Source organism: Mauremys reevesii, linkage group 13 (assembly GCF_016161935.1).
Source record: "Mauremys reevesii isolate NIE-2019 linkage group 13, ASM1616193v1, whole genome shotgun sequence".
Classification (NCBI taxonomy): domain Eukaryota; kingdom Metazoa; phylum Chordata; order Testudines; family Geoemydidae; genus Mauremys; species Mauremys reevesii.
Genome location: NC_052635.1, coordinates 11,220,711 through 11,292,799, shown reverse-complemented (window position 1 = coordinate 11,292,799; position 72,089 = coordinate 11,220,711). Strand labels below are relative to the sequence as shown.

At 44.6% G+C, this 72,089-nt stretch overlaps 2 protein-coding genes across 2 annotated transcripts; both read right to left on the bottom strand.

The window, feature by feature from the left end:
- Nucleotides 1–8,179: 8,179 nt before the first annotated feature.
- Nucleotides 8,180–11,333, bottom strand: LOC120379996 (olfactory receptor 11A1-like). The gene is made up of 2 exons (XM_039497504.1): nt 11,294–11,333; nt 8,180–9,147 (listed from the first exon to the last, which is right to left on the bottom strand). The coding sequence occupies exons 1-2, from the start codon at nt 11,331–11,333 to the stop codon at nt 8,180–8,182; spliced, it is 1,008 nt and encodes a 335-aa protein (XP_039353438.1).
- Nucleotides 11,334–16,488: 5,155 nt separating this feature from the next.
- On the bottom strand, nt 16,489–56,236 carry LOC120379995 (vomeronasal type-2 receptor 26-like; the record flags this gene model as incomplete). The annotated part of the gene is made up of 6 exons (XM_039497503.1): nt 16,489–17,476; nt 19,040–19,166; nt 20,808–21,035; nt 23,800–24,684; nt 29,881–30,172; nt 56,199–56,236. Coding segments are annotated over 6 exons (2,490 nt in total), but the record flags the coding sequence as incomplete, so codon positions are not given.
- Between the last annotated feature and the right edge of the window lie 15,853 nt (nt 56,237–72,089).

Below are 72,089 nucleotides of genomic sequence, written 5' to 3'. Positions count from 1 at the left end.
CCCTAGCAATAAATCATGGTATGATTCTAAAGCCCTTACTCAGGCAAAGCTCCCACTAAGTGAGGACACTATCTAACAAGCATGTCTTTCCAAGTAAGGTCTGAGTCTGAGTCAGAGTTTGAAGATTTGGCCCCAAACTAGTCACACTCACCTTTAATCCTCAGCATGAAGCAGTGACCTCTCCATCAATGGTGACTGGGTCTGGTCTCGCAGTCAGTCTTGTCCCCTCAGTTTCCTGGGGAGACACCTACATGTTGCTGTTGGTATGGGCCTCTCTCCTGCCGCCAAGCTTGATTGTTTGCACGACACACACCCTTATTTGACTCCTGCTCTGGATTCTCACAATATTTATTGGAGAAAGCAGCCTCCCCTGCTTAACTCTGCTGCTGAGATCTCCCTTGGGCCTGCTACTGGTGATCATTAGAATTACCTTCATAGGGGAATTAACAATAAGTTGTTTGTCAAAATAGTGCAATACCAAAGCCAATGGCATTGACATTGGGTGGAGACATCCCCCAGGGGTGAATTTATCAAAAGGGGGACACTATATCCTAGCAAAGAAGATAGGTAAAGTAAAGGTAGGAGCTAGTGAGGAACAGTGAAATTTAATAGAGTCCCATTTAAATATAACACATGAAGGCAAGCAACTGCATATTGACAAAATGTGGAAGTGCCTCTTCATACAGGCTAGAAGTCTACTAAAAGGTTGAAATAGAATACCTGGCATTAAATGAGGATATTGATATAATAGGCATCATGTTGTTGGTGGTAAGTTAGTGGAATGAGGATAATCAATGGGACACAGTAATAACAAGGTGTAAAATATACCTCTACCCTGATATAACACTGTCCTCGGGAGCCAACAAATCTTACCGTGTTATAGGTGAAACTGCGTTATATCGAACTTCCTTTGATCTGCCGGAGTGCGCAGCCCTGCCCCCTGGAGCCCTGCTTTACCACATTATTTCCGAATTCATGTCATATCAGATTGAATTATATCATGGTAGAGGTGTATGTAGGAATGGCAGAGTAGGTTGCACTGGGATGGGGAGTGGCATTATATCTTTAAAAAACATAGAGTCAAATAAGGTGAAAATTTTGAATGAATCAAACTGTACCATAGAATCTCTATGGATAGAAATTCTGTGCTTCAAAAATAAGTAAAGCAGTGGGAATACACTACTGACCATCAGACCAGGATGGTGACTGTGATTGTGAAATGTAAAGAGAGGGTAGAGAGGCTACAAAATAAGAAAAGTACAAACGCCTGCATAGGGATTATTTAAAAACACCACAATAGAGGCCCAGTCTAAATATATATACCAAATCAGAAAAGACAATGATAGGACCAAAAAAATCCCACCATGGCTAAAAGGCAGAGTAATGGAGGCTGTTAGAGATAAAAAGGCATCCTATAAAATTTGGAAATCTAATCCTAGTAAGACTAGTAGGAAGCTGTACAAATTCTAGCAAGCTGAATCTAAAAGTATTGTAAGTCGAGCCATAACAGAATTTGAGAAGTAACTTGTTTAAGTAGACCAGAAGCAGGAAGCTTGCCAAATAGGCAGTGGGACCACTACATGACCAAGGTATTAAAGGAGCACTCAAGGAAGACGAGACCATTGGAGAGAAGCTAAATGAATTATTTACATCCATCTTCATTGCAGAGAATGTGGGGGAGATACTCAAATAAGAGCTATTCTTTTTGGGTAACAAATTTGAAGTAAGACCCCACACTGATGTGTCAATGGAAGAGGTTTGAGAACTAATTAATAAATTAAACAGTAATAAGTCACCAAGACCAGATGGTATTCATCCAAGAGTTCTGAAGGACCTCAGATATGGAACTGCAGATCTACTAACTGGGGTTCATAACCTATCACTGAAACCATCCTCTGTACAATATGACTGGAAGGTAGGTAACGTAACACCATTTTTAAAAAAAAAGGGATCCAGCATTCTGGCATTCTGGTGACATGGCCTGTCCATCTCATCTGTGATTTCATTAACAGAGTACGGATGCTTGGAATGCCTGCCCGTATGAGAACCTCGGTAATGAGGGTTCCAAAGAGGATGGAGCTAGGCTGTTTTCAGTGGTGGCAGATGACAGAACAAGTTGCAGTGGGGGAGGTCTCGACTGGATATTAGAAAACTATTTCACTAGGAGGCTGGTGAAGCACTGGAATGGGTTACCTAGGGAGGGGGTGGAATCTCCATCCTGAGAGGTTGGAGACCCAGCTTAACAAAGCCCTGACTGGGATGATTTAGTTGGGTTTGTTCCTGATTTGAGCAGGGGTTGGACTAGATGACCTTCTGAGGTCTCTTCCAAACCTAATCTTCTATGATTCTATGATCTGGAATCTTGACTTGCCATCTTATCCTCATCAGTTTCCTCAAACAGCCCATGTGAAAGTGATTTAGCTTCACAGCATGGTGCCTGTACACCGTCCGGGTTTTGCATGCATATGTCAAAGTTGGCAACACAATGGCTTTGTAGACCTTTAGTTTTGTTTCTTGACTAATGCCTCTGCACTCCCACACATTTGCACGTAGCCTACAAAAGGCCACACTTGCTTTGGCAATTCCGGCTTTGGTTTCATCTTGAATGTGAACCACATGTGACAGTGTACTGCTGAGGTAGGTGAACTTGTCCACTGACTGGAAGGTTTGGCCATTCACTGTGACAGTACATTCTATGTCAGGCTTTCCTGGTGCAGGCTGCTACATCACTTCTGCCTTTTTGATGTTGATTGTGAGACCAAAATTATCACAAGCTGAAGAGAAATAGTCCATACTCAGCTGCATGTCAGTCTGAGATTTGGAATTCAGAGGACAGTCATCAGCAAACTGAAGATCATGAATAGACACTTCCTGTACCTTCATCTTTGCCTGTAGTTTCCTTAGATTGAAGAGCTTGCCATCAGTCCAGTATCAGATGCCAACCCGGTGTCACAGTCACAAAAGGCATCTGTAAGCATGGCAGAAAACATCATACTGAAGGCAGTTGGGGACAACATACAGCCCAGCTTGATTCCATTGGTGACTGGGAATGCTTCAGATGACTCACCATCAACCATAACATGAGTGAACATGCCATCATGGAATTAGCAATCCATTGAGTTGAATTTCTCCAGGCAACTGAATTTTGTCATGGTCTTCCAAAGGCCTTCCCAACTGACTGTATCAAAAAGTTTTGTCAGGTCAATGAAAGTCATATACAGGTTGGAGTTCTGTTCCTGGCATTTCTCCTGAAGTTGACAAGCTGCAGACACCATGTCTGTGGTCCCACGTCCTTTCCTGAAGCTACACTGACTCTCAGGCAGGAGCCCTTGTTCAATATGTTTCACAAGACAATTCAGCAGAATTTTAGATAGAATTTTGCTAGCTATTGACAACAGGAGATGCTCTGAAAGTTGTTGCAGGATTGTATGTTACCTTTCCGCTTGTACAAGTGGACAATGGATACATCCTTGCACTCTTGGGGTATAGATCCCTGAGTCCACATTGACTGGAAAAAATCAGTCAGTTTCAGAGCCATGTGCAAGCCTCCGGCCTTATAGACTTCTGCTGGAATAGCATCTGATCCAGGTGCTTTGCCATTTGAGGGCAAGTCAATCTCTTTTTCAGTTTCAGTCAGCATTGGGGGATCAGCAAGATATATGGTGATATCAATCGGGGCATTCGACCAATTGCCTCCTTGTTAATATATGATTGTTGATTGAGGATGTTGTTTAAGTGTTCTGCCCACCTTTGTAGTATCTTTTCTTTGTCAGTGAACAATATGGTGCCATTGACACTCAGTATTGGCGATGTTCCTGATGACCATGGCCCATAGATTGTCTTCAGAGCATCACAGAAGTTCTTCATATCATTCCTTTCTGCATAGGACTGAATCTCATCTGCCTTGTTGCTCAGCCATGACTTTTGCATCTCTCTAAGTGTGCGTTGGACCATCCACTTGATGTTGAAAGCTACTTTCTTAGATGTTGAAGTACTGTCTCATAAACAGGCCTTATGGAGCTGATGTTTCTCATTCAATAGTCTCCCTATGTCAGTATTGTTTTCATTGTTACTCCATCCTTAGAGGTTTTTAAGGCCTGGATTGACAAAGCCTTGGCTGGGATGATTTAGTTGGTGCTGGTACTGCCATGAGCAGGGGGTTGGACTAGATGACCTCCTGAGGTCTCTTCCAACCCTAATATTCTATGATTATATGATTCCTGGTGAGTAGTACCTTATTATCTACGGAGTCGGATTTCAGTGGAATAAAACTCCAGATCCTGTAAGCTATCTATCATACTGACCCTGTGTTGGTGGGAAGCAGTTTGCAGGATTGGGGGTCTACCACTATGGGTTTGTCTACATTTGAAACACTACAGTGGCACAGCTCCAGCTGCACTGCTATAGCGCTTCAGCGTAGCCGCTCCTTACAGTAACAAGATGGATTATCCCATCTGTGTAAATAATCCACCTCTCTGAGATGCAGTAACTAGGTCAATAGAAGAATTCTTCCACTGACTTCTACACTGGGGATTAAGTTGGTTTAACTATGTTGCTCAGAGGTATGGGTTTTTCATGTTGCTAAGCAGTATAGCTGGGTTGAACTAACTTTTTTATGTAGATCAGACCTATGATTAGAAAGGAACCTTCAAGGAATTAGATGTACCAAAGCCTAACTCCCTTAAGTTCCTTTTATACCCATAACATAAGATATTTATTCAATATAAGGAAGAGTTGCAGATAGTAGCTGGCTTATGTTGGTGAAATACAGATACTGGCTACCATCACAAGAATTATGCATGCTTCTTCAGGAGCTGCAGGAGGGGACTTTCTTTCCAGACCACAAGTTCACAGTGGAAATGCCCATAGTAATCCTAGGAGACCCAGTGTACCCCTTACAGCCCTGGCTCATGAAACCTTACACAGGGTACCTGGAGATCAGCAAGGAGCGTTTTGACAACAGGCTGAGCAGGTGCTGCATGGTAGTTGAATGTGCCTTTGGCCATTTAAAAGCTCGCTGGAGGTGTTTAAATGGCAGGCTAGATCTTAGTGTGTGAATCTAAGGGTGAAATGTTTGCTTAGGTATAGAACACTGAGGCAGAGCATTTGGCTGCGCAGTTTGAACAGCCAGATGCTAGGGTTCTGGGCTCCTCTGAACATCAGAGAGGCTTTGAGGAACCACTTTGACAATGAGGGGCAGTAACACATGTCTGCTTTGGAGTTGCTTCCCTGTTGCAACCATGTACAATTTTGGGGCCCAAGATCCATGCAGCACAATGCTTTAGAAGCCTGTTCCTGAGAGTGAATTGCTTGCTATAGGCTTTTATAGACCACAGAATAAAAACACTGTACCATTAAATACCTTAGCCTTTTTATTTATTGATAAAAAGGGTAAAACCTCACAACTGCGTGTAGGTCCAGCTATCATTGTGCAAGCTGTGAGAAGGGATGGAATGATGGGGAAACTCAGGAGTGCTGTGGAGTGAAAAGGAATGCGTGGGCATAGAGGGAGGTGGGGTTGGCAAAGAATTGTGTATCTGCAGCAGAGGCGCTCGAGCTGCTCAGTCTGCAGCTGTATCAAGCACTTGAGCATCTCTGTCTGGCCTCCATAACATTTATCATCCGCTCTGTTGCTTGCCTAGCAAAAGCAGCATTCTCTTTTCTGTCCTGCGTTTTGGCTTCCCAGCACTTTTTCCATGCCCTGCTCTGTCTCTCATCGCACTGCAGCACCTCATGGAATATCTACCCTTTGCTTCACCTAGGATTTTTTCTTATCTGTTGCAGCCGGTTGGCAGGGGTCCATGGTGTGTTCCTCAAGGTCTGTGTTGAACAGAAAAGAGATTGTTACATTCCAGCAAACAACTGAAACATTTTAATAAGAAGAGCATTTTGCTAGTAGAAATCACTGAGATTCTAGGCAGGCGCACAGCCCCGTGAGCACCCCAAATCATGAGTTCCGGGAGTGGGAGGAAGGCGGTTGTGTATAAGGACAAAAAGGTCTCGGCTTACAGGGAAGCTTTTCAGGGAACTCATTCTAAAATTATCCCACAATTTTTGACAGGCAGCCAACCTGCTGGCTGACATCTCGCTGATGAGGGTGACTAGGGAAACCAGGGTTCAGCTTTTGAATGCTTGCAGCTTTCACCCAAGTCTATATGCAGCTCAGCTATGTGGTGCTTTGGTCCCAGTTCCAGTGATCACTAAATGGCATGGTACAGTTTCCTACAATGGGGGACTTAAAAAGACTGCAATACCTTGGAATCTGTGGCAGAGGATTAACAAGTAGCTCTCTGAAACTTTTCAGAGCCTCCCTTCGGAGGATTCCCTGCAAGTCTCAATGTCCATCAACACCCTGCTTGGCCATGCAGATTAGCTATATAGGGCAAGGTCCAGCTCACAGAAAACACTACCTGTGTCCCACTTTTTGATTCCCTAAACAAGGCACAGCAACTTACCCGGAAGTCTCATCTGCTTCCTGCTCCCCGTTGAACACTTCTGGAGTCAAGAAAAGTTCCTGGCTGCCTGCCCCCCGGGCGACCTCATTGGGAGAACCACACCCTCTTCTAGCTCGACTTCTTCATCCACAAAGCCCAGTTACCCCTCTCCCTCAGCAGCCAGAAGTAGTACAGGTAAATTGGCGTGCGAGTGGGGGGTCACCACAGGATAGCATTCAGCTTTCTATAGAAGCAGCAGGTCTAAGGTCTAACCCCGGGGGTGATGTTCGCTCCCGTTTTTTTTGCCCTGCGCCTGCCTCAGCTCCTTTATCTTCGCTCTGACCTGCTGCGTGTCCTGATCATAGCCCTTTTCACAAAAGCCTCAAGAAATTTGCCCATATGTGTCCCAATTCCTATGGGTCACTCGCAGCTCTGACTGAACAGACTTCCTCTCCCCATATACTGATCAGATCCAACAACTCAGCCGTGGTCCAAGCAGGAGCATGTTTGGGATGATAGCCAGACGTGCTCACCTAGGAAGCTCCTCTGGGAAGCCAGCAAATGAGATTTAAATGAGATTTAAAAGTTCCCTAACTAAATCATCCCAGCCAGGGCTTTGTCAAGCCTGACCTTAAAAAACTCTATGGAAGGAGATTCCACCACCTCCCTAGGTAACACATTCCAGTTCCTCACCACCCTACTAGTGAAAAAGTTTTTCCTAATATCCAACCTAAACCTCCCACACTGCAACTTGAGACTGTTACTCTGTGTTCTGTCATCTGGTACCACTGAGAACAGTCTAGATCCATCCTCTTTGGAACCCCCTTTCAGGTAGTTGAAAGCAACTATCAAATCCCCCCTCATTCTTCTCTTCTGCAGACTAAACAATGCCGATTTCCTCAGCCTCTCCTCATAAGTCATGTGCTCCAGCCCCCTAATCATTTTTGTTGCCCTCCACTGGACTCTCCAATTTTTCCACATCCTTCTTGTAGTGTGGGGCACAAAACTGGACACATGTACCTGTTATGTAATGTAGCTCATGTGCCTGTTATGTAACGTCAGTTTGTTGCCAGGACACTTATCTGATTGATTTATGTACCTGTGGTCAGAACTTCCACTTAAACTCTATTTTCAGCTCCCCAAAGACTTGGGTTTTTTTGTTGAGTTGTTTATCTGTGCAAAGTTTATCCATTCAAATTTCATAGATCTCAAGTCTCATGCTAAGTTACTGAAGCTAATGTCTTACAGGATACAGTCCTATAGGTTTTTCTTGCATTACTGCTGAATGTAATGCAAAGCAGAATATAATGCAAAGCAGTAAATATAATAAAAGGCAAGCTAGCCCACTTGGCTTACAGTAACAGTGAATATAACAAAGGCAAATTCTATAGCCAACTGGGCTATAGAAAAGAAAGAAAGAAAGAAAGAAAGAAAGAAAGAAAGAAAGAAAGAAAGAAGATTGGATGTTTTTCTAAAAGATCTGCTCTAGGAATTATTTTGAGGAACTTCTATGGCTTGTGTTGTACTGGAGGTCAGATTAGATTATCACAATGGTCTCTTCGTGTCTTGAAATCTATGATAGATAGATAGATAGATAGATAGATAGATAGATAGATAGATAGATAGATAGATAGATTTCCTTTAACATAAAGTTCAGTGCATGAAGACTGAAAGTTTATGATCAGAGAAAATAATTGAGCCCATCTCTAGTTAAAATATTTTTAAAAAGAGATAAAAAGTCATCTTCAGAGCTTTCTTGTGGCTGCTAATACTGCACTAAGAAGCTTCTTCAGAGCGTCATGAACTTCCTTGTTCTTCAGACTATATACAATGGGGTTTAGCATTGGTGTCACCACTGTGTAAAGCAAAGAGATGACCTTGTTGAGCACCAGAGGGTGATCTGAGGAAGGTACCACATACATTGCAATCAGAGTCCCATAGAATGTGCTAACAATGATAAGGTGAGAGGAGCAGGTGGAAAATGCCTTTTGTCTCCCACTGTTGGAAGGGATCCTCAGGATGGCCCTGAGAATGCAAATGTAGGATGTCAGGATTAAGAGGAATGGGATCAGGGATACAGCTGAAGAGAAGAAGAAAACCATGATCTCAACCAAGTAAGTATCAGAGCAGGAAAGTTTTATCACGGATGTAATATCACAAAAAAAATGGTCAATCTCATTGGGGCCACTGAAATTTAAATTAGAAAGCAAACATATGGTTATTGATGTTCCTATGAAGCCACCTGCCCAGGATCCAGCTGATAACTGAGTGCAAACCTTGCCGTCCATGAGTGTCATGTAATGCAGCGGCTTGCATATAGCTAAATATCGATCATATGACATGACAGTGAGAAGGAGACATTCAGCAACAGCCAGGGCACCAAAGACATAAAACTGCATCATGCAGCCTGTGAACGATATAATGTTATCCTTGGTTACCATGCCAAACAGAAACCTGGGGACAAGATTTGTGGCATACCAGATTTCCAAGAAGGATAAATTTCCTAAAAAGAAGTACATAGGGGTGCGGAGACTGTGATCAGTCAACACCGTAATTAAAATAAGGAGGTTTCCAATTATTGTCACAAGATAAGTAGCTAAAAAGACCCAAAAGAGGATAATCTGGAGTTTTTCAGAGCTTGAGAATCCCACAAGTATGAATTCGGTGATGACTGTTTGATTTTCTTTACACTTCTTCACCAGATGAACTTTCCCTAGAGAAAATAAAATGATAGTATAATTACTTGTATTTAGGCTTGGCAGAATTCCATTGTTATTATTGTATGATTCTGACAGATAATATTTATTTTAAAATGATTTTTTAAATTTTTATCAATTTAAATTTTCACAGTTGTTAGAATTTTTTTGGGGGGGGGCGCATCAGACAATAATTATGTAATGACAACTGATGGTGAGAGTCAAAAAGTTAAAGCTTTATAACCATTAAAACACTGAGTGTCAATATCATATGTCAAAATATACAAAGTAAACAGCATTAAATCAAACTCTCAATAATTTTCAAGGCACATTTTTCTTACTTTGCCTATCTGTACATTGATATTATTATCAATGGAAACATTTTTTTCATTGGTTTGTGTTTATACTGGGAAATCAAAATGTACTGATATTTACTGATAAAAAGTCTTATCTTTCCAAGCCTACACATATTGCAGTAGTACCTGTTGTACCTAACCATTATCAGAGCCCCATTATGTTAGCTTCTGGAGAAAGACATTGTAATAATATATAGTCTTTTGTCTGGCAAAAAAAAAATTCCCTGAAACCTAACCCCACCTTATTTACATTAATTCTTATGGGGAAATTGGAGTGGCTTAACATCGTTTTGCTTAAAGTAGCATTTTTCAGGAACATAACTACAACATTAAGCAAGGAGTTACTGTATAGAGAGAGTCCATTTCAAACCCTTAGGAACAAAAGAAACTTCTAAATGTTGAGATTTTTCACAAGATTAGATTTACACTTTTTATATACTTCCACTTGCAATGGGCAAAACTCCTTATCTGAGTTACTTGTAATTACATTGGAATACCCATTTTCTTTGCTTACTCATTTTTAGCACTACCAGCTCTGCTTTGAAACTCGGACATTAACACCCATGTAAAGTAACTGCAAAGGGTGAAGGAGTAATTGAATGGAAGGTACAGCTAGGTTGCTTTCTACGCTTATGTTGTAAAAGTTGAAAATCTGCACAAATTGCAAGACAGCAATGCAAAAAATAGTCATAAAGGAATTGATCCTCAGGAGGACTTAACTTTGAATCTCTCCCTCTAAAAGCACACACACAGCTCAACTTAAATGACTATATCTGCCTGTTGGAAGTAGCAGTAGATTCATATCAGCCACTAGAATAGATACAGCCCAGTAGTGTGTTAATGTGGGCTGAAGAAAGTAACTGATGTCCAGGTATGGAATTTGTGTTGGGGTGCATCATTGAACTTGGGGAGGTAGGTTCATGTTTAGGTGTAGAGGGGCTTCAATGTAGCTATGCCAAGGATTGGTGCCAAATGTTTCTGCACCCTTTCTACATGTGATCACTTATCTACAGTTTTTATATAGCAACAACCTCCATAATATATAGGCAGTGAGATTAGGAGAACTTCCAATGGCACACAGAGTCAGTAAAACATGAAACTAAGATCACCATTGAAGCAAAGGTACCCACATTGTGGATATGAGAAGAAGGCATTGCACTGACAGCTCAGATCCCATTGAAATCCCTTTGAAAATACCAGCATTCAAGAGGAGTAGGATCAGGACAACATTTTCAAAGTTCACTAAAGGATTTAGACATAATTCCCATTATAATTCATGAAAGCTCTATGTCTAAACACCTTATTTGGGTTTAAAAATCTCAGTGGTGCATAGCTGGGTACCTTAGCCCCCTCCTAAGAAAATAAATGAGAATATAATTGACATCACCTGAGGATATTTGGGCAGAATTTCCATGTTATCTAGGTGCCTAGTGGGATTTTCAAAAACATCTTGGTGCCTAACACCCATTGAAATCAATGAATTTTGATGCCTAGGTGCATTTGAAAAACACAATATGTGTATAAATTCCTTTAAAAATCCGATCTCTTGCATTTGATGTGATTACTTTTCACAGACCGGGGTTTGACTGGACTATAATTCTGCTCTAAACACCCAAATCCTATCACAATAGTGCGTATGTTTACCTTTCATTCTCTTTAGTAATATTCTCTCCTTCTTCATGGACATTCATTGGCTACCTTAGGGCTTCTGCTGTCCTTTTTTTCTTATGTACTCCCATCCATGACTTGATGACTTGCCAAACATCTTCTTGAAAGAATGTGCTGGGAGTGGTCTCCTATTACATACCTTTAACAGGGTCATATATCTCCTCTTGTGCCAAACCCATTGGGGTTAATTACAATGATTATATTTTTGAGTGTTTTTTATAGATTAACAAATTAAGATTCTAATTTCAAAGGGAATATTTGTCATTTGGTTCACTGGCACTACCCGGCAAAGCCTCAGCTTTCCTCGCAAAGATTTATGTTTTCTCAAAAAAATGAGAACCCCAAACAGATGGGTTTTTTTTTACCATAGGATTATTTTTATTCATTTGTTTTCCATGTGTGTTGAGGCCCAAAATTTGTGCTTTCAGCATTTTCCCTCATTTTTCTTTAGTTGTCATCTGCACATTTCTTGGCTTTCAAGTTTGCTTTTGTTGGACACAAATTTGAATTTTTTCACTAGAGGTGTTGACTAAAATGAAAATATTTTTTATTAATATTTTTCAGCAGAAAAATAAAACATTCTCCAACAAGTTCAACTCATGATACTTTGTGTGCATATTCCAGTCCCAGCACACAGTGGGTCTGATGCTGACTCTACAAAGCCAATGGACTTACAATTAATAAGAGTACAAACTCTTCCTCTCTTAGGTGGTATAATCTTCAGAATAAGAGATTGTGTCTTCTTAAGTGTTTACACATCACCAAGAACAAGGGACTTGGTGTTGATTGTCCTCTCTGGATGTTTCTGTTATATCAATCAATCAAATACCTCCACAAGACCAAAATCAGGTCTTGTGACTGCATCATTATTTGCGAGCAGCAGCTGATGTCCATGTTAGGGGTCTGAGAGGACAGTTGCTGAAATTACTCAACTCTCATGGATTTACATATTATGAAGAAACAGAAGAAAAAAGGGAAATATTGTCTTCAATAAGGAATAAGGGTAAAAAGCACCTCCACAGATCACAGTTCTAGAAAAGAATGTATGATGTCTACACTGCAATAAAACACCCGTGGCATTCTTGTGTCAGGTGATTTGGGATTGTGGGGCTCAGGCTTCCGGACTATAAAACTGCAGTGTAGACTTGGGGGCTCAAGCTGAATCCCAGGCTCTGGGAAACCAGCACCCTCACAGAGTCCCAGAGCCTGAGCCTGTACATCTACCCTGCAATTATATAGCCGGAAACCTGAGAACCAGAGATTCAAATCAGCTGGCATAGGCCACCCAGAAGTGTTTATTGCAATGTAGACATACCCATAGTTAGATATCTACAGGTATTCACTCAGGACCAGATTTTAAAAAGCATTAAGGCACCTAATGGGATTTTCAAAACCATCTAATCACCTCAAACCTAATGAAATCATTGGACTGGGACTCAGAGGCCTGGATTTAGTTCTTGGCTCAATCTCACACTCTCCACTTGACCTTGCTCCTAACTGAAGAAGGCACTTGGATTGGGATTTTCAGAAGGTCTTAATGGAGTTAGGAACCCATTATATTCCAGTGAGAGTTGGGTGCCTTTGAAAATCTCACCTATAATAAAATTCTTAACTTTAGACACCTGAGTGGTCCTTTGAACTTCAGTGGGACTATTCATGCACTTATACACATGCTTTGCTGAACTGGGATCTTCATCTCTCCGGGTCAGATTTTAAAGTTATTGAGGCACCTAAAGGAGCAGAGAGGCACCTACTGACAGATTTACACAGACTAATGGGATTTTTATAAGACCATATAAATGGCCATACTGGGTCAGACAAATGGTCCATCTAGCCTAGTATCCTACCTTCTCATAGTGGCTGCTGCCAGATGCTTCAGAGGGGGTGAACAGAACAGGACAATTATCAAGTGATCCATCCCATCATCCAGTCCCAGCATCTGGCAGTCAGATGTTTAAGGACACCCAGAGCACAGGGTTGCATCCCTGACCATCTTGACTAATAGCCATTGATGGACCTATACTCCAGGAATTTATCTAATTAGTTTTTAATGTAGTTATACTTTTGGCTTTCACAACATCCCCTGGCAATGACTTCCACAGGTTGACTGTGTGCTTTGGGAAGAAGCACTTCTGGGCCAAGTTCCGGGCCAAGCCTCCAGAATGAGAGAAAAGGGCAAACCTGCCTCTGCCCAGACTGTGCAGGAAATCACCCCACCCTCCTGGAACTGCCCTCTGGGGATGCAGCTGGAATTGTATCTCATTGAGAGTTCCAGAGCCTGGTCCCTTTGCTGTCACACCATGAAGGTGAATAGAAAAAAGTGCCATTAAAGTTCAGTTTCATCTGATTTGTAATCACAGACATGATGATGCATTGGATGAAGCGGGTTTTAGCCCACAAAAGCTTATGCCCAAATAAATGTGTTAGTCTCTAACGTGCCACAAGGACTCCTCGTTGTTTTTTCCATACTCTAACAATACCTGCTTGAAGTGAAAAATTAACTCAACCCTCGCTATGGAGTCATGACCAGCACCTCCATCATGTATCAGTAGCATGTGGGCAGAAAATATTACAGGGCTTTGTAATTAACTGAACATTAAGTTTTGCAAACCCAGGAAATTCTGAGTAATGGTTACATTTAAACCAAAACCAAATCTGCTATGGGAGGTAATGCACAGTTAGGGCATGCAACTGCCTTAACTATACATTAAATGATTTAATGTGTCTTTTAAAAAACAGTTTATTCTAATCAGGGCCAACCTAAAATGTTTGACTTTTTGCTTTGAAACATTTTTGTCCTGAAATTTATGTTTGTTTGTTTGGGGGGGGTGTGAAACACCAATTCCCGCTTTTCCTTGCTAACTTAATTATTATTACTTGTTTTAAATTATGCAAAAATGCAGATAACTAAGCCAGTCAGACAGCTGGAAATGACGAAACAGATACAAGAACATATTGCAGGTCCTTCACACTTCTCTGACAGTGAAAAATGGCCATGTATTAATTATTGTGCTAGGTGCTGTACAAACAGAGAACAAGACAGTCCCTGCTCCACACATTTTACAGTCTAAGTAATCTCAGTTTCAATGGGCAGTCTGCTCTGGCTGCTTTACACCACTCAGTCACAGCCCAAAGCAACCAGGGATTACCAGGGAATCTGGCCCTAAAATTGAAAATAAATTAAATAATTTGTTTCTGGAGGCCCTGGTTGCAGGTCTGTACTTAAGGCTCAGATCCATTTTGCATTTAAAGTAGAGATTCAGTGTCTGGGTTATTCTAAGACAACATAACCTGTACTCACCTTGAGACTATTACCAGTTACAATCAACACTAGGGTGCAGTAAAGGGATGCAGTAAAGACTGGTAGTGCACACCAGTAAATTACATTAGAAGGAGCAACAAAAAACCCCAAAAACAAACCAAAAAAACCCCCAAGAGCCAGCAGCGGAGGGAAAAACAAAATAAATAAATAAAAAAACCCAAGAGCCACTGGAGCAGAAGAAAAATTGGTGGGGGCTGAGCACCCACTGGCAGCTCCATGCCCCGCCCACCTGCACCAGCTCGCCTTCGCTTTGCCTCCACCTCCCCTGAGCTGGCTGCCACGTCCTGTTTCTCCCCCCTACCTCCAGCGCTTGCGCCGCCATACAGCTGATGAGCACAAACCTGGGAGGGAGGGGTGAGGCGGAGGAATGTGTTGATCTTGGGCAAGAGGCGAGGCCGGGGCATGGATTTGAGGAGGGATCCAATAGGGGAGGAAGGGACAGAGTCGGGGTGGGGCCGAGGTGGAGTTGGGGCGGGGGGCACAAGACCCCTCCGCCTGTGCACCGGGACAATTGGTGTCCTGACCAAACATCGGTCAACAAAGCAGGACAAACAAGTAAATATTGGGACAGTCCCGATAAAATCGGGACATCTGGTCACCCTAGTTACACGCTGGAAAAAGCCCTGAAGCCCCCCACTCAGGCTGGTGCCGAGAGGGGGTCACAGCCTGCAGGCCCCCAGCCTGGCTCTCTCTCTCCTTCCCCTCTTCACCTAGTACCTTGTGTGCCCCGCTGCAGCTGGGCTGAATCTCGCCCCAGGGGACCAAGCCAAGGGACACCCCGTCTCTCTCTCACTCCCCCAGGGGTCTCTCCCAGAGTCAGGGTCACCGTCCACTGATCGAAGAGGTGCCTGGAGGTTGTGGGGAGTCTCGCTTGCTCAAGTGGAGATGACTCCGTCCAAGGTAGACTTGTGCCTGCAGACATTCCCTGCTCCGGCCTCACCCTCCACAGGGGGTTGATAGTCCCGCCATTTAGTATCAGGGCAGGACACAAGGGTGAGGAAGTGAAATATGTGGAGCACAAGTGCGTATAGTTGTTTCTTCAGGGTGGTTCAGAAGCAAACCAGCTGCAGGACATGCAAAGGGCTCGGATTGTGGAAGGGAGGGGTACTGGAGGGTTCGTGGGTCAGGGGCCCGATGAAAAGGTCTGGAGCCTGGGATGAGAGGTGGGCGGGGGAGCACCCTCTCACAGTACCCGCTCAAGGAAAACCTGAGAGGTGAGTGACAAGGCTGCCCCAACCTACAGGAGCACATGCTGGGGGATCAGGAGGGTGGAGAGCCCCATGCACCGACTGTGCGCTCGGGTTTCCACGCAGTCTCCCCTGTTGTAGTCTAGGAGGTCTCTGATTCTGCTGGTTTCTGCCAGGAGCAGCCTCCAGATAGCTGGGGCATGGTGGAGGTTATGCTGGAAATGTGGGACATGGTGAGAGATATTGGGGCTCTATTAGAGGTACTGTCTGGACCAGGAGTAGGCAACCTATGGCCACTGGTCTGGGGGGCTCTGCATTTTAATTTAATTTTGAATGAAGCTTCTTAAATATTTTAAAAACCTTATTTACTTTACATACAACAATAGTTTAGTTATATATTATAGACTTATAGAAAGAGACCTTCTAAAAATGTTAAAATGTATGACTGGCACGCAAAACCTTAAATTAGAGTGAATAAATGAAGACTCGGCACACCACTTCTGTAAGGTTGCCGACCCCTTGTCTGGACTATTAAGCTTAGGGTTTGTGGAACAGAGTCACCCCAGTAATTACACAAGATTGCAATTCTTTTTGAAGATCTGCTCTAGTTTAAATGATTTGAGAGGGGTTCCCTGCCCCGTGTTCTGCATGAGATTAGACTAGATTATCAAAATGGATGGCCCCCTCTCCTTAGAATCTATGAGTTGTTTAATTGAAAACCCAGAGCAGAACATGTCACTTAGAAACACCCACAAATCAATGACTATTTTTGCATTCCAATTACATTTTAGCATTTGGGGGCTGGCTGGGGAATCTGTAATAGACAGAGCCAGATTCACCCCAGGACAAAATCAGTAAATTAAATGGAGAGATATCATCAAATGGGAAGAAGTTCATAATTCTAGTGTCCCAGATTTGGATTTCCTAGCTAGCTGCTCCCTGGTGTTCAGGTCAGGCCTCAGCACAATGATGTAGCACTTGGGGATGAAAATGCAGCCCAGTAGCCCAGCGCTAGAGGCCAAGATAGAGAAGATCTCCACAGCCACCATGTATTTCCCCTTGGTGCTCAGGTAAGTGGGGATGAAGGAGACCCACATGCTGCAAAACACCAACATGCTGAAGGTGATGAACTTGGCCTCATTGAAAGTATCAGGCAGCTTCCTGGCTAGGAAAGCAACCGTGAAGCTGACAATGGCCAGGAAGCCCATGTAGCCAAGAACACAGTAGAAGGCGGTATTTGACCCCTCATTACATTTCACTAAGATGTGTCCAGCCTCTGATTTCATGTCCAGGTCTGGGAATGGGAGAGCAGTTCCCAGCCAGACAGCGCAGATCCCAACTTGGATAAGGGAACAGGAAACAACAATGGAGCTGGACAGTCTTCTCCCCAGCCACTTCCTCATGCTGGCTCCTGGCTTCGTGGTCTTGAAGGCCAGGACTACAGTGATGGTTTTTGCCAGCACAGAAGAAAGAGAGACAGAGAAGATGACACCAAAAGCCATTTGTCGGAGAAGGCAGGTCACCCGGCCAGGCTGGCCAATGAATACCAAGCTGCAGAGGAAGCAGAGCAGGAGGGAGAAGAGAAGAACATAGCTGAGCTCCCGGTTATTGGCCCTCACTATGGGAGTGTCCTGGTGCTTAATAAACATTCCTAGCACCAGCGCTGTGAGAAGAGAAAATAAAAGAGCAACAGAAGCCAAAACAAATCCCAAAGGTTCTTCATAGGAAAGGAAATCCGTAATCTTGGGGATGCATTTATCTTGGTCCTTGTTTGGATACTGATCTTCTGGGCACCTATTACAATGATCCACATCTGAAAGAAAGAAGATAATGTCTCCTTATCTCAAACATATCATAAGCCAGTTTAGCCAGTGTCCATTCAGATGAAATGAGCCATTCCCCATATATCAGGTGATCAAGAGGGAATGACATCAGAGACAGGGAAGGAAATTTAGGGGCTCAGATACTCCAGCGATAGATAGATAGATAGATAGATAGATAGATAGATAGATAGATAGATAGATAGATAGTAACTCCACTTAAATCAATGCAGTTATACTAGGGATACATTTCATCCAGTCAGCTCTTACAGCAAAGATTAAACACATTGAAGAAAATTATTTACATCTGATGTTACATTTATACATTCAAACTGCAGCATATATACATTCAAATTGCAATTATCTGATATCAGAAATTGAGTCTGTTTTGATTTATCAACACCGCAGGTTGCACCATGTTGTTTCTGTTTGTTGGCGAGATGAATGGAAGTCTTAGAATCACATTTGTGCTGTGAATATTGAGGACTGTCTATTCAAAATTCCCTTTTAGCAGATATTCTAAAATATTTATTTAAAATTTGCTGTTTCCATGATCCTTCCTCCAATAAATTCATATTTTGGGAAAGCAAATACTGAAGGCAAATGACCAGAGTCATAGCAACATTTTTACCAGGTAGAGCTAGTCATACATTTTCTATTAAAATCTTTTTGAATGGAAAATCTGATTTCCACAAAATGGAAACATCCCATGGGAAAATGTTAATTTTGTTTACATTTTCAATTTACCAGAAGTTTTCTGGTTCCCAGACTGGGCTACATTTCCCATGATGCAACGTGGACATGTGACTTCTATGGTGGCTGAGTTTGGTGCATCATGGGAAATATAGTCCAGCCAGGGAGCCTGGCTCCTGGGGTAGAATGGGGACATGAGTCATCTAAACTATAACTCCTATGTTGTGCCAAGAGGATGGAGAGATTGATATGGACTCAATGAAAAATGAAACATTTCATTTCACGTCATTTTGACTTTTTTTAATTAAATTTTTCATTTTTTTTATTTCAACTCTTTTTTCCCAATTTGGGATGAAAAAACATGTCTAAATACTGGTATTTTCCACAGGAGAGAAATCCAGATATTTTAATCAGCTCTATTTACATCTAATTTTGTACATAATTCCCCAAGACTTCCCCTTTTAAGGGGTGATAATTCTATGTTGACATCATACACACATAGAAGATAGATAAACATCTAAAATACTCTTTCAAGAAGGTTGCAATGTCACATGACTTTATTTCTTAAAATCCAGAACTTTAACACACAAGCACCCAAACCAGGCAGAGACAAAGCAGGCTGCTCCCTAAAGCAGATAGGAACAATTCCTGCCCCCTTGCTGAAGACCAGCTCCTAGGAGAATGACTCAGATCACACACTTCCTTACAAAGCCCTTTAGCCTGCTAGAGTAGGACCAGAACTGATTCCCACCCCCCCCCACACACACACCCAACTAACCCCCCCTCCCACACACTTATAAGGTGATAACTTGCAATTCCAACACAGTCCTCAAAACACCACCAATTCCTCTGGAGACACTTACCTGTCTGGTTTGAAATGGTCCCTTCTGGATATGGAGCACAGTTATAGCAGCAAAGTGGCTCCCCTTCCCGCACTGTCCTAAAGTATCCAGGATGACAGCTCTCAGTGCACACGGACCGTGGCACTGTCTGAACAGAAATAATAGGAGTGGGTTAACAACAGTAGGACATACAATTATTGTAGGGTTTTTGTATCACTGCCCAGCAGCTCTGAAAATTGACTGGTTTGGTGACATGATATAGTCATTGCACTGAGCACCCTTCATGTAAAGATCTCAGAGCACTTCACAGATGATGGGGGAAATCATTATCTCCAAGTTATACAGAGTGAAACTGAGGTCTAGGACAAAAAAGAGAGCTGGCCTGATTTTCACTCCTGGACCTTCCCCAGTTTTACCAGAATCAGATCCACTTCCTTCCAGAGATGGGAACATAGCCCAACCTTTCTAACTTCCCATCAGAACCTCTAGCTACTGGCACATATGACCTCTTGGAATTATTGCTTTTGGCAATGGCTAAGGGTTGCAGACTTCCATATGCCACTTGTATGAATAAGAGCATCTGATGTGGATGAGGAAGAAAATAAGGCCCAAAATTAGAGACCAAAGATTGGAAACAATAATTTAATGCAACCACGATGTTCCCAAATTAGTTTTTATGCTAGTGAATTTGGAATCACTATTGCAAGATTCTGAAAATCCTTGTGTATATGAGCATGATAAAGCCCTATTAATTTAAAAAAGAAGTGAAGAAATATATCTTTCCATTTTATCAGGCACCTTAATGCTATGGCTGAGATTTTCAAAGCCATACAAGGGATCTGGATACACAATTTTTATTAATTTCAGTGGGAGTTGAGTGGCCAAATTCCCTAGCCTACTATCCTATATTTTGAATAAAACTGGCTAGAAAATATATTTTTTCCCTCAGGGGATGATTTCACAGAAAATTTTGATGTATGTCAAAATTTTTAATGAAAATTTTCAACTTTTTGCAGACAAAACTCAAACCGGAAAACTAAACATTTTTGGAAAACTGAAAACTTAAAACTTAGCAGTTTTCCTCTGAACATTATTGGTGGTTTGGAAAGCAGATGCTATCCATGAACATTTTTGTTTTATTAAAACCCATTTTTTCTAATAAATAAATAAACAAATGAACAAATGAACAAACAAACTACTTCTTCCAGAAATATATTTACCACCCCTACTTCCGAATACCCTTCCACTCATTCTAAGGCCTGGTCCACACTACGGGGGGGGGGGGTGGTGTCGAACTAAGGTACGCAACTTCAGCTACGCGAATAGCGCAGCTGAAGTCGAACTACCTTAGTTCAACTGACTTACCCGTCCTGACGCCACGGGATCGAAGTCCGCGGCTCCAAGGTCAACTCCGCCACCGCCGTTCGCGGTGGTGGAGTTCCGGAGTTGACCGGAGTGCGTGGGGAGTTCGAACTATCGTGTCTTGATTAGACGCGATAGTTTGAACTCCGAGAAGTCGAACTCTCCGCGTCGATCCACGGGGCAAGTATAGACCTACCCTAAGTGTAATCAGAGAATTCTGACCTTATATAGAAGAAGGTAGCAAGTATCACATTATATTCTTGGCTCTTAAAATTTCTCCTGCACGGGGGTGGGGGCACATCTCTGTTACAGGAACTCAGTGCTACCCAATGGGATTCACCCTGCCAGGCAGGAGAGATCTCCAAGGTCCAGGACTGTAACACTTTCCAGTTACCCTGTGACACTGGAACCTGCAATGATTCCCCACCTGATTGAATCTGCTGTTCCAAACGATGGCCCTCTCATTAATGGTGAACTCTTGGCCTACAGGAGCCTGCGGGTCCATGTGGCCCACTTCCACTCTGACAAAGGAATCACTGGGGAAAACAATCCAGTTTAAAATGTCGTATCCAGCTGATGATTCACTGTTCTCATCAAAATACAGTTTGTCCCCAGCACTGTTGTTAAATCTGACATTTTTCAAAAAAGGGTGGAGCTAGATTGAAAGAGAAATTGGCAGGTGTTACAAAATGTGATAGATGGCTCCCAATGTGCTGAATCCATCAAAATGCAACTTACAAACTCCTGCCTTTGGGAGCGTGTGTCTTCCATTTTCTCTGGGACAGGGTGAATTTGAAAATTAAGCTATTTCTGAACTAACACATTGAAAATTGAGAGGTTCCACATTTTTCAAAAGGGATCACTGTGCCTTTTATGTTCTCCAGGGAAATAAGTAACACTTTGTTTTAAGAGTTCAAGTTTATTATGTGGATCTGGTCAGAAAAGGGGATTTTTTTTCCCATGGACAATTTTGATTTTTTGTTAAGAATCTCCAAGTTGTAGGTTTTTTTAGATGGAAATTGTCTAAAACTGAACATATTCAGTTGAAAAATTCCAAAAACTAATTTTTTCCCCCAGTTTTTGATTGACATTTTTAGTTTTGGAATTTTCAGTTTTCCACTACAATAAAGGAAATTTTAGGCAAAAGCATAGACTTTGCACAAAAATAAGTTAATGTAAAAAACCAATTTTCTGTTGAAAAAAAAAGTTGCAAATGAAAATTTTTGACCAGCTCCATTATTTTGTACTAAGGGCCAGATTTTTAGAAGTATTTAGTAGGGCTGTCAATTAATCACAGTTAACTCATGTGATTAACTAATTTTTTTAAATTGTGATTAAAAAAATAATCACGATTAATCACACTTATAACAATAGAATATCAACTGAAATTTATTAAATATTTTTGGATGTTTCTCTAAATTTTCAATATTGATTTTCATTTGCAACACAGAATACAAAGTGCACAGTGCTCCCTTCATATTATTATTTTATTACAAATATATGCACTGTAAAAATGACCAACAAAAGAAATAGTATTTTTCAATTCACCTCATACAAGTATTGAAGTGCAATCTCTTTATTGTTAAATTGTAACTTACAAAGGTAGATTTTTTTTTATTATATAACTGCACTCAAAAACAAAACAGTGTAAAACTTTAAAGCTTATAAGTCCACTCAGTCCTATTTCTTATTCTGCCAATTGTTAAGACAAACAGGTTTGTTTACAGGAGATACTGCTGCCTCCATCTTATTTACAATGTCACCTGAAAGTGAGAACAGGTGTTCACATTGCACTTTGTAGTTGGCATTGCAAGGTATTTACATTCTAGATATGCTAAACATTCACATGCCCCTTCCATGCTTTGGCCACAATTCCAGAGAACACGTGTCCATGCTTATGATGCTCATTAAAAAAATAATGTGTGAATTAAATTTGTGAGTGTACTCCTTGGGGGGAGAATTGTATGTCTCCTGCTCTGTTTTACCCATATTCTGCATATATTTCCTGTTATAGCAGTCTCAGATGATGACCCAGCACATGGTCATTTTAAGAACACTTTCACATCATATTTGACAAAATGCGAAGAATGTGAAATTTCTAAAAATAGCTACAGCACTTGACCCAAGGTTTAAGAATCTGAAGTGCCATCCAAAATTTGAGAGGGATGAGGTGTGGAGCATGCTTTTAGAAGTCTTAAAAGAGCAACACTCTGATGCGGAAACTACTGAACCCAAACCTCAAAAAAGAAAATCAACCTTCTGCTGGTGGCATCAGACTCATATGATGAAAATGAACATGCATCAGTGCGTACTGCTTTGGATGATTATCAAGCAGAACCCATCATTAGCATGGAAGCATGTCCTCTGGAATGGTGGTTGAAGCATGAATGAACAAACAAATCTTTAGCTCATCTGGAATGTAAATATCTTGCAACGCAAGCTACAACAGTGCCATGTGAACGCCTGTTCTCACTTTCAGGTGACATTGTACACAAGAAGCTGGCAGCATTATCTCCTGAAAATTGTAACCAATCTTCTTTGTCTAAGTGATTGGCTGACCGAGAAGTAGGACTGAGTGGACTTGTAGGCTCTAAAGTTTTACATTGTTTTACTTTTGAATGCAGGTTTTTTTACATAATTCTACATTTGTAAATTCAACTTTCATGATAAAGAGATTGCACTACAGTATTTGTATGAGGTGCATTGAAAAATACATTTTTTTGTTTTTACAGTGCAAATATTTATAATCAGAAATAAATATAAAGTGAGCACTGTACACTTTGTATTCTATGTTGTAATTAAAATTAATAGATTTAAAAATGTAATAAACATCCACAAATATTTTAAATAACTGGTATTCTATTGTTGTTTAACAGTGTGATTAATCGTGATTAATTTTTTTTAATGGTGTGATTAATTGAGATTAATTTTTAATTGCTTGACAGCCCTAGTATTTAGGCACCTAGTCAGATTTTCAAAAGCAACTAGATGCCTAAAATCCAGTGGCACATTGGTGCTGGTAAAAGGCACTTAGTTGCTTTTGAAAATCCCAGTATGCACATAAATACCTTTACAAATTTAGTCCTAAGTATTTACTTGAGAAGCGGTGCACAGAGAACTTTCAGAATGATATCTCAGGATTTGGGAAGCCTCCCAGCACATTCTTCAAATAAATAATCATAAATATTTGCTGAAATATATAAGTTATTTAGCCTCATTCAACTCCCACTTATAATAGTTTCTCCTCAGCCTACCTTCACTGGCTTCAGTAGAATTGCTCCTGATTTACACCAGTGTATGTGATCAATTTATTAATTATTATTATTATTATTTTTATATATTTGCGAAATATCCTACTGACAATTTTGACACTCCCTAAACAGAAAATTTAATAGGAACATTAATTTTGAAACTCTTACTGGTGCTTCTGTTAGAAGAGCTGTTACCTCCCATGGCTGGATAGTCTGAAGCTCCAGCAGATGTCCCTTCCCCATTGCTTCCTTTTTGGATTTGGATGAGTACAGGGCATGTAGAGCATGAGCCACAGTGTAGACACCATTGTAGATACTGTAGCTCTGGCTTGACATTTTCATTTCAAAATCAGAACCTGGCAGGCTTTCCAGTGCCTCCTTCCCTGAGCAATTTCTCCCACCCTTTATTGTCAAGCCAGCATAGGGAATTGAACAATTAAATACAGTGTGCCAAAATCGCTGAATAAAAATATCTCCTTGGGGTTGGTAAGGGTTGAGGGTCCGCAGGAAATCTCGGAATCCTGGCACATCCTCTGTATGTACTGCGAAGGACAAAGCACCGTGGAAGGGTTTTAAAGTCCACCTATTCAGAGCAATATACGAAGTGAAATCCCACTGAGCTGTCGTGATCCAAACCTTCCCTATCGGTGTCAGTGCTGTTTGATAGTTTGTATGTAAAAACAGTATCAAACCTAGTAGGGAGTCTGTGTCACCATAGACAACAATCACCTCAGCCTTTGTCTGGGAGATACTGGAATGTAGCTTAGATGTTTGCTCCCTAAATACATGGACCATGGAAGGAGAAGGGACGTGAGGGGCCCGTTCTGTGAAGGCAACACAGATGCTGTTCCTAATGAGCATTGGCTTCAAAGTCTGCACAAACTTTTCTCCATTATCATCATCCGAAGCGATTAGGCCAACCCAGGTCCATCGGAAATGCTGCATTAACTGAACCAGTCCCAGAGACTGAGGTACTTCATTTGGCAGCATCCGGTAGACAGAAGGGAACTGGAATTTATCAGTCAGGATGGCGTGAAATGAACCATAGCTGATCTAAAAGAGAAAATATGTTGATTTTTAGATTTCAGTGAAAACTAGAGTTGATTAGATAATGTTTTCTTCTTTATGTGGAAAATTTCTACACAGATGAAAAAGTTTTTTCTTGACTAACTCAAACCCCAAAATTTTCAGCAGGCAAAACCAGAATTTTTTAGCCAAAACCAAAATGATGATAACAAAAAATTCAGCCAAAAACCAAAATATTCTGTTTCCAGGTTTCTGTGTTCCCAATGAAAACTTGAAAATTTTCAGGGAAAGCAGACAATAGCTTTTTAAGATTTCATTTAACCCCAAAGGCAATTTTCTGTCTCAAAACTCAAGCCAACCAAGCAAACAAATAAACAAATGTTTCAACAGAAAATTTGCAGCTAGCCCTTCTGAATCTTCAAGTAATTTCCTGCAAATAAATTTAAAAAATCTGAATTTGCTTCATGTCTTCCTGTGCTTGTTCGTCATTGGCTTCTCATGAATATAGTGGAAAGGAGATCACTGGCTGGAATGTTCCCAGAAACAATAAATTGGGGCACATTCAGAAAAGGTGACTTTTTAAGTTGTAAATGTTAGTGCTTGCACCAGAAACATGTTTCTAAGAGTAACACTCGGGCAATCAGTGAACTTCTAGGTCCAGTCCAAAGTAACACATCTTGCATTTTAATACTGTAGTCCACAGAGTTAGCTTAAAAATATTTTTATGTAGCAGTACCACAAGATATACAGGCCTACATCCTGTAAGACATTAGCTTAAATAGCATAAAGCTTGAATTACCCAACAGTGACCCTCAGTTATTAGGGAACTGGGAATATTATATTTAAGATTTTTCTGTATACAATGATACTAGGTAACCACAAGAATACGAACTTGTACCAGCTTTTCAATATTTTAGGATAGGAACATCTGAAGCTGCATAACTATAAACTTGCCTTGGCAACGAATTGACGTATATGATAATAAGTTAATACACTAAGTTATAGGATAAGGATACCCCCCATTAATAGGGTGAAGAAATCAGTATTGGACAAAGGAGGACAGATGTTTATATGAACATGCATGGTAGTCACCAGACACTATAATAGGCTTGACCACCATTTAAACATTGAGATCTTGACCATTGGACTTGCTTGTCATGCCAGAGGCAGGATAGGACCCTTGTGGAATATTGCCTATCTTCCACCACTAGATATCCAGGAGAAGGGAGTAAGTATGCATAAGGTATGGTGTGGGACACCACCTTAATTCTCCACTGCAGCTACTTTCTCATGTGGGTGGAACATTTGTGGTTATACTAATTATGGTAACAAAACTATTTAAAGCTTTGCTTTGCCCTCAGTGTGAAGTAGGGTGACCAGAAGTCCTGATCTTATAGGGACAGTCCCAATATTTGGGGCTTTTTTTAATATGGGCTCCTATTACCACCTACCCTGTCCCGATTTTTCACACTTGCTATCTGATCACCCTAGTGTTAGTGTTGTCAATGTGTATATCGGGGTTCCCAACCAGACACTGAACTTAATTCTGTTGTGATTGACTCGGACTAGAACCTTTCAAACCTCAGAGATTTAATCAGTTACTAATTGGAAATTCTCAAAAGTCAATAGAATCCGTAACCAATCAATGAATCAGGCAACACTACTGAGTAACTATACACATTCCAATAACAACCTACAATCTGACCCACAAGATTCACTTAGGAATTTTTTTCAACATCAGGGCCAGTTTCACCCTTGGGTAGAGACGCGGCCACATGAGGAAAGTGGTAGCAATGGGACCTTAAGTGAAAATACATGAGTCCTGCAGCTGCCTTGAAAATAGAGTTCATAGAAGCTAAACAGCTAGTGGACATTATGGACATTATGGAGAATGCGGGATTGTTTGTAATAATTTCATGAACTATGTGCATGACTCAGTTTACCCACCCACATTATATTGCTGCCCACAGGGGTTAATTACTCCCCTGAATAAGGCATGGGGGGATGTGACATATGCCCTTCTGGTTGCAATCAGCACAGATGAATGAAGTATCCTTGAGAGAGAATAGAAGACCAAATGACTAGGCATTAACTTTAAATTACTGGAAAATAAAACTGGCTGAATATATGGACACATCACAGCTGGATCTGGAGACAAATGAACTGGCTGTGAATAGCCCGTTTTTTAAGTTTTACTGCTGCCCAAGGCAAGGGGACACAGGATAAGAGAGAGCCACATATTAAGATGGTATGCAACAAAGTATGGAAATTTGCGTCTGCCAACATAAACTCAAACACACTTGGCTTTCCCATGCTGACGTTGGGACTGTCATAAATATAAAGGGAAGTTTAACAGCCTTCCTGTATACTGTGCTATAAAATCCCTCCTGTCTGCAGGTCCAGCCAATCGCAGCTCCCACTGGCTGCGGATCACTGCTCTGGGCCAATGGGAGCTGCTGAAAGCAGCGCAGGCCAAGAGACTTACTGGCCGCCACTTCCAGCAGCTCCCATTGGCCTGCAGCTGTGAACCATGGCCAGTGGGAACCGCGATCGGCCGGACCTGTGGACGGGGCAGGTAAACACACCGGGCTGGCCCACCAGGCGCTTTCCCTACACAAGCAACGACCCCTGTTTGAGAAACCCTGCTGTGAAGGGTTAAGCTCAGCTAACCTGGCTGACACCTGACCAAAAAGACCAATAAGGGGACAAGATACTTTCAAATCTGGGTGGGGGAGGCTTTGTTTTTCTGTTCTGGTCTGTCTGTTCTGTGTGCTTGCCGAAGACATATCAAGGAAGCAAGCAATCCAACTCCATTAGAATTAGTAAGTACTAGCAAGGGAATGCATTAGCTTACTTTTATTTTGGCTTGTGATTTTCTCTGTGCTGAGAGGAAGGTGTTTTCCTGGTTTTCTTTTTGTAACTTTAAAGTTTTGCCCAGAGGGAAATCCTCTGTGTTTTGAAACTGATTGCCCTGTGAGATTATCTTCCATTCTAATTTTACAGAGGTGTTTCTTTTACTTTTTTTCTTTCTAATAAAGTTTTGGTTTTTTTTTAAGAATCTGATTGATTTTTTTAGCATCCTAAAAAACCCCAAGGTTGGTCTGTGCTCATCTTGTTTATTCTCAAGTGTCCCCAGGAAAGATGGTGTAGGGCTTGGGGTGATATTAGGGGGGAGTAGGAACTCCAAGTGATCCTTTCCCTGAGTTTTGTCTAATCACTTGGTGGCAGCGTTACCTAATCCAAAGTACAAGGGAGAATTTGTGCCTTGGGGAGTTTTTAACCTAAGCTGGTAGAAATAAGCTTAGGGGCAGGGGTGAGCTGGAGCCGGTTCGCGCGAACCCGTTGTTAAATTTAGAAGCGGTTTTAGAACCGCTTGTTAACTAGCTTCCCTGCGAGGGAAGCTTTGATGGGCTCTGCCTGGGAAGCCTGTAATTCCTCCTCCCGGCCGCCGGGGGGCGCTGCGCTGTGCTGCGAGAGCCATGAGAGCTGCCTCCTGGCCCTGTTGCTGCTCCTGCTCTTTGGACCTCTGGCCCTGGGACTCCTGCTGCTGCTGCCTGGTGAGTCCCCGGCTGCGTCCAGCTGCTCCCAGCCCCGCCCCCCGTGTGAGTATCTGCGCCCCTCCCCCGCCTTCCCTGCCCCCAGCCAGCCCCAGCCACCCCCTGCCCCCAGCCAGCCACAGCCACCCCTGCCCGCCCCTGCCCACAGCCACCCCCTGCCCACAGCCAGCCCCGGCCCCAGCCACCCACTGCCCCCCTGCCCACAGCCAGCCCTCTGCCCCCAGCCACCCCAGCCAGCCCCTGCCCACAGCCACCCAGCCTTCCCCAGCCACCCCTGCCCCCAGCCAGCCCCTGCCCCAGCCACCCCCTGCCCGCCCCTGCCCCCAGCCAGCCCCTGCCCGCAGCCGCCCTCTGCCCACAGCCGCCTCTGCCCCAGCCAGCCCCTGCCCGCAGCCAGCCCCTGCCCCACCCCTGCCCACAGCCACCCGCAGCCAGCCCCAGCCCGCAGCCGCCCTCTGCCCGCAGCCAGCCCTTGCCACAGCCAACCTCTGCCCGCAGCCCTTGCCACAGCCACCCCCTGCCTGCAGCCACCCCCTGCCCGCAGCCGCCCGCAGCCACCCCCTGCCCACAGCCACCCGCAGCCCGCCCATCTGCATCACCTGCCCACAGCCAGCCCGTGTCACTCCCTGCCTCCAGCTAGCCCTGCCCCACGCCCCTATCTGCAGCCAGCCCCACATCCACTGGTGCCCTGCAGTTCCCAGGGCAGTAACCCTGCACACCTGCTTCAATGGGGGGGGGGCAGGGAGCAGCTGGGACCCACACATGTGCACACCCTAGAGTGACCAGACAGCAAGTGTGAAAAATCGAGATGGGGGTGAGGGGTAATAGGAGCCTATATAAGAAAAAGACCCAAAAATTGAGACTGTCCCTGATCACCACCCACACATGTGAAACGGAGCTCATTTCTAGTTCAGCCCCATCTTTTTAAAAAAGAACTTTAGGTAGGGTTAAAATACATCTGTATTTTCCTGGACATGTCAGGGTTTTCAGTTCTTAATCACCTCCTGGGAAAATATGGACGTATGGTAACCCTATTGGTACAAAAAATACATGCTGTCGCACATCCCTTAAATCAGAACTTTTTATAGGGAACCCGTTGTTAAATCAGAACTTTTTATAGGGAACCCGTTGTTAAGATTTTGGCAGCTCATCACTGCTTAGGGGGTCTTTCATGCGGCTCCCCACGTCTGTACCCTAGAGTTCAGAATGGAGAGGGAACCCTGGCAGGGACTCTCAAAGGTTGTGTTCCAGTAGAATACTACATGCTGGGATTTTTTTATGAAAAGGATGATCTGGGTCAGATTCCATTGCTCCCTGAAGGGATAGATGTCTCTAACAGGAGTCTGAACTCATTTGGATTTGCTGGAGAGCCACGGAGAGAAACAGGGATGCTGGAGCCCAGAGGTCCAGACTTGGAGTTGAAGAACTGTCTGATTTGCCTTTGCGCAAAGCTACTCCTAGAACTTGTCAAATAATAGGGGGACTGCCAAATACTGTGTAGAATCTGAGGCATTAAACTCCTTGGAGATCCCTGACAGACATATTTTCCTATGCCCCATCTCTGTCCCTGATGCCATTCCTCTGAGGTCAGTAAAGTTACACCAATGGGGACTTTGGCCCCTGTCTGACTGAGCTGTGAAACCCATCCACACTCTACAGTCCTTACCTGTGGGATCTTGTAGATGCCTAAGATGGTTGCCATCTGGATGGAAGTTTCAGACCCGAGCCCCCCGATGACAGCTGACAACTTGTCCTGGGTGTCGCAGTTGTAATTTGGGATCATTCCATTCCTGGTGGAGAGCAGGGTAAAAGAGCTCTCGTAGGTCTTCCTGGCACTGAAAAAGCTCTCATAGATGCAGAATCCCAGTGTGATGTTGGGTAACAGCTCGGGATCCTGGTTGATCTTATTAATGGCAAACACTAAGGCCAGGACATGCTGGTAGTTCTTAGGCAGGAGCCTGCAATGAGATTTAAATGGTGTGTCAGTTGTGCACCCTCCAGCCACGGAGAAAGTTGCTGTTGGGTGGCAGGAAAGACAGAGAACTCTACACCCCACCTGTTGCTTAGGAATGAGAGCTATTTCCAGTATCAAGGCTGAGTCATCATTGTGGCTAGTGCACACAATGTTGCCAACTTCTGAGATGTTATCAGGAGCCCTGCAATATTTGGTGTTTTCCTTAAAGCCTCAGCTGCAGGAATCATGTGATTAAGGGACAATCTTTCTTTCTTTCTTTCTTCTTAGTAAAGGTTAGATTTTAAAGGTATTTAGTTACCTAGTGGAATTTTCAAAAGCATCCAGCTTCCACTGGGCGAGATAGGAGCTTAGATGCTTTTGAAAATTCCTGCGACACCTAAATACCTTTAAAAATGTGGCCCAAATTGTGTAGCCATCATGGTCACAGAGAAAAGCTTTAGAATATATCCTAAGTGTAAACAAAAGGCCAAGAAACCAGAAAACAAAGAAAACAACTCCCCAATTATAGCTAGTTTAATGATTTCTCAGCAAATCTCAGGATTTTGTGAGGGCTGACTCATGATACAAGTGATTTGGGTCTTCCCCCTGCTGGGGTTATTTGCACCCTGACACCCTCTGCCTAGGGAAAACCCACTCAGGACTGGATATGTATAAGATTTAGTCCTCCAGTGGCTTAGAAGGATTGGGAAGGGACCCTAACCAATCGGGAGACAGCAGGTAGCTTAGAAAGGCTGGCCTGCTTCATGCAGGGGTGGAGCTGGGACAGGAGAGGAGCTTCCCAGGCTAACCAAAGGGCAGCGCCAAGCTGTTGCTTTCTGGGTTTGCTTACAAATTTAAAGGCACACCCAGCTCAGTTTTGAATGTAACTATTAAAGGACTGACACTGATCGCACTGCCTGAGTCGTCTTGCTACATGCAGGCTGCCACAAAGTCTTTAGCAGGCTCACGGACATCTCCCAGATAGACCCATCCCTCCCCAGTCATATTGCAAAGGTATTTTCAGGAAGGCTTCATCACAGAGTTAGGTTTCAGAGCCCATCCAGAACTGCCTGACATTTCATAAACTCATCCAGGCTAAGGCCAGAAGGGTTCATTATGATTAGCCTCTCTGATCTCCTGCATAACACAGAAATTTGCCCAGTGATTCCCAAATCAAGCCCACTTCTTTGGGTTGAGATATAGCTCTGTCTTTTAGGAAGATGCAGCCAATCTTTATTTAAAGCTGGAAAATCAGCTGCAATGGTTAATTACCCTCACTGTGAAAAAATACGTTCCTTATCTCAAGCTTGAATTCATCTATCTTCAGCTTCCAGCCCCTGGATTCTGTTACACATTTCCCTGATGAATTAAAGAGCTGAATGTGATCAGAAATCTCTTATAATTACAGACACTGATTAAGTCACTTCTTAGCCTTCCCTTGCAGAAATTAAATAGATTGAGCTTTACGGGAGGCTTTCCAGACTTCAGATCCAACTTCTGGAATCCTGTCCAATTTTTCAACATCCGTTCAAAAACGTGAAGAGCTGAACTGGAAAATAATGGCCTCACTAATGCTGTATAAGAAGACTGCACACACTTCTATTTAGCATGCACATGCTTATGCATCCAAGGATTGCATTGACTCTCATAGCCACTGCATTGCAGTGGGAGTTCCTGTTGAGTTACCTATCCGCCAGGGCCTTTATTTCCCTATCTTAGTCACTGATTTCCAAAATAAAGCCTCTATCCTAAAAGTGTGACCTATATTTTTTTCTAGATCCATGACTTTGCATGTAGCTATTGTTCAAGTGAGCCCAGTTTACCATGAGACCCAGATCTCTCAGTAGGCCCAGCCCATCCTTTTATCACTATCTATCTGTCAATTGTTGTGTCATCTGCAAACTTTACCAGCAATGAATCTGTCACTTTCTTGTAGTTCACTGATAAAGGTATTCACGTGGTACCCCTCTAGAAATTCCCCCATTTGATGCTGATTCTCCATTTGCAATTATTTTTTGAAATCTGTCAGTCAGCCAGTTTTTAATCCATTTCATATGGACTACATTGATTTTGTAAAATGCATTCTTAAATCAGAATGTTGCATATATTATGCCAATTCTTAAATTCATCACTCTGCCAGACACCAAGAATCATGGACTCAGTAGAGACATTGGTTTTCTGTCTTATTACAGCAATATGTAACCCAATCTGTAATTCTTCTTTGTCCTACGATAGCAGAGGTATTAATTGCCATGTGCATTTTGAAGGCTTTTTTGCAACATGTGTTAACTCCTGATGCTTGACAGTCTGTTGCACCTTGTATTTAGCTGTGAGACTGATTACCTTTCTTTGATCTGAAGTTCTGTGGAGCTCAAAAGCTTACCTCTTTTATTAACAGAAGTTCGTCCAATAAAGGATAATACCTCACCTGCCTGGTCTCTTTTATGTCAACACAGTTACCTTTTCCAGCTAAATCTATAAGCTCATAAAAGTTATATCAAGTTTGTCTGACAAAACCTATTTTCCATAAAAACACACTGGTTTGCACCATTTATACTGCCATCATTTAGTCCTTTATTGGTAGCATCCCATATCAGAATTTCTATCATTTTGGCCAGCATCAGTCTCAGACTAAAAACCTGGGCTTCCCTCTTTTAAATATTGGTGCATTCATTTGGTTTTGTTTCCCCCATTCCTCTGGGACCTCCCCAGTAAAACAAGATTTGTTTAGTAAAATTCAAAACTCCTTGCCCAGTTCTTTTAAACTGACTGGATGCAAGTTACCCAATTCTGCAGACTTAAGAATATTGATATTCAATAGACTTTAAAGGGACCAGAGACAACCCGCTCTCAGTCACACCAGTTTTGATTTGTAATATGAACCCACTTATTGTGTAACACTCAGTGCATGGGATCTCACCCCTTTTGCCACATTGAACAATAAAGCAATACTTACATGAAGTACTTAATGTACTAAGGATGGGGAGGCTGCTGGAAGGACTCCAGGTCAAGCATTGAAATAACCTGAGAGAGGATCCCACCAACAATGTGGTCTCCCTGCCTATAATAGTCCGAGTGAGTCGAGAAGGGTTTCTTCATGAAGCACATGGCAATTTGGATCTTGCAGATGGCCCGAGGCAGAAACAGCAGCAGCAAGAGGCAAAAAACCATTGTGACACTTACAAAAATATCAGGCCAAGTTAAAGCTAAAAGCTGACTTCTCAGCACCCTCCCCTTACAATGCTAGCTGCAGCATGAGCCTTGTTAGAAGCAAACACACACTGTAAGCACCGTACTTAGCTAAATCTGGAGGTCCACAGATTCCAACCTAGGTTTTAAATCTAAGGGGAAACATTAAAGCATCAACATGAGGCTATGACAGTAACAGAGCCCTGCCTGACCCTAGCCCAGACCTGAACACTGCATGGCCCAGGGGTGTATTTATAAGGGTCTTCAGCGATGGGTGCAAGGCATTCCCAGCTCTTGCATTACACTCTGGAGTTTGTGTTATTGATTTTTCTCTGTGGTCTCTGGACTCCAACAGGCCTGGGCAAGGAGGGGAATCAATAATAGTAATTTGCTAATTACAGGGTGGATAATCACCTCCCCACAGGTCTGCGTCTCCCAGCACACAGTAGCTCAGCTGGAGAAAACATGCTGGTGAGACCTCAGTGACACTGCTCTCCAGCCCTCAGAGGGAGGACTGGTGAAACCAGGCTGACCCATAGTGAGGAAATACTGACAGAAGAGCCAGGAGCCGTTGACTCCTTGTGACAGGAGCCTTTTGTGTCTATTCAGAGAGGATCATTGCTCTGGTCACCTCGGGCTCCTCACATATCACTGTGCTGTACCTCAGAGCTTCCCAGCAGGGAGAGAGCCCACAGCCCCCTTTTCCAACAGCCCGGGCCTGGCCACTGGGCCTAACAGGGGGTTTCCATCAGCTTGTGGGGCCTGTGGCACAAGGACGGGCAGTTCTGATTCCACCAGTAGGACACATGCACTTAGCCGGTCTGTTACAAGAGAGACATTCGCAAGATATTTAGGTACCTAACAGAGTAGACATGTGCCCAGTGGGATTTTCAAAAGTGCCCAAGTGAAAGGAATGGGAGTTAGCCTCTAACCTGCTTCAATGGCTTTAAAAATCTCACTAAGCACCTAAATAGCTTTAAAGATCTGGCCTATCTGCATCTTTGGGCACCTCAACTCCTATGTAAAACTGGCCTACAGTTTATTTCTTAAGGAAACGGTTCTGAACATCCTGCTGATGGGTCCAAACTAGAAAGTAAAGCAGACCAGGAATCGAGATGAAACTGACACATCTGTTTCCAAAAAAAAAAAAAAAAAAGGTTTGAGCAAAGATGAAATGTTGAGGTTGTTTCCATTCTGCAGAGTTGAAAAATAGAAAAGAAAAAACTTTCTTTTTCACAAAATATTTTTGTAAAACAAATGCATGTTTTTTCCCCCTGGAAATTGTATATTTTTGATTCCTCAGTCCCTTTTTCCTCCTTATTTTCCCTTTTGCCACTGAGTGCCATAGAATGAATGATGTACTGACTATTCTCAAAGTCATTGGAACAAGGGGCATGGACTCTTGGTTGCTTATCACCAAGCTTTGTGTGCTAACCACCAGGCTACAAAGCCTCTCAGGCTCTCCCCACTCCTTGACTTTTTAAAATTATTTATCCAAAGTGGAACAGCTTCAACAGGAGAGACTGAAGAACCCTCTCACCCTGTACCACCAATCAACATATCCCATAGGGCAGTGGTGAGGGTACTCACTGGAGAAGTAGAAGGTCCCTGCACAAACCCTTTCTCCCGTTCAGAGGGAGGAGCTGCTTGAACTGGGTGATCTTCTACATCCCCGGTGAGCACCTTACCTGCTGGGCTAAAAGATACAAAGGTGCCCCTCCCCAACTTCTCTGTTGGTGTTTGGGTCCTGATCTGGGAGGAGAACTCTGAGCATGAAGACAGGAACACCTGTCTTCCCCAGAGCAATGGTGGGAATGTGTTCAGATGGAAACATAGGCATACAGGGAACAGTTACTGCAAAAATCTAGGTTTCAAACAAAGGTAGGCACCTACAGGGCTCAGCGACAGCAGAGTGGGCTTTCTGTGGATCCCAGTGGTGCCTGGCTCTGGGATTGAGGTGCCTAAGTCCCTTTGTGTATCAAATCTGTAATGCCTAGTGGGATTTTGAAAAGTATCTAGGTGACTAAAATCCATTTAAATCCATGAGTTTTAGGTGCCCTGGTGCTTTTGAAAATCCCACTAGGCACCTAAATACCTTTAAAAATCTGGCCCTAATCATTTCTGGAAATTCTATCCCCAACTCCCATTGAATTCAATGGCTGCTGGGCACTGTCTCCCTTAGCATCCCCTGAAAACCCAGCCTTATTTTTTATGCATTTAGGGCCTCATCCTGCTCAGAAAAATGCTGCTTATCAAGAGATCACAATTCTGTGCCAAATCTTCCCAAACCTCTATAAAAATACTACTCCCACAGCTGGCTGTGGGTTTTAACCATGTATAACAGCTCTGCACCTCTCAGGTACAATGGTTTCATAGAATCCAGGCCCAGAAGGGACCATTGTGATAATCTAGTTGGACTTTCTGTATAACACAGCCCTCAAAATACTTCCTAGAGCAGATCTTTCAGAAAAACATCCATTCTTCATTTAAAAATTGCTAGTGATGGAGAATCCAACATGACCCATGGTAAATTGTTCCACTGGTTAATTACCCTCACCATTAAAAAAATTACACCTTATTTCCAATCTGGAAACTTCCAGCCATTCAATCGTGTTAGACCTTTCCCTACTAGACTGAAGAGCCCATTATCAAATATTTGTTCCCCCTTGTAGTTATTTATACTATACTGTAATCAAGTCACCCCTTAACCTTCTCTTCCTTTGGTTCTTGAGACTGAGCTCCTTAAATCTATCACTATAGGGCAGGTTTTCTCGTCATTTAATTATTCTCGTGGCTCTTCTCTGATCAATTTATCAACCTCCTTCTTCAATTGTGGACTCCAGAAGTGGTCACCCCAGTAATAAGTACAATAATCTTTGTATTCCTACCTGAGATTCTCCTGTTTATGTACCCAAGGTTCCCATTAGGCCTTTGACCCACACTATCACACTGGGAGCTCATGCTCAGCTGATTATCCACCATCACCGCCAAATCTGTTCCAGAGTCACTGCTTCCCAGGATGGAGTTTCCTGCCTTGTCAATATGGCCTACATTCTTTGGTCCTACATTTACGTGTATCCCGCAGTAAAATGCATATTGTTTGCTTCTGACCAGTTTACCAAGAAATCCAGATCTCTCTGGATCAGTGATCTGTTCGCGTCATTATTTACCACTCCCCCAACTTTTGTGTTATCTAGTGCCTGGGGATCTGTAAGGACCAGTGGCACCCGGCAACAAGTACCCAACTCAAGTACTCATGCGGAAATAAGGAAACAGATCAACAGAGCCAGACGTATACCCAGAAGCCCCCTATTGCAAGACAAACCCAAGAAAGAAACCAACAGGACTCCACTGGCCACCACATACAGTCCCCAGCTAAAACCCCTCCAACACATCATCAGGGATCTACAACCCATCCTGGACAATGATCCCTCACTTTCACAGGCCTTGCGTGGCAGGCCAGTCCTCGCCCACAAACAACCTGCCAACCTGAAGCATATTCTCACCAGTAACCGCACACCGCACCATAGTAACTCTAACTCAGGAACCAATTCATGCAACAAACCTCAATGCCAACTCTGCCCACATATCTACACCAGCGACACCATCACAGGACCTAACCAGATCAGCCATACCATCACTGGTTCATTCATCTGCACGTCCACCAATGTAATATATGCCATCATATGCCAGCAATGCCCCTCTGCTATGTGCATTGGCCAAACTGGACAGTCTCTATGGAAAAGGATAAATGGACACAAATCAGATATTAGGAATTGCAATATACAAAAACCTGTAGGAGAACACTTCAATCTCCCTAGACACACAATAGCAGATCTAAAAGTAGCCATCCTGCAGCAAAAAAACTTCAGGACGAGACTTCAAAGAGAAACTGCTGAGCTTCAGTTCATCTGCAAATTTGACACCATCAGCTCAGGATTAAACAAAGACTGTGACTGGCTTGCCAACTACAAAACCAGCTTCTCCTCCCTTGGTTTTCACACCTCAATTGCTAGAAGAGGGCCTCATCCTCCCTGATTGCACTAACCTCGTTATCTCTAGCCTGCTTCTTGCTTGCATATATATACCTACCCCTGGAAATTTCCACTACATGCATCCGATGAAGTGGGTATTCACCCATGAAAGCTCATGCTCCAATACGTCTGTTAGTCAACAGTGCTAAAGATGTTGATTGTTTTATTCACATTCAATGACTTCTGTGCAGAAGGCTTGACATACAGAAAAGTGATGGAGCCGTACCAGGTAGTCATGACAGTGAGATGGGCTGAGCAAGTGGAAAAGGCCTTTTGCTGGCCTTGAGATGATGAGATTCTCAAGATGGTGTAAATGATGTAAATGTAGGAGACCAGGGTTATTGCACATGAGACAATAACAACAATTGAGATGATGAATGCTGCCAGTTCTACGAGGTGTGTGTCTGTGCAGGAGAGCACTATCCCATGAATCTATGTCATAAACAAAATGATTGATGATGTTAGGGCCACAGAAATACAATCTGGATATTAGGGATGCCACAACAGAGATATCCAGAAACCTAAACAGCCAAGAGGCAAGGGCCAGCTGAGCACAGAAGGTGCTGTTCATGAAGTAGCTGTAGCGCGATGGGTGGCATATGGCCACGACAGCTAGGAAAAAACATTCTGTAGAACCCATGGAGAGAAAAAAAATGTCAGGAGGCAAACTGTAAAAGAGATAGTTTGGCTTGTGCCCAGCATGACACCAATGGCCTTGAGGACACATGCTGTGGTGTACCAGATCTCCATGAAGGAGAAATTGCAGAGAAAGAAGTTCATCGAGTGTGTAACTGTTTGTGGGTCCACACTAAAGCTATGATGGACACATTCCCTAGGATCGTTAGGATGTACACCGCAGAAAAGAGCACAAGGGACATCTGGAATTATCAAGTGCCGGGAAAGCCCAGTAAGATGAACTCCTGCATGCTGGTTTGGTTTTCTGTTTTTTTTACTGGACTTGAAGTCCATCTGCCAAGACATAAGAGAACATTGGAGGCAAGCAGTTAAAATGCTGAACTCACTGTGAGATGCTACACAATCTTGAATGTTCAAGCGCATCATTGTAACATGTTATCCTATTGCAATGACTGTCAACGGCTTTTTCTAGATGAAGTGTCAGTGTGTGGCAAGCAAGGGTGTGAATCTACACCATAATATGTTCCAGCAGCAGGGATTTGCCTGAGCATTCTCCTGCAGCCTTCCCACTGATGGAGTCTTTCCACACTGCAGAGTAAGTCTCTGGCAGCAAATTTCTGTCAGAACATTTCTCCTCCACAGTGAAGTACTCTGGTAGTGGGGAAAGGCTCTGGCAGTTCTCCCAGGTAAAGCCTTTCCTCACTGCCTCTAGAATGTGTAATGGACTCTGCAGAACCAGGCTGGTCTCCTGGTGAAAGCACCATCCTGGCAGCCTGGAGATCAACATTCTAGTCCTGTCTTTGCCAAACCCTCACTACACAGGGGGAGCTTTGGTGTGTTACTTAAGCCTCATCCCCTCAGCCTCATTTTCCCCACCTGTCAAATAATGGCAAATGCCAAAAATTGGACCACTTCCAATTTTTGAGCACAGACAAAGAGCTGGACAGAGGAAGCCACAACCGTGGATTTTAGTGGTTCTACAAAACCAAGGACATATGCTTCATATACTTGACACCATCTCTAGGGACCCAGTCTATTCCCCATTTCAATATATTCTGATATTGAGCACTCCCGTGACAGAGGGATGCAAGCTGGCAAGTGTATAAGGGAGGTATTGTACCTTGGAGGGGTGTCTCTGAAACACTGGGTAAAATGTTGAAAGCTGTAGGGGCCAAATTCTTAAAGGTATTTAGGTTCCTAACCTCATTTAAATCAATAGAAGTCAGGTGTCTAACCTGCTGAAGGGCTTTTTTGAATCCCTCAGGACATCTACCTTCAACTGATCTCCAAAGAAGATTGCAGCTTTACTTAGAAGCTACAGTCTGTACTGCTTGTGGGAGAATTAAAAACTTACAGAAGGGCTAGTTCCTGAGGGACATTCTAGAGAATTTGCCTCATGTTCTTTTCTGTCTGTGAAGTTTGGCCAACTCACACATTTATGTATTTGGACTGCATTAAACTTCTGACAACTCCTGCATGCTCTAGCCTCATGCTGTACCTGCCTCCATGAGCTGTGGGCGTTCTCCTGAACAGAGTTGAATGAAAAATAGAAGTAGAAAAGGGTCTTGAAATGAAAAAAAATAGTTTTGCAATAAATTTAAAAAATGTGAAGTCATTTTCATTTTGAAGGATTAAAAATGGACCTTTATTTCAAAGTTTCTTTCACAATTTTCTAAAAATATGTTTCTCAAAACTTCTCTCTCTCTTTCTCTCTCTCTGTGGGTTGTGGGAGTGTTTGGAAAGGAGGTTGAGAGTGTGTGTGTTTTGCTGATCTCTCTGTGTTGCTTTCTATTGGGAAAATGGGATTTTTTTGTGTTTGTTTAGTTTTCGTATTATTGTGGGTTTAATGTCAGGATTTCTTTTGGTTTAGCCAGCCAAGTGGGACAGGGACCTCAATTTGCTGTGGATTCTGAGGATTTTACACATGGTCCCACTCGGCGTCATTTCCCCCCCGCTGTAAAATAATAGCAAATGCTAAAATCTGACACCCACCCCCTTGCTGGAGACAAAGAGCTGCACAGAGGAAGCCACAAAAGTGAATTTTATTGTTCATACCAAAAAAAAGGAATTATGCTTCATATATTTGATATGATCTACTGGCACATAATCTATTCATCATTTCCTTAGACACAGATACAGACCCGGTGTAAGCAAGGTCTGAATAAGCTTTTCCCTGACATCTAGTGACACGTTGGGGGAGAGAAGTCCATGTTTGCATAGACACACCTACTCTGCCTAGGTGCATAGCATGATGGACCTGTTTTGCCAAAATGATCACTTTTGGCTGGTGTTGGGTTACAAATTGCTTCTGTATTGCTTCTGTTCTGTATTGTTAGGAGGAACCCCCTAGATAATGAACCCGGCCCTTGTTGCTGTTGACTCCACTTGGCAGAAGGGTCACACCCATAACGGGAAGTAAGCTGCACCATCTCAAGCATATAAGGGAAGAACTGCACCTTAGAGCTGTGTATGTGAGATACAGGGTAAAATGTTTTTAAGGTATCTAAAGACCAGATTTTTATAGGTATTTGTGTGCCTAACTCCCGTGGAAATCAATAGGAGTTAGTCAAATAATCTGGTGGTGAACGAGGTTCCTTACTATTTGCCTACATACAGATCTATCTGTTCCTCCCCACTTTACTTATGAGAGAATGGCCACTTGGTAGGTGATTGTCCATCAGCTTTGATGATACCTGGCTAAAGGTGTTAGCTTTGTCCTTTGTCTTTGAGAAACAGATTTTCCACTGCCCAAATTTGTTTGGTAAACACGCTTCAGTCAAGACTTCAGCTTATGTTTGTAATTTTACATATAATGTTACTACACACATTTCTTCATGATATTATTGACGAGTTATTAGCTTTCAAATGACACCTCACAAGGCATATTTTGCAAAACGATTATTGTAATAGTGTGTAGGATGTTAATACAATGTTGCATTCCATCACACCATCATTTGCTGATGCAGAGTATTTTATTTGGAAGGGGGTCAAGGTCTCTTCGATATTTTGAACAATGTTGCTACTTTTCCATTACAGTCTTTGCGGCAGCTCTTGTTTGGGAATGAGCCTGTTCCTTGGAAGTAGCTGACCTTTGCTTTTCTTTAGCGAGCAGGGTTTGGCTTTTGATAGGAAAATTTGCCTGCCTCAGTTTTGAGATGTTACCTGTTTTAATGCTTGGAGATTTCTTAAGTTGAGGCTGCAGGACTCACAGCTGGACTTCCCAGGGCTCCTTGCTTATAAACCGGCAGTGAGGATTCCCAGTCTGTTTCTAGGAGTCTTCTCTCTTTCCTTATTGCAGCAGGTGTAACAAAACTGGTTTGTTGAATTGATTTTACTAATTGTACATGGGTCTCAGCAGCTATCTTGTCTGTCAAATTTGGTTTTCATTTGATTCACTGATTATCTTGGTTTTTATCATTGGTGCAATCTGTCCTCCCTGGGGGCAATATTGTCAGTCTGGACAGCTGCATCACTGAGTGAGCTATTCCTGAATGTGCCAGTGTTTCACTTTGCTGCATCTTGTTTTTCTTGTGGACTGGGATGTTGACAAGCCTGGCAGCTTTCTTGTCTTTAATGGATCTTCTGAATTTACTTCCCATATCTTAAGCTATAAGTAATTGTATATGCTTGTGGTAAAGATTCATCACTTTTGAATGCTTCTTGGGTTGGGCAACTGTTTTTGGATTTGTATTATTTGTGTTACTCTGTTTCTCAGAATGGATATTGCAATTTTTTTTGGGTGCATTAACAATTTCAGAGGCTATTGCCTGTAGCAAATAGCCGACGCTACTGTGGTGGGGCCTGCACTTTTTCTTGGTGTGGTGGGTCAGGATGCCACCCTTTGCCCCTATTCTTGGGCATTGTGGGCTTCACTAGTGCCCCAGTGGGAGACAGAGAGGAGTGGGGAAGGGACCCAGGTTTACTCTCCTACTCAGGATCCCAGCCCCTTCAGCTCCGCTTGGGCAGGGTTTCCCTTCCCCTCTGGCTAACAGCAATAATCCTCCAAACTCTAGTCAGCTCTCCTTCCCTCTCTCTGTCTGACTGAAGCAGGGTATTTTTATTAGGTCTTTGCCGCCAGGTGCTCCAATTCCGTGTAGTAACCTTTCCCTCGCAGCCCTGCGCAGAGGATTCAGGGGGCCTGGGGCAAAGCAACTTTGGGGGCCCCTTCCATAAAAAAAGGTTGCAATACTATATTCTCATGGGGGGCCCTGTGGGGCTCAGGGCCTGGGGCAAATTACCCCATTGTCCCCCCCCACCCCCACCCCCGGGCAGCCCTATTCCCTAGTCCATGGGAAATAAGGCCTTGATCTTCCTAGGGCTTATATACCTCCTATATACAACTCTTCTACTGCTCTCTGGCCTTGCTGTATCACATGCCATATCTCAAACACACTATTGCTCTCTCTCTCTCTCCCCCCATATATATAGAATCATAGAATCTCACGGTTGGAAGGGACCTCAGGAGGTCATCTAGTCCAACCCTCTGCTCAAAGCAGGACCAAACCCAACTAAATCATCCCAGCCAGGGCTTTGTCAAGCCTGACCTTAAAAACCTCCAAGGAAGGAGATTCCAAAACCTCCCTGGATAACCCATTCCAGTGCTTCACCACCCACTTAGTGAAAAAGGTTTTCCTAATATCCAACCTAAACCTCCCCCACTGCAACTTGAGACCATCACTCCTTGTTCTGTCATCTGGTATCACTGAGAACAGTCTAGATCCATCCTCTTTGGAACCCCCTTTCAGGTAGTTGAAAGCAGCTATCAAATCCCCCCTCATTCTTCTCTTCTGCAGACTAAACAATCCCAGTTCCCTCAGCCTCTCCTCATAAGTCATGTGCTCCAGCCCCCTAATCATTTGTCTTGCCCTCCACTGGACTCTTTCCAATTTTTCCACATCCTTGTTGTAGTGTGGGGCTCAAAACTGGACACAGTACTCCAAATGAGGCCTCACCAATGTCTAATAGAGGGGAATGATCACATCCCTCGATCTGCTGTCAATGTCCCTACTTATACAGACCAAAATGCAGTTAGCCTACTTGGCAACAATGGCACGCTGTCGACTCATATCCAGCTTCTCGTCCACTGTAACCCCTGTCCCTGCCTGCAGGTATATGGGATCTTGGGGAGCAATTACCACACGGGTCGGGTGCAAATTCATTTCTTTATTAAAGGAAAAAGGGAGTGGTGAGATTTTAACAATGAAATACAATGGGATGGGGTGTATAGGGGGTTTACAATAGACAATGATGGTGGGGGGGAGGTTTCTTATTGAACAATGTAGGGAGTTCTAACAGTGGGGTACAGTAAGTGGGGTTTAGCACAATGGGATACAGTACAGTTAATAAGCAACTCAACTTTATATAGGAACAGCTCTAGATACAGTGTGGAATGTAAAACATACCAAAAGGAAATGCAAAATAAAATAGCTTCTATATAGAATGGTCAACAATCTTAGATAGAATGTGTTAAGTGATTGGTGGCCTTATACACAATGTAACACAATAGTATTAATGCAAATACAAAGTATATCAGAAAGGTGGAAGTAAAATGTGAATCACAGTGCAATAATACAATATGGGTGATAAGTGAAATTATGCAGTGTAGACTTAATTTGTGAGGCTGTGATAGCAAGAGTGTACCCAAAGGCTGGGTCAAGAAACAGGAGGGGGGAATGATAGTGGCAACTGATGAGAGATGCAGCTGCAAGCAGTGAGAGACTCTGAAGCCCTGCGAGGTCAGGACAACAGAGCAGTGTGTGTGTGTGGGGGGGGAATTTGGGAAGTTCAGATGGTGATGCAGACATGGGGAAGAAAGCAGCAAGAACCTTATCTATCCTCTAACTTAATCAAACTTGTATAAAATGACAAGCAGCTTCTACAAAGTAACAAAACAGGTACAGAATACAATCAGGCAATGACTTTTTAAATCTATCTTAACCAATGACTAGGCAAAACAACAAATATCACAATTCTAAGCAAACTACAACAAGCAGCTATATGGAGCAACAAAACAACGAACTATAGCAAGGCATGTGAGACTTAGAAGCTTTATAATCTTAACAAACTATGACTTATTAAACTAAAGAAACAAAACCTATGGTGCACCTTATGCTATGGGGAAGTTACAGAGGGCAGAGTGGTATGTGCCCAGAATACAGCTCCCAAGGCAGCCCCCAAGGAAGCCAAGGGAGGTGGCTGCAGCAGTGGATACAGCTGAAAACAGTGGGTCCAAGGCAAAGCCCACAGGAGCAGAGCTTAACAGCAGCACCAACTTACTTTTAGTGGCAGAGTGCCACGGAGTTTAAGAGAGAGGTTTTAAAACAAAAACCAAGGTTTAGCTTGAGTCTGTGTGCTGGGGAGACAGAGCCAGCAGCTAAAATAATAAAACAAAAGTATAGAAAGTTACACAGAGGGATTCTTACCAGCCCCCAAGGCAGCAGCAGAGGCAGAAGCAGCAAGAACATCAGAAGGCTTGGTACAGTCTAGATAATCAGGAGATCTCTCAGGCAGCAATTCGTTCTTCATGGGGGGGTTCAAAAAACGGGGGACGCTCAAAAATAAAACGAGAGCGGAGAAAGGCTCCCCAGAACCCCCTGGCTGATCAGACCAGGCAGCAATGCAGGAACCTTTCTAAAGTCTGTTCAGAAAATGTCTGTTTATAAAGGCAAACATAGGCAGCTCCCCCTCTTACAGGGAGGAGAGAAGGCAGGGAGAAGACTGCAGGCAGCCACTGGCATGTCTGGGCAAGTACTGTGCAATAGGTGACTCAAAAGCACATGAGGTCTATGACTCATGCCCAGGATCTTAAACACACAATAGGTCTTACAGCTCTGGACATTGCCTACCCTACACCAAGCCCAGGTTTTAACAAGGTGATAACAGGACTAACCCTTTGAACAGGGCAGTGGTCCCACTTAGCACAAGTGGCCATCCCTTTGAGAAGGGCAATGGCTCTTGTTAAACAACTTAAGGGGCCCTCCCTTTGAGAAGGGCAGTGCCCCTGTTAGACAACTTAACATCCAGGGAGGGGCGGCCACCGGAGGAGAACAAGAACAAAATGGAGTAAGGGGACAGCTGTAAGAACAAAATGGAGCTGTAACAGACAACCCCTAGGTCCTTTTCTGCAGAACTGCTTCCTAGCCATTCGGTTCCTAGTCTGTAAGAGTGAATGGGATTCTTCCATCCTAAGTGCAGGACTCTGCACTTCTCCTTGTTGAACCTCATCAGGTTTCTTTTGGCCCAATCCTCTAATTTGTCTAGATCCCTCTGTATCCTATCCCTACCCTCCAGCGTATCTACCACTCCTCCCAGTTTAGTGTCATCTGCAAACTTGATGAAGGTGCAGTCCACGCCATCCTCCAGATCATTAATGAAGATATTGAACAAAACCAGCCCCAGGACCAACCATTGGGGCACTCTGCTTGATACCAGCTGCCAACTAAACATGGAGCCATTGATTACTATCCATTGAGCCTGATGATCTAGCCAGCTGTCTATACACCTTATACTCCATTCATCCAGACGATACTTCTTTAACTTGCTGGCAAGAATACTATGAGAAACTATATCAAAAGCTTTGCTAAAGTCAAGGAATAATACATCCAATGCTTTCCCCTCATCCACAGACCCAGTTATCTCTTCATAGAAGGCTATTAGGTTAGTCAGGCATGACTTGCCCTTGGTGAAGCCATGCTGATTCTTCCTGATCACTTTCCTCTCCTCTAAGTGCTTCAGAATTGATTCCTTGAGGACCTGCTCCATGATTTTTCCAGGGACTGAGGTGAGGCTGACTGGCCTGAAGTTCCCCAGATCCTCCTTCTTCCATTTTTTTAAAGATGGGCACTACATTAGCCTTTTTCAAATCATCCGGGACCTCCCCCGATCGCCACAAGTTTTCAAAAATAATACCCAATGGCTCTGCAATCACATCCGCCAACCCATTTAGCACCATTGGATGCAGCGCATCCGGCCCCATGGACTTGTGCTCATCCAGTTTTTCTAAATAGTCCTGACCCACTTCTTTCTCCACAGAGGGCTGGTCACCTTCTCCCCATACTGTGCTGCCCAGTGCAGCAGTCTGGGAGCTGACCTTGTTTGTGAAAACAGAGGCAAAAAAGCATTTGAGTACATTAGCTTTTTCCACATCCTCTGTCACTAGGTTGTGGCAGGGGAGGCGGGTCCAGAGGGAGGGACAGAGAGATGGGGGAAAGGGAATGGGGCTAAACTCTCCTCTCTCCTAAGCTGTATGCAGGGAAGCAGGGTAGCAGCATATAGGAGTGAACGTTAGAGGGTACAGGGGGGAAGGGAAGAGCAACCACCCCTCCCTGCTAGGCTGCAGGCAGGGGAGCAGGACGCCAGTGGTGAGGGGACAGAGGCAGGTAAGGTGCTGGTGGTGATGGTGGTGGTAATGGGGTCCTCACTTCTCCCTCCAGAGGAATGGAGGTGGGGATGGGGGGAAGGTTAGAAAGGCCCCACCTTCCCCACACAAGCAGCAGTCCTCCAGGGAGGGAAGGAAGGAGAGAGCTCCAGACAGCTGAGCCACGAGATCAGACTGACCAGTCGCTGTAGTGAGGCCAGTGGGCTCCCTCCCCACAGCAGTTCAAGGGATCATTACACTCCCCTTGTCAGGCGGAACCTAGATCACCCTGCCCCCTGTGCTGGAAGTCTAAAAGGCAGGCCCTGCAGCACAGCTGGGTTTGAACCTGCGGAGGAGAAGGACACTTCCCCTGTTGTGCAGCATCCCAGAGGGGAATCTATGCCTGGTGTTCCTGATCCTCAGACACCATCAAAGACTGGCCCAGAGGAGCCGGAAGAGGCCTGGAGGCCACAGGTATCAACCCCCTGGGAGGCAGGAAGTGCAGCGTGTTGCAGCTGGATCCCCACCGATGGAGGGGCAGCCGATCCTGCCCAGGTGGCTAACTCCTTACACTTCCCTGAGAAGCTCCTGCTCTGGAGAAGGATCCTCTCTTACCAGTCAACTGTAGACTGTTTCTTTGCTGGTTGTCTGAGCTCCACCCAGGCTCAAGCCAGCCCTGAGACTGTTGTGGCTGCCTGAGCCTCCTCAAGCCCAGGCCCCAGCTCAGTTATAGACTCTGCCTAAGGGTTGGCAGCAGGAGCCGCCCAAGTTGGTCCTGTTGGTGTTAGGGTTACACCAATGTAAATGAGATACTCACTCACTCTATCTATCATCAACCTTGCACATAAAATGAGTAGCCATAGCACTAGTGGGGTCTCTGGCTCTTCTTATTTTTAGGATAAAAACTCTGATCAAGGTATCAATGCATTTGTTCTTTGTGGATTTTTTTGTTTCTTTGTTTGTCCATTTTTTAATTTATATTTTTGGAGTTGTTTGATGCTTTTATTTGTTTCTTTGTTGCAGTTATGTTTGAGGCAGGGCCGGCTCTAGAGTTTTTGCCGCCCCAAGCAGCGCACTGAATTGCCGCCCTGGGCGGGGGGGGGGGCAGTCCCTGCGCCCTTAGGGCGGCAGGCGTGTCTAAAGGGCTGTGGGCTCCCCGCTGCGCGGAGCCCAGAGCCTTTTAAATCCCAGCCGCGGCCGGAATCAGAAGGCTCCGGGCTGCCCGCTGCGGCGGGGAGCCCAGAGCCTTTTAACTCCCAGCCGCGGCTAGGATTTGCTGGGGCGGGGGCGGCGCTCTGGCGGCTGCGGGTTGGCAGCTCCGGTGGACCTCCCGCAGGCAGGACCGCCCAGAGGATTCCGGGGGCCCGGAGTCTTTGGCGGCGGGGGGCCCCTTCCGTTCCGGGACCCGCCGCCAAAGTGCCCCGAAGATCCGCAGGGGGGGGGTCCCCGCCGCGGGTCTTCGGGGCACTTAGGCGGCGGGTCCCGGAACAGAAGGGGCCCCCCGCTGCCGAAGACCGGGCTGCGCTTCAGCGGCGGCGGGTCCTCTTTTCCCCACCCCGGCCGGTCCCCTTCCACCCGGCCCGGCGGGTCTCGCTTCCCTTCCCCCCCGCCTGGACCGACCCCGGCGGGTCTCGCTTCCCTCCCCGGCCCGGCCCGGCCCGTCTCGCTTCCCTTCCCCCCCCGCCTGGACCGACCCCGGCGGGTCTCGCTTCCCTTCCCCGCCTGGACCGGCCCGGCGGGTCTCGCTCCCTCCCCTGCCCGGCCCCGGCGGGTCTCGCTTCCCTTCCCCCCACGACCCGGCCCGGCCCCGGCGCGCGTCCCTTCCCCCGGCCCGGCCCGGCCCGGCCCGGCGGGTCTCGCTTCCCTACCCCGCCCAGCCCCGGAGGGTCCTGAGCTTCGTCCCGCGCTCAGAGCCGCGTGGGGAGGGCGGGGCTGTGAGCTCCACGCCGAGCGGAGGCAGCTGCCCTGCCCCTCCCCACGCCGCTCTGAGCGGGCGGCTCAGGGGCTCGGCAGGAGACTCAGCGCTCGATGCACCGAGGCTCCAAGAGAGGGGCGGAGGCGGAGCCTCCGCTTTTCTCTTGGGGCCCCTCAGGCCCAGGGCAAATTGCCCCTTTGCCCCCTTTGCGGCCCTGCCCGCAGGCATGCCTGCGGGAGGTCCACCGGGGCCATCTGCCGCCCTCCCCAGGATGCCGCCCCAAGCGGGTGCTTGGCCCGCTGGTGCCTAGAGCCGGCCCTGGTTTGAGGAGGGAAGGCCTGGAGAGATGGGGAGGGTTTGGTTAGTGTGACATTACTTAGAGCACCATCTAGACTGCTAAACAGCTGTATCTCCTCTGTTCTCCAACCTGGGGTGCCTCTTACACTGCTCTACTGTGAAGACATTGACTCCTGGTCAGTAAATACACAGTCTCCAGCATGTCATTTGCTCCCAGGTACATAGTATTGAGTGCTACTAGCTAGCCACTCATGAATTACACTGCAGCAGAACTCCCCCAGACTCTCAGTCCCAGGCCTTCCCCCAGAAATGTGTTTTTTATACTGCCCAACACACTACTGGATGACAGAAGTTCATCTAAAGTTCGTCATTTCATCAAAAGGAAATTATAGGCATAAGCCTTGTTGTTCCAAATGGTTTTTCCCATACACTTTAACCCAAACATATCAGTTGGATAAAACTAGAGAACAAGTTTATTGACCACAGTAAGAAAGGAAAGGTTTTAAGTGGCTACATGTAATGAAACATAAAAGTCAGAATTGGTTACAAAGGAAGGGAAAGACAAAATGTAAACTAATGGCTAACTTAACGAGCTAGCAGAATTCAAAGCAAAGGCATTTCTCTCGCCACATGCTGCAGTAAATTTCACAGCCTGGGTCTCTTTTCAGTCTAGAACATTCTCCCCTTCTTTCAGTGTCCTTCAGATATTCATTGATGTCATGAGCAGAGAGATGGGAGGAGGAATGGGGGCAAATGTTTTCCTCCCCGTCTTTATAATTCAAATTATTGTGCTAGAAACATCCTTGCTGAATCTTGATGGACATGAGGCTTGAATGGTCCCTGTGATGAAATGTAAATTTCCTGTTCAATCTTTCCTCTGTCCAAAAATGATTTTCACCAGCTGAGATACTGGCCCATTACACATTTTAAATCCATATTCTTTGTGTGTGAATTGAAACCAAAGATGAGAGAGAAGTTCCAAACCTGTCTGCATGTTCTTAGTCCTTAATTACAAGAGTGGAACTTTTAATGGTTAAGGAGCGCTTCTTTCCCTCTACAGATTGAAGTTTGGAGTTCAATGTTGCTAAGATTTTCTGTACCCAATCATCAGCTTCTATTAGCTTCTATCAGCTTCTATTAGGATGAATGGCCCGACATCTTTCTTTCTTTCTTTCTTTCTTAAGGCCAGATACTTAGTGAGCAACAATATCCCTACCTACTCTGAAGTCAACACAACTGTGTCGCTTTACACCAGCTTATGGTCTGGCCCTTAGTTTTTAGTGTTTGCCCCGGGGTACCTCCTAATGACCAACTTTGAACACCCATGGCAGCCTCAGTTGTCGGCTCCTCTGGTGGATGCATCCCAAGACCTCTGCCCCCCACCCCAAAAAAAATCTCTGCATCCCCTAGAGGTAATTACATGGGGTTAATGAAAGAACAGGCTCTTCCAGGCCAAATGAGGTTCTGGTGCCACTGGGCTCTGAGCTATTGTATGTCACATGTCTGTGCTAGAAATACCTAGGGACACCCTGTAAATACCTAGGGACACCCTTGAGCTGCAGCCCTGGCTTGTTTATATCTTTGCAGGGATGCTGTCATCATGTGAGATCCAGGGCAGGCCATGTTCCCCCTCTTTGGGGACAGGGTTAACTAGAACAGGTTGTCAGAGTGGTGTACTCCAGAGGTGAGATCAGAGCTGGCCTCACAGCCCCGGAGAGCAGATTCAGCTATGCACGTGTGGGAAATGATGAGATTGAGTCCATTCTCCTAAAATTAAATGTTCATTGTTCTCCTTTGAATCTGTGTTTCTTTATAAATATTATCAGCTGATGTCATTATTCACTCCATCAGAATATAGCATCTACTTATGAACACTGGGGTATTTACTGGCAAATATCTAGACAAACACCACTTCAGTCAATGTAGTTAACAGAGGCTTACATTAATTTAAAAAGATGAATCTCTCTCGCTCTCTCTCTCTCTCCCCCTCTCTCATAATTCACAATCAAACAGTAATCTGTCTGCCACAGTGAGAGTATGCGATAGAACAAGCAAAGGTCATATTTATCTTCCTATTCAATCATACACTCTACTTTTATTTACTGTAAGCATACTGTACACAGCCATGCACAAAGATAGTATTTGAGTAATTATTATTAATATCAACATCAGCAGCCTGCAAATTAGCTTTCCTCGAAAATTTGTGATGTTTTGTTGGAAAACTGAAAACTCAGAAATCGGCTATATTGGTTGAGGCCAACAGTCAATCTAGACCAGTATCCTGTCTTCCAACAGTGGCCAATGTCAGATGCTTCAGAGGGAATGAACAGAACAGGGCAATCATTGAGTGATACATCCCCTGTCATCCACTCCCTGCTTCTGGCAAACAGAAGTATACTGATACCTAGAACATGAGGTTGCATCCCAGACTGTCTTGCCTAATAGCCATTTATGGACCTATCTTCCATGAATTTTATCGAATCCTTTTATGAATCCCATTATAGTCTTGGTTTTCACAACATCCCCTGTCAATGAGTTCCACAGGTTGACTGTGTATTGTGTGAAAAAGTACCTGCTTCCTATTAATTTCATTGGGTGACCAGTGTTATTTTATGCGAAGGAATAAATAATATTTCTTTATTCAATTCTCCACACCTTTCATGATTTAACAGACCTCTATTACATCCCCTTTTAACCGCCTCTTTTCAAAACTTGAAAGTCCCAGTCTTTTTAATTTCTCCTCATATGAAAGCTGTTCCCTACTCTTAGTCATTTTTGTTGCCCTTCTCTGTTCCTTTTTCCAATTCTATGTAACCTTTCTGCCTCTTTGAGTTGGCAGCAACAAGGGCCGGGTTCAGTATCCAGGGGTTCCGTTTCAATAACGCAATGCAAAACCGGCTTGAGCCCCCACCCAGTGACCTGGGACAATTACATACCACCGCCCTGGGCAGCTCTAGGAGGCAATACTTCCCCTCTCACAAGCACGGAGTCTGAGTGTAGCAAAATCCTTTTAATAAAGGAGGGAAACAATGCGGCCTTATGTTGGGGAACCACCACAAACAGGAATCATAACACAAACCATGAGCAAAAGAGCCACCTCCAAGTAAGCTTGGCAATGTCCTTTTCCCCTCAGGGTCTTAAGTAGAATCACCCCAAAGTCCAACAACCCAAAAGTCTCTGTCCCTGGTCCGTGGTGCCTCAGAGTTCAAAAGTTTATCTGCAGAGTTTTACCCGCCAGCCTGGGTGGAATTGGGGGAGGGTACACGGGGTGTTAAGGGGCACCTTATGTGGGCCGAGTCCGACTGCCCTGCCTCTCCATGAAGTTCTGCTGCAGCCTTCACCATGAACGGCTCCACTCCTCCAGCTGTTCCCGCAAACTGCTCCGCTCTGCTCCACTTGCTGTTCCCTGGGCCAATCCAACTCTCCCATAAGCTGCTTCACTCTGCCAGCCGTCCCATGAATCACTCCAGCTGTACCTGCAAACTGCTCAGCTCCACTCTGCTGCACCCCACTCCAACCATTCTGCAAACTGCTCTGCCAGCCGCTTAGCAATATAGCTTCAGGCTCCTCTACTAGTTAACACAGCACTCAGTGATCTCATCTCAGTAATTTTAGCTCTTTTAGTGGTTTCAGCTCTTAGTGAGTTCAGCTTGTAGTAAGGGATGGGCCCAAAGTGAATTCAGCTCAGCAGCCTCTAGATGGACTCCTAATGGAATCAAAATTAGCTCTGCTATTCAACAGTGGGGAGGGGAAAGGAGAGAGGGAGGGGGAGAGAGAAAAGTGCAATTGGTGTGTAGGCCCTCAAAAGGAGCCCATACCATCAAGATCACATACCTGTCCCCAGCCTCTCTCAATTCACTGGGTTTTGGATCCGATGTCCCTTGTCTAGCAAGTGCTACTTAGTTGATGGTGAGACCCTCTGTCATAAAACAGTCTCATAGTCTTTCATTCACATAATCAGGGTAACAACACTTTATTCCTCCTACCCCAATAACCAAGAAATTGGGGATCCCATGGCTGTCCAAATGACCATTTTTGGTTGCCGTGGGCTCATGCTAGGCAGAGTGGATGTGCCTATGCAAACAAGATCAGCCCCCTAAATTAATTCATAATTCACCACCAGATTTTAGGGTAGAGCTCTTCCTGACTCTGCTTACATCTAAGATATCTTTTTTGAGATGGGGTGACTGCATCTGTACCAAGTATTCAAGATGTGAGCATATAATGATTTATACAGCAGCAATATGATATTTTCTGTCTTATTATCTATCTCTTTCTTAATGATTCCCAACATTCTGTTCGCTTTTTTGAATGCAGCTGCACGTTGAGAAGATGTTTTCAGAGAACTATACACAATGACTTGAGTCGCAACAGATAATTTAGACCCCATAATTTTATATGTATAGTTGGGATTATGCTTTCCAATGTGCATTACTTTACATTATCAATACTGAATTTCATCTGCCATTGAGTTGCCCAGTCACCCAATTTTGCGAGATCCCTTTGTCACTCATCACACTGTGCTTTGGATTTAATTCTCTTGAGTAGTTTTGTATCATCTGCCAATTTTTCCACCTAACTGTTAGTCCCCTGCCCCCTTTCTGAGAGAATAGGTAGACCACAGTTCACTTCCTGAATGTTAACAGACTTGGGCTGCAGCTTCATAAAACTATTCCACTCTCAATGAGCCATTACTGCTTTGCTACAGATTAGTTCCCCGGAAACAAAGGGCTAACCAACAGCTCAGCGACATGTCACAAAATCCAGTTGTCTGTCACCTAGGTAAGCAGCTGTACTTTGTCAGAAAGAAGGGTATAATTGAGAAATGTGCATATTGGCAATGGAAACAGCTGGGGTCCTGTGTAAACAGACTGGCTGTTGCATGAACCTCAACTGGAGATAATCCTCAAACTGCAGAAAATAGTATAAGAATAGATAACAAACAACATAGATCCCTTCGCCGTCATTCCTTTCTCTCTGCTCATGGCATCAAAAACTCCTCAAAAACACTGAACTGGGGGATGAGTCCTGGCTCGGAGACTTCCAGCCAGTAAAAGGCTGAAAAGAGCATGTGTTGTGAAAAAAACCCTTTGTTTTGAATGTATTTACCTTGCTAAATTAGATATTCATTTGCATTTTATCTTTTATTTTCTTTGTAACCAATTCTGACTTTTTTGCTTCATTATTTGTAATCACTTAAAATCACTAAAATCCCCAAACTTCTCAGAGCAGATGAGAGAGACTCGGGTAAGTTAGTTCTCCTGAGCTACTAATCAAAGGATCCAAAGCTTTAACTAATTAAAACTCTATCTTTTTTTTTTGGGGGGGGGTGAACTATATACTGAAATGAAAATGTATTCTTCTGTTAGAGGCCCACACCTTCCTCCAGACCAAAGCCCAGGTCCTAGACAGCACTTGTGCACATGCATAAGATGGGAAAACTCAAATGTGAAAGTTACACATGTGCTTAAGTGCTTTGCAGGATCAGGACCCGAGACACATGATCTCAGACACAGAGTCAGGCCTATGGTTTCTTAATGAGCACTTCTTTCCCAAAGTCTACTAGGGATTTCATTTTTGATACTGATGTTATGTGGGAGGCGCTCTGATACTATAGGGATAAGTGGCAGTATAAAGCCCTAAGACAGACAGAATCTGAGCTATCTCCAAAAGCAGCAGCATTGGATTTAGAATCTAGTTTGGCAGCAGGAAAACCCATGGAAAAATCTCTCTCTTGTTCCAAAGGAAGTCAGCCTCCTTTTGGGGGACAGTTTATTCCAGGAAAGCTCTCTGAATATCTTTGAAGCTGCCCAGTCTGTGTCTCACTACCTCCTCAGGGAAGGTCGGGGCAAAATATCATGTGACTATGGTTCAGAGGGGGCAGGTGAAAAAAGCCACCAGGTAAAAAAAGGTGACCTTAATAGAGGACTAGATGTTTGGGGAAAAGCAGATGTGGAAAATTGTAGTAGCATTATAGGAGTAACAAAAGGGAAATCCATGGGGGGTATCTGCTTAACATCTTAGATGTCTATACACAAATGGAAGGAGTAATAATAAAGAGGACTAAACAGTAAAATCTGGGAGTTGTAGTACATAAGTCATAATTGAGCTTAACTGGCATCACAGATACTTGATAGGCTAAATCTCAGGACTAGAATATTGGTATAGAGGGCTATAGCTTGGTCAGGAAGGACAGGCAGGAAAAAAAAAAGAGAGGACGTATTGCATTGTACACTTGTTCTGAGGTCCAGAAGGAGGTGAGAAGCAGACCAGTTGAAAGTCTCTGAGTAAAGATAAAAGAAGGAAAAAACAGGGGGGATGTCCTGGTAGGGGTCTATTACAGACCACCCAATCAGGAAGAGGAGGGAGATGAGGCATTTCTAGAACAAAAACCAGAAATATTCAAAACACAAATCCTGATGATAATAATGGGGGATTTTACCTACCTAGACAGCTGTTAAAAAAGAAATATGGCAAAAAACAAAATTATCCAGTAAATTCCTGGAATGTACTGGGGACAATGCTTTGTTTCAGAAAATGGAGGTAGTAACCTGAAGGACAACCATTTTAGACTTTATTTTGACCAACAGGGAGGAGCTGGTTCTGAATGTGAAGGTGGAAGGTGATTTGGGTGAAAGTGATTACGAATGATAGATTTCATGATTCTAAGGAAAGGAAGGAGTGAGAATGACAGAAGGAGGACTACAAAAAGCACACTTCAATATACTCAAAGAATTGGCAGGTAGCCACCCATAAGGAAAATATCTAAGGCATAAAGGAGTTCAGGAAAGCTGGCAGTTTCTCATGGAGACAATATTAAAGGCACAACTGCCAATACAAAGGAAAGATAGGAAGAATAGTAAGTTTTTAATGACCTGAAAATCAAAAAGAAATCCTACAAAATGTGAAACGGAAGAATTACTAAGGAGAAGTACAAAAGAATAGCATATATGTGTAAGGATAAAATCAGAAAGGGTAAGGCACAAAAACAGTTATACATAGCAAGGGACAAATGTAATTGGAATTATTTTTCCATATGGTTTACTGCAAAGAGTGTCATCACTCTGAATGCTTTAAAGGCAACATAACTTCCAAAATCAAGAGTTGGCTCTACATATGACACCACACTGTATCAAACACAATAAAAATTAAGTATAAATTTCAATTCATTGTAAAAGAATATAAAATCAATATTTGTAATACAGTTCAGTAAGGTTTCATCAGGCTTTTTGATCAACCAAATTAAAAAGCAGAGGGAAACCAACCAACCATACTCAAGGGTCACTGTGCATTCTCCAAGGCAGTTTCTTCTCTTTCTTTGTTTGGTGCTTTTATTTATATAAATTCAACCAGGAGCAGATTTTCAGGTAAAACCAATACTGGAAAGTGTGGTAAGCTGAGAGAGGGACCAAACCAAAATTCAAAGTGATGTTGAGAGAATGAGAAATTCTACACTGGAGCAAATATAGCCATCTATTGAACTGCTTACCTGTATGGGCCCAGATATTGAAATGTATTTAGGTTCCTAAAAGCTACTGATTTCAGTGCGAGTTAGGAGCCTAAATACCTTTGAGGATCTTGTCCATGTAATTACAGCACATACCTGGTCAGCAGCTGATTGTGTGGTATGCTACAGTCACATCGATGTCATAATAGTGCTTGCATAATCTGAACTGGCTATCCTGGCCATGACAGACTGAGAGGCCAGCTGCCTACCAGGACAGGAGCTCTTTGGAGAAAGGACTGGAGGAAGTGGTGAAAAAAGACTAAAACATGAATAATCTTGTGAGTGAACAGGAGGTAATTGAGAGAGGTAAGGGTCAGCATTGTATTTTCTAGATCCAGTCTATTCACACACACATTCAGAAAGCCTAGGCATACAGATAGATTAGTTGTAATGTTCTCCATTTGTATGACCAGAACCTCAGCTGCTGTAAACCAGTGTTGCTCTGTTGTCTTCCTTGTAGCTGTGTTGATTTACACCAGTTGAGGACTTGGCCTACAGCCTCTGGACCTGGAAACTTTCCTGAGAATCTGAGTTTCTATTGAATGTTATGGGGGAGGTCTGACTAAGCAAAACTCTTAAAGCATGTGCTTAACTTTAGGTCTCTTTGTTGGCTTAGAGTTAAGCATGTGATTAGGATGCTGAATCAGGGTGTAGGTGCCTTAATATGGATTTAGGTGCTTAAGTTTAGGCACCCAGTTTTGAAAATTTGGGCCATAAATTATTATTCTGTATGCTATCAAACCTCATCAATTGATAGTAAAGAGGGAAAGGAAGATTATTTTACATGGGGATCTACTTGAAAGGAACAAATTTTCTTCATTATGATTTCCTCCCAAACACACTGGGTCCTTCAGCACACAAACCTGGTCATCAGGAGGAAGGAAGAGAATTTACATGATTCCCAGGTCATCCTCTCCTCACAGTGTTTGGGCACCTGCAGAATCTTTACTGGATAGTGAATTAAAGAGGCCAGCACCAATTCTACTATCAGTGGTAACCAGCCAAATCCTTTTATTACATTTCAGGTGTTTATAATGAGGTTGTTTCCCTCCTGGCACACATGGATGACCAAGATAAGGACAGAATTGCCCTCAGGATTGCCTCTATAGCTAAGACCAAGCTGGCTAGTGTTGTGAGAGTTCTGCTGGAGAAATTGCAACAGGATAAGGTAAGGCAGTTTCATGAAATTAAATCTGCTTTCCATGTGTCCTCACCAAATTCTGCCTGACTTCCTGGGGGAATGCATGGGGGTAATTCAGTATAGAACTTGGCCTGGTGCACCAGCAGCATAATCTGTATTCACCCTTCTATCCTCCATGATGCAAAATGCTGTTATTACAGATCAGGCTGATATAATGCTCTATAAAAAGAGCATTGTCCGTTTTCACACAGTGGAGTACATGGGTTGTATTTAATAAAAGTACACTATAGGACCTGCAGTAATCTCTTCCAATAATACTTTGCCCTTCTTTAGCATCTTCATCCAAAAATCTCAAAGCACTTACCTAACACTAGTGAATTAAGACTCACAGCACCCTTGTGAGAATGGTAAGCATGATCCCCATTTACAGATGATTTGTGTCACAGGGAATTCAGTTACTTGCTCAACACCACTTAGCAAGTTAGTAAAAGAATGTGAATAAAACCCAAGTGAACTGACTCCCTGCTCTTATTCCTAACCAACACTCATGTCATCATAAGAAAGATTATTGAGATTATAGCACTGAAGGGACCTTATCTATATATTTTCCGGGGAGGGGGGGTGGATTCTGCAACAAAAAAATAAAAATGATGCGCACAGTATTTTAACATTTCTGCAAATATACAATATACTTGCACCAGTTCAAATTATTTATTTCAAAATCCCTGTCAGCAAGTATGTCTGTATCAATAGACAACAAAAAGGATTGAGGAAATATTTTTTGACAAATAGATTCCTTACTATGCATATTAATACAGAACTCTGAGTAACAATTCACTTCAACTCACTACAGAGCCATATTTCTTGCACTCCTCATGGCTTGGTGGAGTCAGGGGTAATGGAGGAGCTGAGGGAGAGGGAGGTGAATTACTGGGAAGGAGCCTGGGTGTGAACTTGGAGGGTTGCTGGGTATGGATGGGAAAGGTATGGAACAGTTTTTTTGGGAGGGGCGGGGAGGAATTGTTAGGGAGCTCTCCCCATGCAGACCCTGGCTGACTCCTAACCTCTCCCATTCAGTAAGGCATCTGCCCCTGCCTCCACGTGTTCCTGCACCCTCATGGGTCCTTGCACCCCTTGTCCACATGTGTTCCTCCACCCCCACTCAGATACCCACTCCCCCCATCCCAATGTGGCTCTATGCCCCACCCAACCATCCCCTGTCCCTGTGTAGCTCTGCACCTCCTCCCCCATCACTATGTGGTTCTGAACCTCCCTCCCCCCGTAACACTGGGTCTCCACTCCCATTCAGCCCCTGCCCCAGTCTGTCCTCCCCCACTAGCCCTTATGAGCAGAACCGAACTGCTTGTCTTGGCCTCCTAGTACTTTAATTATTTGAATTACTTGATTAATGATGAATCTCTTTTGGTTTTAAAGAATAAAATTATTGCCTAATCCAGAGCTACTTGTATTACATAGTGCTTATGTATTCATAAATTATCAGTGACAATTTTCAATTAAACAAATCCTCCTGACATTTATAAATGAATGGAAGGAGCTTCTCCCCAGTGGAGCTGTGTGTTCTGGTTGCAGTTTGCAGAAGCCTCCTTTTCAAGCAGCACCAATGGAATGCTTAGCCAATCGAGAGATCTGATTGGCTCTGAACATTCCAAAGGGCTTTATGACTTTGGCATGCAGGTCACCTAGATATAGAGACTCCCAGGAGACAGAGATGGAAAAGATCTATTGGATCATCCAGTCCATGTCCCTGTGAATGCAGAACCATTCCAAATGGCCATTTCCCACTGGTTTGGCCAACCTAATTTTAAAAGCCCCTAATGACTGAACTTCCGCTATTTTCCTAGGAAGACTATGTCATAACCTTATAGATCCATCTCACAGGTGAGGCATTTTTCCTGTTATTAAAGTCTAAATTGTATGTCTTTTTTTAGTTTAATCCCATTACTCCTACTTTTACCTAAATGCAGTGATGAGCTGCCAAAATATTAACAACCGGGTCCCTCCTCCTCACCTCATGAGGGAGTCGTGCCCTGGGGTCATGCCCCATCCAACCCCCATGTTCCTTGACACCCCCTGGGACCCTGACCCATCCCTGCCTCTGACTGCCCCTTGCAGCCCCATCCAATCTCTCCTCTTATTCTTGATGGCCCCCTGGGACCCCTGCCCCATCCAACTACCCCTTCTCTCTGTCCCTGACTGCCCCTGCCACCTCATCCAACCCCTGCTCCTTCCTGACTGCCCCCTGGGACCCTTGTCCCCATTCAATCCCCCTGTTCTCTGCCCTCTGACCACCCTGACCCCCCACAACACACCGAACACTGCCTGCTCCCTGCCCCCTTACCACACTGCCTGGGTCCGGGTCCGCTCTGCCGGGACCTCGACCAGTGCCGTAGGGCCCGACTCCCGGGCCGAGCCGCGGGGCCCGACTCCCCAGCCTGGGCCGGGCCGGCGCCGCTCGGCCGGCACTGGGGCCGGAGCCGCTGGCCCTGGCCTGGCCGGGCCGGGCCGCTGGGCCGCACCGGGCCGAGCCTCGGGGCCCGACTCCCGGGCCGGCGGGCCGCACCGGGCCGGCCGCGATCCCCGGCCGGCGAGCCGCCGGCACCGGGCCGGAGCCGCTGGGCCCGACCGGCCGGGCCGCTGGGCCGCCACCGGGCGAGCCACGGGCCCGACCGCCGGGCGGAGCCGCAGCCGGCACCGGGCCGAGCCACGGGCCCGACTCCCGGGCCGGGCCGGGGCCGCTTGGCCGGCACCGGGGCCGGAGCCGCGTGGCCCGACTCCCCAGGCCGGGGCCGCTCGGCTGGCGCCGGGGGGCCGCGGGGCTGGGGCCGCTCGGCTGGCGCCGGGGGGCTGCTCGCCCAGCGCCGGGCGGCCGGGGCTGGGGAGGCCGGGGCCGTGGGTCCTGACTCCCCGGGCCAGGCCAGAGCTGCGGGTCCCCAGCTGGGCCGGGTCCGAGCCGCTCAGCCGGGACCAGCCCCAGCTGGTGGTGCTTGGCTGGGGCGCTCGGCCAGGGCCAGGGGGAGCCGGACTGCGCCATGCACACACCATCCCCCCCGCACCCAGCTTACCTTCCTGCTGCATTTTTCAGGCTTCCCGCGAACGTTTGATTCGCGGGAAGCAGGGTAAGGGGAGGAGAAGGAGGGTGGAGCATTCAGGGGAGAGGGTGAGGTGAGTTGGGGCCGGGCCGGGTGGACAGCTGCCCTAGCCTTTGTTAAATTTAAAAGCTTTTTAGAACTGTTTGTCCTGGAACAACCGGTTCTAAAAAGGCTTCTAAGTTTTACAACCGGTTCTCGGGAACTGGTGCCAACCAGCTGGAGCTCATCACTGCCTAAAAAATTCCTCTTCCTCCTTGATGTTCACACGCTACATATAGCCAGGTCCCATAGGATTTGGGTCAGGTTGCAGTACTCTTTTCAGAAGTTAATTCTGCCACCCCCCTGCATTCTTTTTTGCTCTCCCATGAATTACTTCCAATTTGTTGATCTCTCTGGGAATGTGGTGCTAGAAAATGCAATAATCCAGATGCAGTCACACCTTAGATGAACAGAGAGGAACTGTCGTCTTCCTGCTTTGTGCCATGATCCCTGTGTGGAAAAGACCCAACATACATGGCTCTTTGTGGTAGCCGTCACCCCTTGCATATACACGTTGACTTGGTTTTTCACTGTCACCCCCAGGGCACTTGTTTGGATTGGAAGCTCTTTAGGGAAGGGGCTTATTTGTCAAATTACTGTGTGGTCATCACGAAAAACTTTTTTCCCAATTGTTTGTTCTCTTTTCTGGTTTGTCCCCAGCAAAACAGAGTAGCCATTTACTTTATCCTGGATAAGGTATTACAGCAGGACACTGGGGGCCTAGAGATAAGGCTAGTGAAAAAAATTATAAGCCTAGCCTCAGAGCAGATGAGAGAGACTCGGGTAAGTTAGTTCTCCTGAGCTACTAATCAAAGGATCCAAAGCTTTAACTAATTAAACCTCTATCTTTTTTTTGGGGGCGGGGGGGTAAACTATATACTGAAATGAAAATGTATTCTTCTGTTAGAGGCCCACACCTTCCTCCAGACCAAAGCCCAGGTCCTAGACAGTACTTGTGCACATGCATAAGATGGGAAAACTCACATGTGAAAGTTACACATGTGCTTAAGTGCTTTGCAGGATCAGGACCCGAGACACATGATCTCAGACACAGAGTCAGGCCTATGGTTTCTTAATGAGCACGTCTTTCCCAAAGTCTACTAGGGATTTCATTTTTGATACTGATGTTATGTGGGAGGCGCTCTGATACTATAGGGATAAGTGGCAGTATAAAGCCCTAAGGCAGACAGAATCTGAGCTATCTCCAAAAGCAGCAGCATTGGATTTAGAATCTAGTTTGGCAGCAGGAAAACCCATGGAAAAATCTCTCTCTTGTTCCAAAGGAAGTCAGCCTCATTTTGGGGGACAGTTTCTTCCAGGAAAGCTCTCTGAATATCTTTGAAGCTGCCCAGTCTGTGTCTCACTACCTCCTCAGGGAAGGGTGGGGCAACATATCATGTGACTATGGTGATCAGTCATCCACCCACAAGGAGCTAATAATGAATAGTCTAACTAAGCAGCTTGCAAGCAACTCAAAGGCTGAAAATTGTTTAGCCAAACGACTCAATGAATATTTATGACTAATGACTGTATCCGCAGAAAGTTGGGTGAGTTCATTCGGAACTTATGCACAGAAATAAGATCTTGACTCATATAAACAACTCTGGCTAGTGCAACCGGCTTCAGTTACTTCAGTCTTTCTCTTTTTTTTGTTTTGTTTGTTTTGTTTTTTTTGTAGGAAGCAACAAATGAAGTAAAAGTGGCAGCTAGCAACACGTTAGTGACTCTGGCAAGCTGCTATTTTGATCATGTCATGTATGAGCTGTACTGTCATCTGAAACCACCGAAGCTGCCTGAAGAGTTTATTTTACTTACGCTGGGCAACCTGTCATCAGCCTATGGTATGGTAACTTCCATCTTTTGTTTCAAAGTTATCGTCTTTCATTTAAGGACAGGAGATTAGCTGCAACATTTTTAGGTAGAGAGAGTAAACAGAGCTCTGCTTGAGTGTGTGCGTGCGTGTGTGGAGAGACAAAGGATTCACTGCTCTTGCTAGTTCTGGCTTCCAGATCATGAGCTGTCCAGACGGCAGTGGAAGCTCTAACTTCTGCCCCCAACTGAAGTTCCTTAAGGATGGGAATGAGTGGAAGATCAGGTCTAGTGGAGCTCTTCTCCACCCCACTTCCCATCCGGCCCCAGTGCTCTCTCCCCTTATGCTGGGAGTGAGTTGAGCATCGGACACAGCTGTGCACTGGTGCAGGATTCCTCTCTTCAGGGTGAATCCCCCACTGGCTTTCAATGGCTCCTTTAAAGCCAGTCTGCTCTGCTTATGCAGCGCAAAATGACCCAGGAGCCTATAGTATCCTGCCCCTCAGTGTTTCTAAGTGTGTTCTAAGAAGGCGGAGAGCAGCCGATTATCTGTCTTCCTTCTCTTCTGCCTTTCTCTGCAGCACGTAAGTGTATCCCTTTTGTGAGAGTGACCCTGAACACCATGGTCTCCATGCTGGAGTTCGTCAAGGACGGCAGGCTGAGACAAGCATTTTGCGGTGGTAAGTGCCAGCACTTACTGCAGGTGCCCCAAATGGATATTTAGGGGGTCTTGGTACAGATTGGAGTGACTGACCAAGTTTGCAAACATGCCCTGAACTGTGCTCCCTGCCCTGGATTGCACCAGGTGGTGCGTTCCTTGGCTCCCGCAGCACTCAGTGAAGTTGGGAGTGCTCCTCACTTTGCAGGAGGCACTGAGCATTTGTAAGTTCAAGCCCTTTATGACTCATGGATATAATTTAAAATAAACAGACACAAAGGCTGAAGCTGCCCATCTGCCAGCAGTCTCCTGGGGGAGGAGGTGAAGGGAACAGATTTCAATACTGTACATTTAAAAATCCCATTTCCCACTCCTTCACCCATTCTCTCCTCTTAGTTTCTTTATCATCATCTCCTTTCTCCCTCTTTCTCTGTCTTCTCTTCCTCTCCACTTCTCTCTTCCTTTGCTTTTCAGGTGATGCTCAGTAAGGGGTTAATCCTGTGCCTTTGAGGTAAATGGGAATTTTGCCATCGACTTCATAGACAACAGGATTGGGCCCTAATTCTTCTTAGCAAGGACACTAGATACACCTACCTTTAGGGCAAAGTGCTCCCCACTACCTTCAAATCCCAGTAAAGCCAATGGCAGTTAGGGGCACTGAACATCTTTCAGACAAACTGTAACTCGAGATAAAATCATCCAGTGTTAGAGTTAAATAAACAATAACTGCAGAGGACACGAGTCATTCAGAGGAGAGCTTGCTGAAATATTTTGATTTTTAATTATATTTTCCATAATTTTTTCCCCAAATTTGATGAAAAACAAATGTGAAAAATGTCAGTGACAAGTCTGATCAGGAAGTGTGCATCCAGTGTTTCTGAGTATCTAAAGAGGTGGCTGGATTTTTTTGATTTTTGAAAAATAGAAATGATTTTTAAACTCTGCAATTTTGAAAGAAAAAATCACCATCAGTAAAGATTTGTAATTTAATTTAAACTTTATTTTCAAGCAGCTCTAATTAAAAGGTAACAAGGAAGGGAGAAAAAATTGTCTTCAGATGCTGGTAATTGAAAAAAGATTGAGAGATCTGCAAATTAAAAAGCCTTTTGAGAAACAAGACACGGAATGGGGGGAAGAGAAATAGCTCAAAATTGATGTTGGATTTCAGCGTCTAGTCCTGAACAGAGCAGTAGCTGCCATGGATTGTAGTAAACTTTTGGCCTGGGTGTCTTCATGGATAAAGCAACTTCTCCTCATTACTAATGTGTCCTTTTCACATTGCCTGTCTTCTCTCCGTCCATGCAGTTCTGGAACAATGGTCAAGGGCAGTACGTCTCTTTTTGGCTAACTGGGAAAAGTGCTCATTCCCCAAAGTGGGCCAATTGCGACTCTGCAATCATTTTCTTCCCGTCTACACTCATGTGACCAGCAACTGGCTGACCTGTGAGGAGCCGGAGGTGAGAAATGCTGGTTCTCTAAACCTTTAGCAGAAATTGTAACGTTAAATTCTATGTGTCTGACACTCATTGTGATGATGGCATTTAGTAGTAGGTCCTTTTGGATGGAACAGAGTGTCATGTAAAACATCTAAAACCCAAACATTTATAATGTCACCACATCATGGAAATTCTGTCAGTACACAGTGTACATGGATTCTAGTTTTATGCACCTAATGTGCAGATAAACACGGGATAGTGGCTTAAATTAATTCCTCCATTCAGCCCCAGTGGAGTTCCAGCAGGGATGAGTTGGCCTAGAATGCATACTAATCTGGGGAATATTTTACCTGGTATAGTTGTGAGGTGCATTAGGATATAATCCTGAAACCAACCCTACGAGTCCCGGTTCTTTACCAGGAAATATTGAGATAGGCCCATTCCTACAGTGGAACAAGGGAAGTTGCAGGCATTGGAAGTAGAAAAGGTGTGTCCATTGGATGATACTGAATGAATTAGTAGGAACATAAATTCTGTGTCTCATCTATGCAGCTCAAGCAGGCTATCATCAAAGCCCTTGGTCCCATGATGAGCCTCCTGCTACACAAAGAGGAGTATCAAGATCAGATATTTGAACACCTCTCATGGCTCCTTGAGCAATATAATGAAAACACTGATGTTTTTCACGTCACCAAGGTGAGGTACCACTCCTTAAGGTAACTGTCTATGTGTGTGCATGTATGAACTGCACAAGGAATTTGCTGCCAGTGGGGTTTCCTGGTTGAGACAGTGACTTGTTAGAAAATAAATATCCACACGAGTTCTGGGTTTATACACATGGTGAGCCAGGCAAGAAGATTTGTAGGTAAATGCCTCTTATGAAAAGCATCCTCTGTTTCCTGGGGAGGATGATAAGGAGATAAAAAACAAAACACCTGCCCCCCTCCCCAACAGGAGCCTCCCTCATGATTTCCCAGTACATCTTGTCAACTCTGCGTCTCTCTTTTAGTTCATAAGCTCCTCAGAGCATGGTCTGCCATATGTTGTCTCTGGTCAGTACCAAGCCAATGGTCAATGGCTGAAAATTAATACTAAGGAGGCTTGAGGGTGATTGCTTTGGATTATGTAACTAGATGGATCTAAAAGCATTGCCTGTCTATTTCACCTCCTGTTCTATGCAGTGCTGTTGAAGCCATGTTGGTCCCAACAGCGCCAAGGTGGGTGAGATAATCTAATTAAAGATATTGTCTCACTCCCCTTCTCTCTCTATTTCATCTACCCTGAGTACCACATGAGCAAGAATTAAGGGGCCATATTCTGTCTTCAGTGCGGCTACACTGTTGTAAATGAACTCACGAGACAGCTATAACTTCTTGGTAGTGATATTTACTCACTATCTCTGTTGGTTGAAGCTTTCTGGTACAGTATGTGGTCACTTTGGGGTTGAAATACCCATGATTTGGAGGGAACCAACGCATCATGGACTTGTTTGATAGCATCAGAGCACTACAGAACTGCTTCAATATAGTAAAATCTGTAGATGGCATCAGAGACATTCTGGAAGCTTGAAGCAGCAAAGGAGAAAAGTGTTTAGATGCAGGAAGGAATTTGATTGTCACCTTTTTTATCAATAACCTGGCAGAGGACATAAAAACATCTCTGATAAAGTTGGGAGATGAGATAAAAATTGGGAAGTGGTAAAAAATGGAGAGGACAGATTCACAGAGATCTAGATCACTTGGTAAACTGGGTGCAAACAAAGGTGCATTTAAATATGGCTGAATGTAAATGTGAGCATCTAGGCACAAAGAATTTAGGCCATACATACATGATGGGGGATGCTGTCCTGGGAAGCAGTGACTCTGAAAAAGATTATTCATCATGATCACCACAATCAGCTGAACATGAGCTCATGCTGTGTCCAGAAAAGCTGAAAAGCATAAAAAGGGGAATCTCTAGGAGGAGTACAGTGGTTATTTTACCTCTAAATCTGGCACTTGTGTGACTACTGTTGGAATACGGTGTCCAGTTCTAGTGCCCACAACTCAAAAAGGGTGTTGATAAATTGGAGAGGAGATTGAGAGAAGAGCCACAGTGATTAAAGGATTAGAAAACATGCCTTACAGTGGTAGAATCAAGGAACTCAATCTATTTAGTTTAACAAACAGAAAGTAAAAGGGTGCGTGATTGGGTTTAGCTACCCAACATTGGTTCAACATGGGATAATCATACTTTATGGGTTAAGGAGGCCATGGCCCCTCATCTCTTCTGGGCATGCTTCAGCTGGAACCAGGATATTAAAGAGAGCCACTCAGCTCAGTCTGGGATGGCTGCCGAAGAGAGCAGAGGTGCATTCAGGAGCAGTGCCAGGGTTTTTGGCACCCTAGGCACAGGGCCGGCTCTACCCATTTTGCCGCCGGTCCTGCGGCTCCGGTGGACCTGCCGCAGGCGTGCCTGCGGATGCTCCACGAGAGCCGCTGGACCAGCGGACCCTCCACAGGCACATCTGCAGGAGGTCCACCGGAACCACCTGCCGCCCTCCAGGCAAAATGCCGCCCCCCCCAAATCCTGGCACCCTAGGCGACTGCCTAGCTCGCCTAAATGGAAGCGCCGGCACTGGGTGCATTGGAGGCTCCTGCAGAGAGACTGCCAGTGCTCCAGGATTCAGAGGTCAGCCAGACTGTGGCTGCAACCGACCCCCAGCCGCCCAATGCCAGAGATGGAGGAGAGACCACAGAATTCCTGAGTGGAAAGTATCCTAGGTAGACTAAGCATTGATCCAGTTGAGGCACTGGGCTTTGACTTGGCGTGTTTTGGAAGGATCCCCGCTGATTTGGTGGCAGATACCCCTGCGGCAAGACAGGGCCCTGGGCTGGGACCTGTGGAATACGTAGGACCCAGTGGAGAAGGGCTGGCCACTAGGCAACACTTCCCTGCTGCAAAAGGTGGTTCTAATGACTCTGGCCACTAGGCCGCATTGCTCTGCTGCCAAGGGTGGTTCCATTGACTTTGGCCACTAGGCCGCACTGCTATACCTAGAAGGGGAGCCCTACAGACTCAGGCTGTTTGGCCGTGGACCCTCACTGAAGGGCTGCTGCGCTGATCCCAACCATTAGGCTATGCTGCCGTAGGAGTCAGGACTGCTGCGGTGGCTAAGGAGACTAGGCCAGCTGGGCCGCCCGAGATCTACTTCATTTCCTCCACAACCTGGTACCACCTGATGGGGTGGACCTATCCTGTGACAGGTGACTTCATGACGGTCTATAATATCTTACATGAGGGACTCATGTTTTATAACGGGCTCTTCAGTCTAGCAGAGAAAGGGGTAACTTGATCCAGTGGCTAGAAACTGAAGCAAGACACATTCAGACTGGAAATGTGGTGTCCATTTTTAATGGTGAGATAATTAACCATTACAACCATTTACCAAGGGCCGAGGCAGATTCTCCCTCACTGACAGTTTTTAAATCGAGATTGGGATGTTTTTCTAAAAGCTCTGCTCTGGAAATTATTCTGGGCAAGGGCTGTGGCCTGTGTTATACCGGAGGTCAGACTAGATGATGGCAATAATCCGTTTCGGCCTTGGAATCCATGAATCCCCTGAATCTGCTTCAGTCACTACATATTGCTCTTGTGTGTGCCACCATCTGACTTTCACCCTCTGTTGCAGAGTCTGAGCCAGCTCTTGGAGGTCTCTGGTGAATATAAGATCCCTCTCCCTGACGGGAAGTTTCAAGCCATCTGCAGTGCTCTGCATAACCAGGTGAGGGGTGGTTTTGCTTGGATCCCTTGAGCTTAGGCACAGCAGATCTGAAGCATATTAACAATCCAAATCTATGAAATGATAGTGCAGAGCCTGGGGACTGCCTCATGCCTTACTGATTTCTGCAGGCTCAAGAGTAAGCAGGTAGAGGTCTCACTTTCTTGGCTAATATCCAGCTCAGTTTGTAAAGCAATTTTACCATAAGCTGATTATCAGGGGGAGTCAGAGTTGTACAGTAAACACTGTGGCTGTGTCTTGATTCGATGAGCTCTGCTGCTCAAAACACTTTAGCTTCTCTCATCTAATGTATTGGACATTGTGTTTGATTCTTCCTGTGCGTTCAGTACCATCCACCTGGGGTTCAGACCTCTAGTTGGACAAGTAGGAAGTGGAAGCTTAGAAATTAATTGAACATTTTCTTTTCAATTGCTTCTGATTAGTTTTTCTTTGACCATTTCCCTTCTTCCCACAGCTCTGTTCTCAAGCTAGGCCGCTCAGCATGGAAAATCACACAGAGCTGGTCCATTGTGTAGTTCAACTAGGTAAGGGGAAGAAACTCTGAGTTACACAGTAGTTTCCTTGTAACTTCCTTACCTTTGTAAGGTATGGTAGCAATAAGAGTTCTGTCATCAGCGAGGACGTGATTTCTTCCCTTGCAGCCCGTTCTTCTCCAGAGGATCTGATAGCCTTTCTGCACTCACAGCTGAAGATTAAGAATGAGGCTGTTTGTGTGACCTCTTTGAAGCTGCTCAGAGCTATTGTTGATGCTGACTGTAAGTAACACAGGAGCAACTGTGCCAGCTGCCCTCTTGGCCGACATGCTGAGGGTTGAGTTGGGGACGTCCAGGGCAGGGCCGGCTTTAGGAAGTGCGGGGCCTGATTTGTGGGGCTTGTACTCACCGGGCGTGCCCTGAGACTTCGGCTGCACTTCGGCGGCGGGTCCTTCACGTGCTGCTGAAGACCCGGAGCGAGTGAAGGACCCGCCGCTGAAGTGCCGCCGAAGACCCATAGCGCTGCCGGGTGAGTAAAAATTTAAAAGGTCACTAGGCGCGGGGTCCTGTTATGTGCAGGGCCCTGTCAGGCACGGGGCCCAATTCAGGAGAATCAGAGGAATCGGCCTAAAGCCAGCCCTGATCCAGAGCTAAAAGCATGAGCTACTATAGATTGAGCTAAAGAACCAAGGCTTTGTAGGCCCGGCAGGGCTGTAACAGACTCATCACCTCTGCAAATGGGGCACAGAATCTCTATAACACACAGTCACCAGTGGTCTGGATATCCACTAAGGGGCAAAATGCTGCCCTAAGTTACCCCCCTATGGCCACACAGAAATCAACAGGTTCAACTAAGTGCTGAATGTAGCCCAAGATATTTTTCAACTTCAGATACAGAAGTTGACTTGGGGCTAATGCACATTAATGATAATCAAAAATAAAATAATACCCCTGACTTGATAATCGTCTGTATTAGACACTGTAGACTAGATTCTGAGTTCTGTTAGACTGTGTTAAACACAGATTGACCTCAGTCTATCTAATTCTTTTATACTATTTCCATCATGGCAGCATGATGGCACTATTTATAGAACTGGAATTACTTTAGATTTACACTAGTGTAACTCAGACCAGAGTCTGGTCCTATGTTTTCTCCATTGATTCTGTGTATGAGAGAAGGTTGGTATTATTCTTAAATAGGGCCTTTTGAAATCCGGGATTCATTCCAATGTGGAAAGTGAGTGTGTGGATCAAAGAAGTACTGTACACCTCTCCTTATCTTTCAGTGCCCGAGACAAGACTGAAAAAGTGTCTGATTGTGAAGGCAGTGAAATCCACTTTCAGTGATCAGAATGCTACGGTAAGATTGTGTGGAGCAGTGAAATATTTCAATTTTTTTTCAATGATATGGGATGAATGGACATCTGGGTGGAGCTTTCATTCAGATCCAGAGGAGAGACTGCAGACTAGAGAAGGCATGTCATTATCCTGACTGTGTTAAATGGATCCATGTTTATAAGCCAAGGAGAACAAATCAAAAGCATAAGGACTCTCATATCCAATACCTATTTCAGGCAGAAGGGATAACAATAACTCGTGTGTGTCATCTCTACCCTTGCAGGTGAGGAAGACAGTTCTTCATTTCATCCAGAGGCTGCTCAGCTTACAAAGTGTGGAGAACTGTGCAGCTTGGGATATGGTAGCACATGTTTTCACGGAGTTCAGTGTGTCCACCAGCAAACTGGTAAGGAGACTTCTGAACACTTAAGACTCAGTCCTACCATTCTTGCATGCTGACTGCTCCCCTTGCCTACAGTGGGAGTTTTGACTTAAGGACAACTGGACTGAAGGATTAGAGCCAGAATCTGATCAGTTATATTGGTGTAAAGTCAAGGTAACTCCACTGACTTTAGTGGCGTTACTCTGGATTTATACTAGTGTAACAGATCAGACTCTCACACTGGGTATTTACATGTAACAGAGTCATCTAGGTTCCTCAACCCTCTGATGAGTCATTGAAAATTCTGAAAACACCATTTTCAGTGAAATGTTCTTGTACAAGGAAGCACATCTCTTTGTTTTCTATAGACTCTCCAGAGAACATAATAGTGTCCAATTCTGTGGCTGTTGAAGCAAACATAAACTATCAGCAAAATACCGAGGTTATGCAGGTTGCATCCCAGACTGTCAAGAGCCTGGAAAAGCTTGCTGCATATTTCCCTCACTACATGCTCTAATCTGCATGTACTAGTTTAAAAATGTCTTCAATCCGTGTTTCTATCCATGGACACAACCAGAGGCTCCAGAAACTTTGTGATCGATGATTGGATCCATGATCTGTATTAACATAAACAGGTCAACTTTACAGTAAGTTGTTGAAGATCTTAGCTCTGCCTGGCCCCTTTTCTTCAAAGTTGGAGCTTGTGGCAATACTCTCCAAGGGCCTTTTTTTCACACACACGCGCACACACACATCCATCTTAAGGAAGGCTGCTTTTTCTCCTTGGGCCAGTTTTGCTCTCCTTTACACTGAAATCAGTAGAGTCAATCAATATTTAGTCCGGTGTAAGTAAGAGCAGAATTAGGCCCGTTGATAGAATCACACTCACTACACCCAGAATGACCAAGCTGGTTGGGGCATCAGAACAAACAGAGTGGATCCCCCTGGTTCTGAATATTGATTTCCACTGGGCAGAGTCTGAATGTTTTTCCTCAGAGATAAAAAGATGAAACAGTTTTTCAAATTTAAAGAAAATTAACCCTGTTGGGGAAACTCTTGTGTTCAGAGAATCATTCCCTTCACTTTAGGGTTTTCCTAAGCCTGGGATCTGACCCACCAGTTAAGAGTTTCCATTATTCTCTTCCCTTCAGATGTTTGTGCACTTCCAGTGCAATATAAAAGCAGGCATAGGTCAATGTTCATGATGGCTTTGTAAGGGAAGGACACTGATTCTCTAGCCAGTGTCTTGCTACTAGCTAATAAGTTCTATAGAGCTGTCTCACAGCAGGGTACAACACTTCTCACCCAGGCTATTCCGGAAGAAAACACGATCCAAACCCTGTGCACTGACATCCTGCAATCTCTGGACACCTCGGTCACTGGAATGACCCAAGTAAGTGACCTGTTGCTACTGCTTCTTGAAATAGGGACGTTCTTCCTTATCTTCCTTGTACCTCCCCACAAGGAAGCTTTTTGCACAGTCAGCATAATGGAGGAACAGCATGTCAGATTCATGTCAGGGATGTGACCCTTTCATCACGGAGTAAGTGGTTCACATTAGAGAAAAGATAGAAAGCAACTGAACTGGAAGGAATCATGTTGCAGAGATCTTCTCTTCATTCTTTCCACTGTCTGAGTGCAACTGCCCCTTAGGTCCCCCAGGGGGCTAAGCTACAAGCTACATGAGAGGGAGGGATTCCGACAGCAGGATATTGGAGGTGGGGGGATGGAAATAGCTGCATACTGAACAGTCTCTCTCTTCTCTGCAGGTGTTATGGCCAAGGCTTCTCGAATATGTGGTGCCAGTTCAGTACACTGGT

Bases quoted from the DNA above. Each gene is read 5' to 3' on its own strand.
- LOC120379996 (XM_039497504.1), bottom strand. From the start codon at position 11,333: ATGGGTTTGGCACAAGAGGAGATATATGACCCTGTTAAAG. The intron at 9,148-11,293 runs GTATGTAATAGG...TATTTTCTCTAG, and splicing joins GATATATGACCCTGTTAAAG to GGAAAGTTCATCTGGTGAAG.